We start from the raw sequence: 70036 nt of genomic DNA, 5'->3' as shown, positions 1-70036 counted from the left end.
AAGAATATTGCTAAGATGGGCTTCTCTTGACTATAAGGCAAAAATGAAAAAATGAGAGTCCTCTTTCTTTGAAATGCATCTATCTTAAGTGAATAAAACCAGTCCCTTGTGCCAGTGAAATGAATTACAGGTAGTCTGGCTTCCTGAGTCTTGTTACACTTTCTTTTTCAAGTTAGATAAGACAGCCACTTGCCAGAGAAGCATCCTTCAAATCCCGACCCTGCCCCTTCCTGGCTGTGTGGGACCAAGCAAGTTACTTTATTTCTGGGCACCTCAGTGTGCCCATCTATGAAATGGGCATAGTAATATAATCCACCTCACATGATTGTGACAAGAAGAATTGTTTGAACTTAGGAGGTAGAGGTTGCAGTGAGCTGAGTTCACACCACTGCACTCCAGCCTGGGCAACAGAGTGAGACTCCATCTCAAAAAAAAAAAAAAAAATTGTAAAGAAGCTTCCCCAAACCCAGGCAAATCTAAGGGCATCAAAGTCCTACTGGTGGGTGACTCACTCAAAGGTCCCTCCCACCACCCCACAGACAATGAAGAGGGTCTGAACATAGAGATGTTTATGGAGCAGGAAGAGGGCTGGCTGGGAGTTCCCTGCTCCCTCTGCAGTCCACGTGCTGGCCTTGAGTGAGCCACCCCATCTTGGAAACTCCATTTCCCCATCATGGATGGTGCCATGCAGGGCCAGGCAGTTTCTTTTAAAAAAAATTGCATCTTATATTCACAACTTCCCTGCATGGTAAAGTTCTCATTCCTGGTTAGGTAACATTGTTTGCCCTAGGCATTAGCATATGTGCTGTGTGGCCTTGAGCTGGTACCATTGCCTCTCTGAGCACCGGTTTCGTCGTCTGTAAAATGGGAGTGACACTCTCTCCTTCAAAGGCACTAAGTATTAGTCAACAATAAAAATCCAAGGAAGGGCCGGGCACGGTGGCTCATGCTTGTAATCCCAGCACTTTGGGAGGCAGAGGTGGGTGGGTCACCATAGGTCAGGAGTTCGAGACCAGCCTGGCCAACATGGTGAAACCCCATCTCTACTAACAATACAAATATTAGCTGGGCGTGGTGGTACATGCCTGTAGTCCTGGTTACTTGGGAGGCTGAGGCAGGAGAATAGCTTGAACTGGGGAGGCAGAGGTTGCAGTGAGCTGAGATCACACCACTGCACTCCAGCCTGGGTGACAGAGCAAGACTTTGTCTCAAATAAATATATAAAGTAAAAATCCAAGGAAGCCCTGCTGAGGTTTGAAGCAAGGGCTGTCACACCTTCCCCTGCTGCACACCAGGCTGCCCCTGTGGGCAGGGGGCTGGACAAAGTGATCTTCAGGAGTCTTTGCAGCCTGACCTGGACACTCCCAGGCCTTCATCTAAGCCTCTGGATTCCTTGGAGCCCTCTGTCTGACTTCATTTGGACTGCAACCTGATTTTACCTGAGGGCTGGTTTTGATGACACAGCAGGCCTTGATCCCCCAGTCCCATTTCCCAGAACCCAGGTGTGTGTGTGGGGTTTTCCTTGGCTATGAGGTGGCGGCTGTGACTTCCTGAGGCTCTCAGCATCCGTGAGGGGGTAACTGGGGGCACCACTCCAGAGCACCCTCCTTTGCCTCTCAGCAGGAGGGAGTGACCAGGTTATTTTTGTGATAAAAGTTTAATAAATTGAAAGACACGGTTTTCATTCAGTGGGTAATTAGCTGCCGCGGCTGCACTCCCTCCTAATTGTCTCTCTCACTCCAGACCGGTGGAGATCAATAGGAAGCGGCCGCTGTGCGGTGAAAGTCACAATTAATTAATTGCCGGGCGTGCGTGTGTCTCCATCTCTGTCACATCAAAGGGCCTGGGGTGGCAGCTGCCCAAGTCTCAGCTCTGCTGGGCCGGCCCAGCCCAGAGCCCCCAGATGCATGTGACAATGAGCCACAAAGCATGCTCCCTGCCTCTCTCACTGGCAGCAGGAGGCTTCTAGAGAAGGGGCCCCCTGAGACCTCAAGCTTATCATCATCCCACCACCCGCAAATGTCCACTATAGCATCCCTCCCTTGGATACCCAGCCCTGGTCCTCTGGCTCCCCTTTGCCTGCTCAGTCTATTCTCTTCCCTGCAACTTGGGCTGAATTTGTGGTCAAAACAGTGGTTACCTCTGCTAGCAGAAGGGAGATAGTGACTGGGACGGGGAACGTTCTGGGGTGCTGGAGATGCTGGACACTTTTTTTTCAGGTGATGGTTTCATGGGTGTATACCTGCCTCATAAGCCATTTTGCTGTACACTCAAGATGAATGCAAAGAATCACACACACATGCAGCACCCCTCCCCATTCCGTAGTAACCACTTCCATTCATGTGCCAGGCATGGAGGCATCAGGATGACGAGGATTGCATGGCCAGTGAGTTATGAAACCACCCCCCCTTCTTAAATGTCTCTTCCCTAATCTCCACCACCAGCCTTGGAGATAGGTAGCATTATTTCCATTTTACAGATGGAAAAACAGAGACACAGAGAGGGGCTGGGAAGGAACAAAGATGGGGAGAGGGGAGAAGAGGGTGGAGGGTGGCGGGGAAAGCGGGAGGGAAGGGTTTGTGTATGTCGAGGACTCATGTGTGCCAAGCATGAGCTTGAAGCTCTGTATACCTCTACCTCTCCACATGAAGGTGGAGCCATGTGTCCCATTTCACAGATGGGGAAGCTGAGGCTCAAAGAGGTGCAGTCCCTTGTCTAAGACCACACTGCCCGGGAGAGAGGGGCCACTTCTGGAGTTGCCTCACTCCAACATCCATCTGAGGGGAGAAGGAGGAAGATGGGAGGACAGAGAGAAGATAGAAAGAGCTGCTGGGGGTGAGAGGGGCCCAAGGTGGAATGAGTGAGCCTAGCAGGGTGTGAGCATGAAGTAGGTAATGCTACAAGGCACCAGCATGTGGGCGCCCACACACATGCACACACACTTCAACACTTGCTCCTTTCTAAGCTTTGCAGAGGGCTTCCTGCTGCCTCACGGGGGGCCGCATGTTCAGCTTCTCCTCACCTGCCTCCAAGATTTGCTGTGCCCCACATACTGCCTGGCACAGAGATGGGGCTTGGCACATGGACTGGGAGCTGGGCAGGGCCATGCTGGACTCCGGCCACTCGGCCCCGTGCCCAAGGCCCCTGGCTGTGCAGGTGAAGCCCAGCTTTAGGAAGGATGAGGCTGGCCTGTCCCGGACCCCAGCCAGTGCTCCATTGTCCTCTCTTGGCTCCCCCAAGCTGGCTCCTTTGCCCCACTGGAGCTCACACGTTGACAAATATTGTAACAGCTTCCTGCTGGTGGGGGAGGCGGTGCCTGTCCTTCGGTCTGCTGTTTCTTAGTGAGAACACCGCAGCGAGTCCAGCCTCCTGCTCCTGACTGGTCGTCAGGGGAGGCCACCTCCATGCTCCCACCAGCGTTGCCGCCTGTCACTGTGCCTTTGAAGTGGCGCCTGATTTTCCAGTCTGTCTGAAGTTGCTCGCTGTTTATGCAGCAGCTGGTCCAGCAAGTCCCCCCGCCGGGCCTTTCCATGACGGTGCCGGCCGCTGGGGACTCGAGGAGACAGCCACTGGGCCTCCAGGGGGATAATGGGAAGAAGCCGAGATGCCATTTCTGTCTTAGGTTCTTCTAGACCGAGTTTGCTTATTTTTTTGCTTAAAAGGATAAAAAAAAAAGAGTTTCTATGAACTCCAATGTGCTATTTCTCTTAAAAGAAAAAGGAATACAGATTTAAAACAAAATTTTAAAAAAACACAAAAAACCAGGAGCCAAAGGTAAAATTCTTACATTTCTTTGAACATTTTTTATGGCTGTGACTGCTGCTTGCTGGAAGGTGCTAGACTGGGAATGCTTCTGGAGATGCTAATGTGCTGTGTGACCTTGGGCGAGTCACTGTGCTCTCTGACTCTCTGCTTGTCAGATCCCCAGATGAGGGTTCAGCAGGTTCTGCCCCATGCCACACCATGGGACTTTTTCACAGGCTGCGCTGTGTGCTGCTCCCGAGACTCAAACCCAGAGAATCAGAGTTGGGAGGTGGAGGGGCCTCTGGGGATCAGTGAGCGGGATGGTCCCTTTCAGACATGGATGCTTGAAATCTCCATTGTGAGGATGTCACAGCTGAGGGTCAGAGGGGTTAAGTGAGTAGCCTAGGGTTACACAGCAAGAGAGTCTGTGATAGAAGCAGGATTGTTGAATCTGTGTCTTCTGCCTCTGTAACCAGGGGCTTCTCCTGCCTCATTAAGCTGCAGGAGGAAGTTCTCAGAAAGCAGGGGCCACCTTTACATAACTTTCATTTTTCAATAGAGATGTTGAGGAGTGGAGTTTAAGGATGAAGCCTCGGAGGTCAGAGAGAACTCTGTCCTGCACCTGCTACTCGGTTCATGTGACTGCAGGCACTTGATTTCACGTCCCTGAGCCTTAGTTTCCCTAATTGTAAAATGGGGTGGTTCCTTGTGCCTCCCCCATGCATACTGTGAGGGTGAGGGAGAGGACATGGGTGAGATGCTCAGCTCACAGTCTGGCACCCATGAGCCTTCCATCAATGCCAGCAGCCCATCCTGCACGCCTTCAGCCTGGGGCAGGAGCCTCATCTGTTTCCTTTGTCAAATTATTGGCGTAAGAGAGCACCCTGGACTATTCTCCCAGGCCTGGCTGTCACATCACCACTGTCACCTCACAGCCCCTCCCACCAGCCCCTTCCTAGGAAAGACAGGCAGCCTCCAGCAGGATGTGCAGGCAATGTCAACCTCATCTCACCCAGAGGCCACTGCTGATGCTGACGAGACCCCCAGCGGGCGGAGCAGGCAGCCAGCAGCTCGGGGGCTTGGCCTTGCCCCCACTGGGCCTGGCCTTTTTTGGTCTCCCTGTCACAGCTCTGGCTCCAGCTTGGGGAGGTGACCCTGCAGGTTGCTTGGGTCACCTGCCTGGCTGGGAAGCTGTCAGTCTAGGGGCTGGCCTTAGAGGGAGCTGGTGGGTAGGCAGGTGTGGGGCCAGGTTCCAGCTAGCAGTGCAGAGGGCAGGTGCCTCATGGGCATGGGCTCAGGCCTTGGATGCAGAGTGAACCGGGCTGGAAGCCTGGCTCTGGCTCACTGTGTGACCTGGGGCAAGTTAAGTTGCCTCTCTAGAGGAACGTTCTTCAACTGAAAACGTTCCCAGGGTAAATGCTCTCCCAACAGAATCGCTGGAAAAACTGGAACAATGACAGTTGTTGACACACAGAGTAGCAGCCTAATGAATGGGAGACGCTACTCATTGTGTTGTGTCCCTGCCCTCTCAGGTGGGCAAGAGATTCATTCACTCAGTCAGTCATTCACTTATTCAATAAGGCAGTTTTGCACACTGACTATAGTTTGCCAGACAAGTTCTAGGCACTGGGGAGAGAGCTGTGAACAAACGGACAAGGATCCTTGTCTTCGTGGAGCTGACATTCTAGTGCAGGAGGAATGGGGGAATGGAAGGGGAGGCTGCTGGAAATCAGAGGTCCAAGGAGGACAAAGAATGTGATGGGGCACAGTAGAAAGAACACAGAAGATATGTCTTCAAAGCCTGGCTCAACTGCTAACATGCTGTGTGACCTTCGGCAAGCACTTCCCCTCTCGGGCCTTCAGTTTTCTATTTGCAAAGGGGATGCATCATCCTGCCTCACATCACTGAGAAGCAAGTCTCCAATGAGGGCAGTCTTGGAAAGCCATCAGGAGGATGGGTTCCCCAGCCTGCCCAGCTCCCCTCCCCTGAGAATTGCAGCTGGACACCTAGTAAAAGAGCAGGGTGTGACCTGCAGCTTTTCTTCAGGCCATGGGCCCCAGCCCAGCATACCCCGAAGCCACAAACCTGAAAGTGGCCACTCCACCTTTTGAAGTCTGGTGCTCACCTGAGATGAACGCAGGAGCTCTGCCAGTTTCTCCAGCTTTATGCCCTCTGAACTAAGACCCCCTCCTTGAGATCTTGTTTCTCCCAGTTACTGCCTAGGTGGAATTCTGGGAATCTGAGTAGCTTTACAGCTGGAGAAGGCCAGCATTCATTCATTCATTCATTCATCCATCCATCCATCCATTGTCAATCAGTTGGTCAGTCAACAAACATGCGCCTAGCATTTACCAGCTGGCAACACCATGCTAGGCACAGGGTATCGGGGTGTGTCAATTTCTTCAGCAAACACTGAGCACCTCCTCTGTTCTGGGTTCCATATCTGGCACTGGGGATGAAGCGATTAATTAATTTATTAAATGTTTAGAGGTGCCTACCATGTACACTGTGCTGAGTCTCAAAGAAATATGGAGGCCTTACTCGGTATCAAGCACTATGAATGGTGCAGGAAACAGAGTCACTGGCTCCCTGAGTGCCATGGCTGAGCCAAGCACCATGCCTGGAGAGCAGTGGCTGGCATTTGGTATGCGGACACGAAACCCGGAGTCTCCCTGTGGCTAATGAATCATCGAGCTTCACAAGAGAAGCATGAACGGACCCCCTTGTCCATGAATTTGCTAATTGAGCTCCTCGAACTCAGACATTAACCTGCATTACCATAAATACTGCAGAGAACAGCCGCTCTCAACTGCTGCTCAGTGGTAATGGAGAAAATCAGTCGAGGGATAAAACTGAAATGGAAACAGAAAACCTGATTTTCACCATTAATTTAAACCTCATCTCCCCCAAATACCTTCAGCTAACTCTTTCTCTAATGCTCCGGGGCTGGAGAGAGGAGCATGGGGATGGCAGCTGGGAGAAGGGAGAGGCTTGGCCATGGAGGCTGGGGAGTGTGAACTAGGGCAGGGGCTGGGGGTAGGAATGGGCCTGCTCTGCCTCACCGAGGCAGCCAGCCCTGGCCCATGGCCTAGAAGATTGGCCTTGGTGATGAGTGAACTCAGAGCCATACATAGAGAGAAATGGGCAGTGAGCTGGGGATAGCAAGGGCCAAGAGTGGGGACAGCAAGGGCCAAGAGTGGGGACAGAGAGACAGAGGGGGCAAGAAGTGGTTGGACAGGCAGACAGGGAGCTGAAGGGACTGACCGACTGCCAGATAGAGGAAAACAGACAGACAAACAGAATGACAGATGGACAGCCAGCCTGACCCACAAGAAGCCTGATGACCCATGGGCAGACAACAGAATAACAGGCAGACAGATGGGCCCAGTGACAGTCCGAGCAGCAGGTCCAGGGAGAGGCAGGCAGCCAGACTGTCCATTGAGAGGAGTATTGCATGGGCTAACGCCAGGCAGCAGGGACTGGAGGCTGGAGCTGGGGACAGAGGCTGAGGTCATCGAGCCCTCCCTAGGTAGGTTATCGGGAGGAGACCTGGCAGATGGCTTCATGTTTCGTGTTAAGCCCCTTGCGTGACGAGACTGGCATGTGGGGTGCTCCCCTGGGCCCTAGGCTTCCTGGCTCCTTCCCCCTCCTCCTCCTCCCCCTCATAGCCATGTGCATGATCTGGCACGCAAAGCAAGGAGGCTCGGAGCAGCCGTGATGTCTGCTCCATAGTTGGGCAGTGGGGGCACTGCCTGGATCCCTATGCAGGCCCAGTTGTCTGTTGGGGACTCAGACCCAGTTCAGGGTCCTAGCCCTGAGGACTTGGACTTGGGGGGGTTGGTAAGTCCTAAAGGGAGCCTGCTGGGCTGCTGCCACATCCCTCTGCCTCATTCGTCTGTTCCATCTGTCCCTGGCCACAATGCTGTGTGGTAGACTATGTTATTGCCCCATTTAACAGAGCAGCAAACTGAGGCTCAGGGAGAGGAGGCAGTGGGGCAAGAACTCTCAGTATCAGGGAGGTGGAATTTTTCTGTCTGGGGGCCAGGCTGCTCACAGGAAGCTCATGTGTGCTCTGCTCTTCCATAGCTGATGTGGCTAAGTCCAGTGTGCTTTGGCAGGGCAGTGACTATGCCGGACCCTGGAATTCCCTGTAGGAAACCTACCAGCTCTCAGATGACAGCGTTAGCTTCTTCAGTGGTCCAGGTGCCTCTGGTCTCCACTGGGAACTACCATCTGTCTCTTATTTGGTCACAAAATCAGGTGAGGTAAACCCCCAACAGCTGAAGCTCCAGCCACTCAACTCCCTGTTGCTGACTGCCCCCTCCCAGCCCCGACACCAACATGACAGGTGGGGAGGAATTTGGGGCTTCCTGAGGAGTAAATGGGGCCTCAGGGCCAATCACCTTGATTTTCATCAATTTCTCTCTTTGGTTGTGAGTCATCAAAACTCAGGACAAGAAATTCTTCCATTCGTCAAGATAACGACAGCAGTGTTGGGAGTGGCAGCAGCAGCGGTCATTTATCGGGTATTAACCAGGAAGAGGTAAACTGTGTTCCAAGCCCCAGACACATTAGCTCACAGCTCACAGTGACTCTGTGAGGCAGGCATCTGCCCCATTTTACTGGAGTGGAAGCTGAAGCCTCCCTGGCTTCTCTAAAGTCTCTTGGTGAGAGGCAGAGCCAGGATCTAGACTCCAGTCTGATTCTAAAGCCTGGGCTCATTCTGCTGCCCCAGGCTGTCTCAGAGATGGTTTAGGAGCTTAGCAGGGCTTCTGAGAGCTGTGGCTGGGCTGTGGAGAGGGAGGGAGGAGGGGAAGGTGGTGGCAGATGGTGGGTGGGGTGGGTCAGAGAACCCACAGAGCCAGGAGGCAGGTGGCCTTAGTGACTTACAGGCAGCAGATTCCAAGCCCTGGGCTGCTGCAGGTGAGAGACACCATCCCATCCCACATGAAAGAAACATCAGTGTTAATCGGATCAGGCCCCACACCCTGGGCTGGGTGCCTCATCCATTTTTCATTTATTTCTTCCTTAAAACTCAACCCAAGGGGAGAAGGAGGGGAGGGAGCCGAGAGAAGGCTGTGGGGGAGGAGTAGAAATGCTCTGCCTTCTGGATTGGCTCAGGGAGTCTTTGTAGCACAGAGGTTAACAGCACAGGCGTGGAGTCAGACACACCTGAATGTGATCCTGGCCCAATTACCTCCTAGCTTTGTGACCTTGAACAAGTTGCCTTTCTTCTCTGAGCCTCAGTTTCCTCATTTGTCTCATAAGGCTAATAATACATATGCCTGTGGGTTATGGCTGGCACTTAATACGTGTTTAATAAAAGCCACTCATTGTGCCTAAGAGCTGGTCTGCTGCTATGAGAACCCTAGAAAAACAATGTTTTATCTTTCTCACTGTTGGGAAGCTCACTTCTTTCAGAGGCAAAAATGATTCCTTGTTGAAGAACTATGATGGGAAGAAAGGTTTTCTTACATGGAGCTGAAATATGTCTTCCTGAAGCATCCACCGTCTGGTTCTGCAAAGACCTAGCCTGCGTTCCTTTCTCAGGAGAGGTTCCAAGGGACCTGAGGACAGACAGTGTTTACTGATGCTCCTGCATCCTTACCAGGGTCTTGCCACCATCTCCCCATGCCATGGAGTCCAGACCCTCCTCCACCATGGTTTCCTCCCCTGGACACACCCAAGGCTCTGTTCTTTCCCTTCATCTCAGGCCAGCAAATATCACAGCCAATTCCTGGGTTACATCAGCCTCACCTTGCCCCTGAGAAGCTGTGTAAGAAGTGTTCAGGCCGCAAGAGAGTCAAGGCTCTAGATGTGCTGGGACAGCATACAACATGGTGGGAAAATTGTGACTCTCTGCTCCAAATAATCCAGCCCTAGGCCCTGGGTACTTCTTGGGAACAATGTTTGCAGCCTCTCCAAGTCAAGAAATAGCGGGTCCCAGACCAGGACCCAGAGGCAAGAGCCAGCGGATGCGGCTTCAGCACCACGGACAGCTCAGCCATGCTCTGCGTCTGCATGTGTTCTGCAGGGTTGGAGGCTGAGGGAGGTCAAGGAAGACGGTGGCCGCATCCTCAGAGAGTTGATGATGAGCTGGCAGCCCAGGTTTTGTGGTTACAGAATGGGAGTGCTGACTAACTGTTAAATGAGTGACTGATGGTTTCAGCCAGGACAAAAGTAAGGAAAAATTATGGCACAAAACTCAGAAAATTAGGGAATCTTCAGAGAAAGCAATTTGGACTTGAAGTTGATGGCAAAGTCTTAACTTGTCTGAGCCTCAGTTTTCCCAGCTGTGAAATGGGGAGAAAGATATACAGTACATATAGTATATCTAATGTGCCTGGTGCATAAGGTTTCTGAGATTTGGCCTTTCTTGAGGATACAGCCAGGAGTCTCTGCCTGGCTGGGAGGGACACTGGGAAGCTCCTGAGGGAAACCTGTTAAGCAGGACTCTGGGGCTCTGCTGAGTGTTTGCAACTGGACACCCTATGTCCAGTCTGTCCCAGCGAATATTCTTGCGTGGAGGCAAAATGATTCCTATTTGAGAATCTCAACAGACATAAAATTCTCCTGGGAGCAAGATGGGTGTGGGGAGAGAGGAATCAGAGGTGACCATGCTGGCTTGGCATGTATACACACACACAGATCCCTGTACATACAGGCACATCACTCACATACCCAGTCACACCCTGCCCCATGTCACAGTCATGGAAACACATGTACACCAAGCACACACACACACACACACACAATCATGTATATAATACTATACCTGTACAATCACACACACACACACACACGTGGTTTCTTTTTTTTTTCTTTTTTTTGAGGCAGGGTCTCGTCCAGGCTGGTCATTTTTAAAAGTATTTTTTTGTAGAGACTGGGTCTCACCATGTTGTTCAGGCTGGTTTTGAACTCCTGGGCCCAAGTGGCCTTCCTGCCTGAGCCTCCTGAGTGGCTGGGATTACAAGCATATGCTACCACACTCAGCCCATTTGTATATTTTACATACTTTAGTCACTGGATTTTACACACAGACACACCCATGATCAGCCACTCTGATGCTCACAGCATACACTTAACCATCACAGCCATACTCATATGGACACATGCACACATTGTGGTACACCCACAGTCATATACACATGGAGATAATCCCACATGTATCCTTTGCACAGTCACACACCACGACATGCACAAAAATGTCACAACCCCTCCTAGTCATCTACTCACATCTAAGCACAAATCCATAACAGTGAGGTGGGGTTTGGTGGCTTACACCTGTAATTCCAGCACTTTGGGAGGCTGAGGCAGGAGGATCACTTGAAGCCAGGAGTTTGGGACCAGCCTGAACAATATGGTGAGACCCAGTCTCTACAAAAAAATAATTTTAAAGAATTAGCCAGGCGTGGTAGTGTGTGCCTGTAGTCCTGACTACTTAGGAAGCTGAGGCAAGAGGATGGCTTGAGCCCAGGAGTTTGAGGCTGCAGTGAGCTGTGATGGCACCACTGCACTTCAGCCTTAGTGACAGAGCAAAACGCTGTCTGAAAAAAAAGAAAAAGAAGGAAGGAAGGAAAAGAGAGAAACAAGCAAGAGAGAGAGAAAAGAAGAAGGAAGGAAGGAAAGAGAAAGAAAAGAAAGAAAGAAAGAAACAAACAAACAAAAGCTGGCCTGGGATGCCCTCCCCCAGGAGAAACTGGAAGACAGATTCAAGTGTGACCTGCTGGCTGACTGGGTGACTCCTGAACTTAGAACAGGGCTCACATCCTCAAGACGCTTCCCAGCCCCAGTACACACCAGCACTGCCCCTCTGAGGAAGTCAGGCGGACCTGGGTTTGGATCCTGATTCTCACTCACCTGCTGTGCAACATGGAGCAAGTTACATAAACTCTCTGTGCCTCAGTTTCCTTCCTGATGAGAAAGGAATGGTAATAGCAACACCCTCCTAAAGTTGCTATGAGGACTGGAAAGCACAGTGTGCAGAAAGCCCTTGACACTGTGTCTGGCACAGGATAAAAGCTCGGTGAATAGCGGCTCTTTACCATTAGTGACAATCAGGGCAATCAGCCGCCCACAGAGGCTCCTGTTGGAGGCCACGAACACAGCCTTCCCTCCGAAGCCCCTCTCATGTGAGTATGTATGGGGGGATTATTACTTTTAGCATCTGAAGGAGGTGTCTGCCTGGGAGGGAAGGAGCTGCATCTGGGCACCCCTCTGATCTCCACCCTGGCCCCACCCATAGGTCACCTTGGCCGTGTGTCTACGAACTTCTCTCCTGACCCTTTCAACTTCCTTCACCTGAGTCTGTGTACCCCTAGCCCCTCTCATTCCCCACAGAAGGCCCCAGGGCACCTTCTCCTTCCTTGGGTTCTGCCACCTCAAAACAGAAAGGTGGCTTTCTGGTTGATTTTGCACTGGATGCTAAAACCCGCATTCTTGGTATTCAGAGAGAAGTTTCGCACTAATCTCTCCACTCTGAATGCTCATCACATTTCTCTTAAAGCCACAGGAGCTCCCCCCATCCCCATCTTTTATTCATCACCTTCCACCATCCCCAACACTGGAGACATGGAAATGCAAACACTCTGAGGACTGCAAATTCCATGCCAGCAGCTGACCCTTCCCCAGCCACCCAGCGTGGGGGAGCTGGAGGGTCCTACGGAGATGCATGGGCCTTGGGGATGGAGAGAGAGGGGTGGCCAGCCCTGGGCCCAGGCCACCACCCCCAGGTGGAGTGAACGACAGAGAAGACACCGTGGGGCTGGGACTCGACTACTTGGGCTGCCCCCCTCCTATTCGCAAAGACTCCTCCATGCTTGCCAGCAGCTTTGCTCTCAGCCCCTTCATAGAGACAGCCAATCACCCCCCTCCAGAAATAGTGACAAACACCAGGCCCTGTCCCCTGTGTGCTGTCCTCACATTATCCTTTAATCCTCATGGTGAGGCTGTGGTGTTGATGGAAGCGGCGGTCCCACGTTACAGAGGATGAAATGGGGCTCAAAGAGAAGCGACTTCCTCAAGGTCACACAGAAGGGAAGGATGAGGAAACTGGCCCTGCTTTGGGGAAGATCCTTGGGGCCCCAGAAAGGGCAATTTGCCTGTGCATGTATCACTCACTGAATTCTTACTATGTGCCCTTCCCCTGGGCTAGGCACTGGGGTTCTCTAACTAAGTGGAGACAGTTCTGGCCTTAATCCATTCACAATGAAAGTGAGAGATCGATCGCAGTGGAACATAAGTGCTTCAGTGGGGGCAGCCCCAGAATCTGTGGGATCTCAGAGAAGGGAGGTGTCTAACCTCGATTTAGGAGAAGGGAGCCAGAGGGTGAGATCATCAGTGTGAGCTGAAATTGGCCAGGGGAAGAAGAGAGAGGAAGAACATTCCTCTGATAGAAAACAGACACGACACAGCCATGGGAGAGGAGTGAGAGCATTGCTGGGCCTGCAGGTGTTTCCTCCCGGCTGGAGGTTTTCTGTGGGCTTGCTGGAGAGTAAGGACAGGTGGCAAAGCCAGAGATATGGGTGGGGCCAGATTTAAAAAAATAAAGGTATGCTGGGGCCAGGCACCCTGGCTCATACCTGTAATCCCAAAACTTTGGGAGGCTGAGGTGGGTGGATTGCTTGAGCTCAGGAGTTCAAGGACAGCCTGGGCAACATAGGGAAACCCCATCTCTACAAAAAAAAAAATACAAAATTAGCTGGGTGTGGTGGCATGTGCCTGTGGTCCCAGCTACTTGAGAGGCTGAGGGGGAAAGATTGATTGATCTTGGGAGGTCAGTTCAGACTGCAGGGAGTTGAGATCATGCCACACTGGTTGACAGAGACCTTGTCTCTAAATAAAGAAAAGAAGTATGCTAGTGAGGGGGAGGATGATTGGAGGGAGACTGGAGAGGCCGGCAGTAGCAGATGACAGGGGGATTGGAGGCTGGAGGAGGATTTTCAATGTTGTTATAAACTTTTTAGGAAGCTTTTGCAGGATTGTAATCCAGAATGTAGCATGATCTGGTTTGTGTTTTTAAAAGATCCCTTTGGCTGCTTGTGGAGAACGGATTGTGGGGGCCAGAGAGGAAGTGGAGAGGATATTGATGAGGTTTCTGTAGTCTCTGAGGGAGAGGAGGTGGCAGCAGGACCAAGGGCAGGTGGAGATGGTTAGGCTCGGTGTACATTTGGGGGAGAGAGCTGACCAGATCTTCTGGTCTGTTGCAGCACAAGCCCCTGCCACCGGGGTCCAGAACCCTGGACAGCGTCAGCCCTCCCTACAGCCTAAAAGGGCCAGTTCTTCGAACCTTCCCATCCCACCATCTCCCCATTTTTCCACCCCCATTTCTGAAACCCCAAGTTTCCTGAGGGCAGTCTGCGGAACTCCTCCCTCCCTTGTGGGTGTTTAAAAATAATTTATTTTTTTGAGTTTTAGGTTCACTGCAAAATTGACCAGGAAGTAGAGACTTTTCATATATCCCTGCCTGCTTTGTGCCTTTTAAACACTCTTATTTAAAACTATAGGCCATTTTGGCTGGGCGCAGTGGATTATACCTGTAATCCCAGCACTTTGGGAGGTCAAGGCCGGCGGATCACGAGGTCAGGAGTTTGAGACCAGCCTGGCTAACATAGTGAAACCCCATCTCTACTAAAAAAAAAAAAAAAAAAATTAGCTGGGTGTGGTGGTGGGCACCTGTAATCCCAGCCACTCTGGAGTCTGAGGCAGGAGAATTGCTTGAATCCAGGAGGCGAAGGTTAGAGTGAGCTGAGATCACGCCACTGCACTCCAGCCCAGGCAACAGTGAGAGACTCTGTCTCAAAAATAAAAATAAAATTATAGGCCATTTCAATCTATGAGAAAATTGGGAAATAAAGTAACAAATACACATCAAGACTAAATGGATATTAACATTTTGCCATATTTGCTTCAGAGCCCTCTATTTTTACAAAAGAACTAACAATGAAAGACAGATATAGTTGTGCTGGCCTGGTGTTTACCCACTTCATGCATATTTTTGTGCTGTCATTACCCAGCTATGCATTCAAAACCTGTGTATTCAATTCTAACACACACAGTTTTTAAAGTTTACATAAATGGTTTAAACCTGTGGATATTCCTTTGCCATTTATTTTTTCACTCCATGCTATGTTTGGAAACTTATCCCTATTGATGAATGCTGATCCAGTTTGTTCATTTGAACTGTGGTCGATTATTTTATTGTACTTATAAAGTAGTTTATTTTTCTGTCTTCCTGCTGAGAGGCAGTTAGCCTCCTCTTTGCCTTTCAATTACATACTAAGGTGCAATAAATATCAGTAGACATGTATGCTTCTGCATATAGTGTGCTTCTCTGCGATATGGTGGGAAACACTGCTGATGCCCCACTTGGATGCCTTTTGCCTGTAGGTGTTCCCACCCCCTGGCTGTGAGTATTGATGCTAAGGGCTTAGAGCTGCTCCCTTCTTAGGAACTTCCTTACCTACACTTGCACCCCTTCCCCGTCTTCCCCATGGAGTGGCCATCGCTGGTGACTGAGTGACGTGGGGGTAAAAAATAATGGCTCCCAGCCAGGCACGGTGGCTCATGCCTGTAATCCCAGCACTTTGGGAGGCCAAGGCCGGTGGATCACCTGAGGTCAGGAGTTCAAAACCAACCTGGCTAACATGGTGAAACCCCGTTTCTACTAAAAATACAAAAAAATTTCTGGGCATGGTGGCGCACTCCTGTAGCACCTGTATTCCCAGCTACTTGGGAGACTGAAGCAGGAGAACTGCTTGAATCCGGGAGGCGGAGGTTGCAGTGAGCCAGGATCGTGCCACTGCACTCCAGCTTGGGCAACAAGAGCAAAAGTCCTTCTCAAAAAAAAGAAAAAAATATATATATTTATATATACATCTATATTGGCTCCCGTGCCTTGAAGTAGACCAACTCGGTGCTGTCACTCATGCCCCAGAGCTCCCATGAGATCAGATTGAAGCTAATCTCCAACGGAGAACATATCACTGCCTAGTGCTTCCACCCTATCTGCCATCCCATCTCCCTTTCACCTAAGAGCTCTGCCTCAATAAATCACTGCACAAGAAACCCTGACTCAGGCCCCGATTAGGAAACTTAAGAGGCACACATGAGTGGCAGAGTTGGCTGGATCACAGATTTACTCATATTAAAGTTTATCAAGCATTTTCAAATTGCTCTCCAAAGTAGCTGTGCAAATTTAAATTCCCACTAGCAGTTTATAAACATTGGTATTTCCCCCATATCGTCATCGATACTCACGTGACACACTGATTTTGCCAGTCAGATTGGTGTAACAAGCTGTCTCATTATTGTATCAATTTGCATTGCCACGTTTGTTAGTGATGTTGAGACTCTTTCATATCTTGTTTGGCCTTTCAGATTTCTCCCTCTGGTATTTGTTCACATCTTTTGTCTATTTTCCTATTGCTCTGGAATGTTTAGGTAGATTGACTCTCTGGAATTTTTTTATTTTTTAAATTTTATTTATTTATTTTGAGATGGAGTCTTGCTCTTATTGCCCAGGCTGGAGTGCAATGGCACAATCTCGGCTCACTGCAACCTCCGCCTCCCAGGTTCATCGTGATTTTCCTGCCTCAACCTCCCGGGTAGCTGGGATTACAGGCATCCATCACCATGCCCAGCTAATTTTTGTACTTTTAGTAGAGACAGGGTTTTGCCATTTTGGCCAGGCTGGTCTCAAACTCCTGACCTCGTGATCCAACTGCCTCAGCCTCCCAAAGTGCTGGGATTAAGGGCATGAGCCACCACACCTGGCCTGGAGCTTTTTTTAACAAATTCTTTTGGAAACAAATTGTCTCTTGGTTATATGGGTTACCTTTTCCCAGCCAGTGGCTTTAACAAATCTATTCCTCATTTGTCACACGGAAGTTCTTGATTGTAATACGATTTATCATTTAAAAAACCATTTATGCTTTTTGTGTTTTGTTTAGTTTCTACTCTAAGATCATGAAGTTACTTTCCTCTGTTTTCTTTTGAAATGTTTTATAGTGTGCTTTTCACATTTAGGACTTTAACCAACCTGGAACTTACTTTGTGAGTGGTGTGAGCAGGGATCCAATGTTATATTTTCCAATAGGGATACACTTGTCCGTCATCTGTTAACTAGACCATTTTACCCTGTCGTGTTTCACACTCTCCTATGTATTTGGATCTGTCCCTAGGCATTATTCTCTGCTCTATTATCTGTTGATCTATATCTGGGATCAAACCACACTATTTTAATTATTAGAGCTTCATAGTACCTATTGACATCAGCTAGGATGAGGTTCCCTTTCTCTTCCTCTTTCTTTTTCAAAACTGTCTTGGCTATTCTGGGTTCTTTGTTATTCCATGTTCATTTGAGGATGACTCTGTCAAGTTGCTGGGAGAATCCCATTGCAATTTTTATTGGAAATAAAATGTATAGGTTAAATTGGAAAGGCACAGCCAGCATTGTGGAGGTGAGGCTTCCCATCCATGAACACGGTTTATTTCTGCTCTGGCTGTATTCTTCCTCTCCTCTGCATTCCATGCCTTGCACAAAGGGCTGCCTCGGAAATCAACCTCCAAACCCTTCTCATTCTTCAGTTCTCAACTGAAATGCTTCCTTCAGTAAGTCCTCCATGACAGACCTGCCTGTCGAGGCTCTCTCTGACCCTTCCGTGTGCTTCATTTTTTGGAAACTTAGCACATTGGATCTAACTGAGGGAGCCTCTTTTGTGCAGTCTGTAGCTCCACCTCATTTCTGAGCTTCTGAGGACAAGGGCTGCATCTCATTGTCTTTGTACCCCCAGTGGCACCCAGCATAGAGCACGTGTTGATTAGGATCGGATGACTGGATCCTATCATCCAATAGGATGTTAGGGTCTTTTCCCCTTAAGGGAAGAGAAGTCTGTAGTAACAGATTCTGCCTCATAGGAAACAACTGTTTTTGAGGGGAGAGGGCCTGGAGCTTAGTTTGGAGTCTCAGGGGAAACATAGTTGGCTTGAAATCAGACAAATTTAGCTCTATGTGGTGGCTCTGCCATGTGGGACATTGGCCGCTCCAAGCAAGCTATTGCTCAAGTGGCAGATGATACTCTCAATCTCACAGGGCTGTTGTGATTTTGAGTGAGACAATTTAGGAAACACAGGGTAGGTGTTTTCTACCTGTTCCCACTTCCCCCGTTTGAGGACAGTTTAGGAGTGAGGCCCTTCTCTCAGCTGGAGATCATCTTTCTACCCCTCATCGTTAAGACCCTGGGGCAGCTTCCCCAAATGTCTGAGCCATTGGTGCAAGGGGATGCTGTCGGCATCTACTCTGCCTCTGTTTGTCTCCTGCCCAGAACCCCGGCTGCTGTTCCCCCTCCCATGAGCAGAGAGAGTCCTCAGCTCCCTGTCCCAACTATGGAAGAAGCTCGTACCCTGTTTTCCCTGTTCTGCCTCCCCGAAGCCAGCTCTCCCAATGGCCCCCCTTGGTCCTGAGGAAGTTGTTCCCAGGAATGTCTCTTCCCTGTGTACTCCTCTTCCTGGGGCTGGAAGTCTTTCTCCCCCAAGAAAACTCAAGGGCTATGCCAGCTGGAAGGGACTGGACTCTAGGGCTAAGTACCATGTGCACCTCTTGGAGGAGAGAATTTGGAGCCTCTGGGGTGTTTCCTAGCTGAGCCTGGGCTTTGGGGGGCAAAAAATCTAGGTTCTGATTCATCCCCCTGCCTGTCTTTGGCTTCAGGCAGGTTGGCTGAACCAGGACTCAGCTTCCCCATATGTACAATGCATGCACTAATCCTGCCTCCACAGACAGATGAGAAAACCAGAGGGAGAAACGTGAATGGGATGCAAACAGTAGGTGCTCAGTATGAGGTTGGTCCTTCCTCAGTAGGAGATGTCAAAGTTGTAGAGATGAAGAAAAACTGGGGGACATAGGCAAAGATGAGGCAGAATTTATTCTCATTGTAAGGTCAAGAGCCAGGATGGAGACCACAGAGAGGCAGATCCCTGGGACCCTGAGAGGGACCCCACGCTGGAGGCAGGGGCCACACTTTTGTAAGTGCCAGGCCCACAGTGCCCCCATGACTGTGAGGATCCAGAGCCCAGACACCGGGTAAGAGTGGGGTGGGGTGGGGGTGGGGAGGAAGGCAGGATCCCTCCCCAGATCGTGTTCTGACCATGTTTCCGACTTCCATAGGAAGGAAGAGCAGCTCGGCTATATAGTAATATAATATATAGAGGTGTAGCGAGCTGGCCGCGGCACCTGGACGGGGCTGAGACTCCCCGAATTATTGCAGGAGGGAGAGGGGGCTCAGTGCTGGTGTCCCCGCGGGATAGCTGTGCTGGCTATGGGGAGGGGGGGGCAGGGCTGGGGAGCTGGGCTTGCCCCTCCCTCTGGGGCTGGCAGGGGGTACACAGTGGGGTTCCTGCTACCCTGCTTGCCAATGGCCCCTGGGATGGGGCTTTCTCACCCTGGGTGCTTTTTATGTGCTTTGAAGACCATTTTTGCATTGTCAGGAGTGAGGAAAAAGTATTCTGACATGGTAGAAAAGAGATATTTACATACCCTGGTGGGCCGTAAGGGGAGGTCAGTGTGAGGAGAGGGGCTTCCAGGGCACCTCCACCCCCAGCACCCATGTGGGATGGTGCATGGAGACAAGAGCCTTGGTGGGAGGCGGAGCCCCAACTCTGACACTTGGTTGCTGTGTGACCTGGGACAGGGCATCCCCCCACTCTCCAGGCCTCAGTCTCCCCACATGCTACAGGAAGGGGTGGACTGGGGGCTGAGAAGCTACGATCCTCTGGTCCCTGATCCTAGGCCTGGGGACAAGGGGCAGGTGTCAGGGCTGGGAAGTGAAAGGTTCGAGAAAGGACTTCAAGTGAGACCTGGGCCATGGAGGGAAGGCATCAGAGGCTAGAGGGGGCTGCTGAGTCCCTGACCCTGGCCAGGCAGCCAAGCCCAGCTGTGGGCCTCTTGTATGTTCTGCCGTGATGCCTCCATGAAGGTGGCCAGTGGGACTGCCGGGAACCCTGTTTTCCTGTTGAAGCAGTGTTGGGAGCCAGGTAGAGGCTGCAGGTGGCCTCCTCGGCTGGAGGGAGGACCCAGACCTGAGATACAGCCAGGGTGGGCTCACCCGGGCGAAGACAAGGGTGGGCCTGGTGCTGGTGCAGTTCAGAAGTGGCCCCTGGCTCCAGCCTCCAGGCATGAGGGGATGTAGGGATGAGCCTCTCCCCTGTTCCCGTGGGTGCTGGACCTGGCGGTGTCACACTGAGTTCCCTGCTCACACCCTTGTGACACACCTCCTCATTCATGACACATCATCCACCATCACCCACATGTGCCTGCAGCCTTCACAGAGAAGCACATGCTCCAAACATGCACATGTCCATGTGGAGATTCGAGGCAGACACATGCGGTCACACATTGTTCACATGGGTCCCATGACCTTGTGAGAACACCCCCCACCACACACACACACACATACACACACACACACACACACACACACACACACACACACACAGATGCAGGCCAGTGATGTCACTGTTGGTCTCTGTGGCATGGGGGCCCCAGGCTCTGGAAAAGAGAAGGCACCTGCCCTGGGGGACAGGTGTCCTGGCCAGGCTGGCCACCAAAGACACCTTCCCAGGTGCCTGACCCCTGATAACTCCAGGTCCTGTGGCAGAGCCTTCAGCCCCGCTATCGCCCGAGAGGAGGGCAGAGGCCTGGGGCCGCCCTGCCTGCTGCCAGCCCCGCACAACCTCTGCCGCTGGCATGACCTGGGGTGGGCTTGGTGGCCACCTGGGCCCTGCCGGCTGCATGTCAGAGGTGCCGGCGGGGCCCCTGGGTGCTGGTCAGCTGGGCCCGCATGGTCTGAATGCTGCCCAGGATCTTCTTCTGGTGGCCCATGAGGGTGATGCCCAGGGCGCGCACGTCCCTGTGAAGGAATGGTGCTGCTGGCCAGCTGGGCCTGGGAAGCCAGGAGCTGCACACGCAGCCAGGGCCATGAGTGGCCCTTCAGCCTCCCTGGCAGCCCTGCCTCTGGCTCCCTGCATCCACCCACCCGCATGGGCCCCCATCCCCACCCATCACTCACTGGGCGTTCATGCGTAGCACCATGCCCAGAGAGGAGTAGCCGCCCGCAGCGAAGTGGTCTCGGTACCGGCCCATGCGGATGGAGTCCAGCCAGTCCCCCACGGTGAGGCCTCCACCACCACCACTGCCACCTCGGAGGTCAAAGCAGCTCCGGGCGAAGGCAGGGGGTGGGCACCTGAGGCACAGGGGCCTATGGTAAGTGGCCTGCTGGGTCTGCGGTCACCCTCAGCCTCCGTATTGGCTCAGCAGTGGGCAGAGGGTTCAGGAGGCTGGACCCCTGGAATAAGCAGGCTGAGGAAGGGGCCAGGCAGGGCAGGGGTTGGGGGCCCAGGCTGGGTCTGCTCCAGGGGTCATGGACAAACTGTCCCCGGAACAGGCCTGGGGCGATGCTGGGAGGCAGCCACGCCTCAATGAAGCTGAGTGAGTGCCAGGCACCTGCTGACAGTGGCGGTGGCCCTGAGACTTTCAGGGCTGCGGATCAGTGCGTCGAGGACACTGACGATCTGGGAGAAACGAGGTCGCTGTGCCCGGTCCTTGTGCCAGCAGTCAAGCATGAGCTGGTGCAGGGCACGGGGGCAGCCCATGGGCGCAGGCAGGCGGTACCCCTCCTCTACAGAGCTGATGACCTGCAGGGGATGTGGTGCTGGGCTCAGCTGTTCCTCCTCCGACCCTGAGACCCCACCGTCTGAGGCCGGTCCCACCAGGGCCCCGCACTCACATCCCGGTTGGTCATGTTCCAGTAGGGCCGCTCCCCATAGGCCAGCACCTCCCACATGACCACACCGAAGCTCCACACGTCGCTGGCTGAGGAGAAGGTGCGGAAGGCAATGGCCTCTGGGGCCGTCCAGCGGATGGGGATCTTCCCACCCTGCGATGGACACACAAGGGTCCAGGGGCTGCCCAGGCCTGGCAGGGAGTCCCCCGAGCCCTCCAAGTCAGAGAGCAGAAGCCTGGGGTCCCGCTTCCCAGTCCAGAGGGGCAACACAGCCCCTACGTTCCCAGAGCGCCTGTCCTGAGAGAGGCCCCTTGAGAGCCTCTGTGAAGAGGGAGGAAGGAGTGAGGGCGCTGGACACAGCAGGTGCTCTGCCAGCACCAGTCACAAGCCAAGGAGCCTCAGGGACACGGCCTCCTCGCTTTCTAACTCTTCCTCTTCCTTCTCTTCCCCTACTTCCTTCTCCTTTCTCCTCCTTACCCTTCTTTTCTTCCTCCCTTCTTTCCTCCCTTCCCTTCTTCTTCCCTTTCTTCCTTTCCTCCCTCATTCCTTCCTCCCTCCTTCTCCTTCCTTCCTTCCTCCCTCCCTCTCTCCCTCCCTTCCTCCCCCTCTTCCTCCCCCTCTTCCTCCCCCACCCCCTCCCTCCTTCTCTCCCTTCCCTCCTTCCTTCCCTCTCCCTTTCCTCCTTCTCTCCTTCCTTCCCTTTTCCTTCCTTCCTCCTTCCCTTCATTTCTCTCTCCCTTTCTTCCTTTCTTCCTTTTTCCCTCCTTCCCTCCCTCCCTTTTTCCCTCTGTCCTTCCTTCCCTTCCTCCCTTCCCTCCCTTCCTCTTCTCTCTCCTCCCCTCCCCTTCCTTCTTCTTTCCTCCTTCCTTCATTCCCTCCTTTCTTCTTTCCCTCCCCCCTCCCTTCCTCTCTCCCTTCCCTCCCTCCTTCCGTCCTTCCCTATCTCCATCCTTCCTTCCCTCCTACTTCCCTCCTTTCTTCTTCCCTCTCTCTCCTCCCTTCCTTCATCCTTCCCTCCCTTCCTTCTTTCCTCTCTCCCTCCTTCCTTCCTTCCCTCCTTCCCTTCCTTCCTTCCTGCCTTCCCCCCTGCCTTCTTTCCTCCTTCCCTCTCTGCACTCAATCCCTCACTCCCTTCCTTCCTTCTTTCATTGTCACAGGATCCTTCCTCCATTCAAAACCTTACTCAGAGGCTGTGGGACAGAGGCTAAGGGAGGGGTCCTGTTGGAGCCGGGGTGGAAACTGCCCCCCTGCGCACTCAGCTCCTGCCTTTAAGGTTGCCTCTAAGGCACCTCTAGAGAAGCCCACATCTCCACAGAACACATTTGAAAACAGCTGGTGTTTAGGCAAACTCTAGAGAAGATGCGGAGTCTGGCTAGGAATCAGGTAGATTCCCACCCTCCTGAAGTCTCCTGGTGAGTGAGTGAGTAGCCGTTGGGACCAGCCCTGGGGTCTCTCCAGTCCTCTCAGTGACAGAGGAAAGGCAGGCAAAGGCTGTTCCCATTTCCCAGGGAAAGGCACTGGGTGTGCCCCAGGTTGGGGGCCACCTGGAAACCACCAACTTCATTCAACTATGTGCAGAAGAGCTGTTGGGCCCTGGGTGCCCCTGGTGCCCCTCCCCGCCCCTCCATCTAGCAGGAAGGAGTATGGGCTACGCACCGTGGTGGTATAGGCAGCATCAGGGTCATCCTCCAGCACCCGTGAGAGTCCGAAGTCTGACACCTTGCAGACCAGGTTGCTGTCCACTAGGACGTTGCGGGCGGCCAGGTCTCGGTGGACGTAGCCCAGGTCTGAGAGGTAGCGCATGCCGGCACCCACGCCTCTGAGCATGCCCAGCAGCTGCATGATGCTGAACTGCCCATCGTGGGTCTGCAGGGGGACACGGCTTGGGCTTCAGGAAGGGCCGGCAAGGTGCCTGGTCCGTGAACAGGAGCCCCTCCCATCTGCATGGTGCTCTCGAGTTGAGACGCAAGTTGCAATTTACCAAGAGCTTCACTGCTTCCGAAGCCCCTTGCAGTTAGGGTAAGCCTCACGGTCTCATTTACCCTCACAGCAACCCTGCCAGGTAGGTGGGGCTGCAATGACTGCTTAACCATTTTTCAGAAAGAGAGATGGAGGCCCAGAGAGGTTAAGCTCTGTGCCTAAGGGCACCCAGCAAAGAAACCGCAGGGTAGGAGCTGGGAATCCAGCTGTCTTCCCCACAGCCAGCATGCTCCCCAACTGGGTGGGGCCTGGATTCCCATAGAAGCACCCCTTCAGCAGGACCCCGTGGAACAAAGGGACTTTCATGCGATGGGGGTGGAAAGGCAGTTTGATTGACTGGCTGATCTCAAAGACCTCCTCCCTATACCTGCCTCCGGTCCCCCAGGCCTGCTGTGATGTCCAAGCCAGGGAGGGGGGGCTAGAGGGCTTCGCACTATCTCCCAGCACCCAAACTGGACCCCCTCCCCAAGCCATGCAGGAGGCGGGGGCGGGACACACCCTCAGGAAGGCATCCAGAGAACCGTTCTCCATGTACTCTGTCACGATCATCGCCAGGCGGCCTGGGGCGGGCGGTGGGGAGAGGGTGGCTCTTGGTTTGGGGCTCAGGGTTGCTGATCAGAGACCCCAGGAGAATACCGCCATCCCAGGGCCTGTGCCAGCACTGAAAGCCCCAGGGTGCCTTGGGCTTCCACTGGGGTCTCAGGCTCTGGGCACCCCGAGTCATTTGGGGACCTGAGCCAACAGGACAGGGTCAGGTGGGGCAGAGCAGGATGGATGAGGGGACAGACGCAGAGGCCTGTCCAGGCAGGAGGGGCACTGCAGGGTGAGGCTGTCCTTGCCTGGCACCTACCTCGGGTGACGACACCCTCAAGGCGGATGATGTTGGGGTGGTCGAATTGCCCCATGATGGATGCCTCGCTCAGGAAGTCCCGCCGCTGTCTCTCCGTGTAGCCGGCTTTGAGGGCCTTAATGGCCACGGGCACATCCCGCTGCCCTGGCACCCGCAGCCTCCCGTAGCAGACTTCCCCTGACTCTCCTGCAGACCCCCGAGAGGGGCAGGTGGGGGAGGGCAGTGGGACCCTCAGACTCCCCCAGCCTCCCAGGCCCTTGTACCCCCTGGGCCTGCCAGGCCCCTGGGTCACACTCTTCCTCTGCCCTGGGTAACCCCCACCACCACCTTGCTCTGTGCTGTCTCTGCCCTCACAACCCCCGAGACTTACCAGAGCCGATGATTTTCTCGATGTGGATCCTGGAGGCCTCGATCTCCCGGGTGAAACTGTGGCCCGCCCGGCCTGGCTCCTCATAGGTGTGAGGTTCCGCATAGAACTGGGGCTCTGGGAGCTTTCCCGGGGGGTGGTGCAGGGGCAGGAAGACAGGTGGGGGTGCTGAGGGGCGGGAGAAGAGCCTTCAGTGGGGTCCAGGAGGGATTTCTCTCTGCCGGCATTCCCTGGGCCTGGGATGGGTCTGGGGTGGGGTGAGGGGTGTCTGGCAATCTCTAGATGTGGTAGCAAACAGCACATACCCCATAAGTGCTTCCCAAGTGAAAGTGGGGTCTCCATGGAGTCGCTCTGGAGTTTCTATGGGGCTATGGAGTCTCCAGTGAGTTCTGGGCATGTCTGTCATTTTCTGGGGTCACTTTTACAGTCCTTGAGCTCTTTCTAAATTGTTCTGGGGTAGGGATGTAGCAAAAATAAGTTTTTGCCACAAGGGTCAACTTTGATTCATTGAAAACAGTTTCTGGCTGGGCACAGTGGCTCACGCCTAGAATCCCAGCACTTTGGGAGGCCGAGGCGGGCAGATCACTTGAGGTCAGGAGTTGGAGACCAGCCTGGCCAACATGGTGAAACCCCATCTGTACTGAAAATACAAAAATCAGCTGGGCATGGTGGCGCATGCCTGTAGTCCCAGCTACTAAGGGGGCTGAGGCAGGAGAATCTCCTGAACTCCGGAGGCAGAGGTTGCAGTGAGCTGAGACTGAGCCACTGCACTCCAGCCTGGGTGACAGAGTGAGACTCCATCTCAGAAAAAAAAATAAATAAATAAATAAATATTTAAAAATAGTTAAGGAGGAATCCGAGGCTGCGCCTGGGCCCGGTGTGAATCAGCAACATGCCTGAAGCTACCGTCTGCCATGGGCACAGGACTGGGGCACGAAGGGAGGTGGCCCCAGATGTGCCTTGTTTCCTGGGATCGCTACAGAATCCTGAACATCCCTCCATAGCAGGAGTCCTTGTCCGAGAGTATATGAACCTCCCCGCCGAAATCATATACAGATGTATGCCCTTCCTTGGAGAGAGGGCCTCTAGCATCCTGAATGGAGCCTGAGAGTCCCAGAGGGGTGAGCGACACTGCCCTCTGGGGCACTGGGTCTCTGTGACATCCTGGAGTCTGTCTCTGGGGCTCTGGCCTCTTCACTGGGCACCTTCCTCCTTCCCACATGCGCCACCCCTGTCTCACACTGGGTCCCCCTGTAACCCTCCCTCTGCCCCAGGCCTCTGGGCCCTGCACTCACCCTGTCCATTCTGATAGTGCATCTTCTCCTCGTCTGAGTCCTGGAAGGCCTTGCTGTAGCCACAGTGCCTGCGGAGGAGGGCACCGCCCTGCCTGAGGCCAGGCCATCCCTAGCCCGGGACCTGACCCCAACCAGGGGACAAGTCATGGCGTCTCTTTTCATGCCCCTTCTCCTGACAGGTCAGTTCCTGCTCCTTACAAAGTCTGCAGGGGAGAGTCCCTGAGCTCAGGCTCTCCACCCAGCTAAATGTGACAGCTATGATGGTCACAAGCATGGTGGCATCCTCAAAATGTTCTCAAGTCCCCTTGACCCTCTTGGCAAAGTCTACTATGCTGATAGCCCAGTGTTATGTGAAAGCACCCTGGGTGGGGGCATTGGAGATGAGGCTTCTGTGGCCAACTCCACTGGGTGACCTTGGCAAGCCCCTCCCTTTCCTGGGCCAGCATCTCTCCATTAATTAATGATCCTTACAATTCTTAGTGTCTGGGATCCCATGCCCAGAGATTATCCTGCCTCCACCTCCCTCCGGAATGGAGTGGAGAGGAGAAGATAACTGAGAGTATGAGCTTTAGTTTAACAGACCGAGGCTCACGTCCCAGCTCTGACAACTATCAGCTGTGTGGTTTTCGCAAGAAGCCTAACCTCTCTGATCCCCAATTTACTCACCGGCAAAGTGAGGTCAGAATCTCTACATTACTAGCATGTCATTGGGTTAAATGAGATGATGTGTTTGTAAGTGAGCCAGCCCCAGGCACATGGGGACCACTGGCTTGGTGGGGCTGGGAGCAGGTGGGAAGCACGGTGCTTGAGAGGAGGGGCTAGGAGTGGCTGGGCCAGACCACCCACCTCTTCTTGCAGATGAGCAGGAGCAGAAGCACCACGAGGCCCGTGATGAGCGTCAGGCAGATCCAGACGATGGTCCTGGTGTCATAGCGGGGCCCTGCAGGGAAAGCCAGGGTCAGGGACCAGACTCTCAACCCTGACCTTGGGCCCAGGGCTCTGGCAGCCTTCGGAGCCTGCCTGGCTGGGACCCTGGGGCCAGTGGGGGGCCAGCCCAGAGTCAGGGTGTAGGCCAGCTCCTCCTCTGCTCCCACCCTATCCTCTACTAAGCTTCCTCTTCAAGCCCTTGAGACCTGGCTGCCGGCTTCCTAATGCTGGTGCTGCTGCTTCCTGGGACTGTGGGACAGGGGGAGAGTCCCATGTTCTCTGAGCCGATAAATCCCTGTCCTTCCTGCTATCCTGACACGTGGAGTGTGCTGAGAGTTGTACCTTCCAGCCTCAGTAAACCCTGCCCTCGTCCCTTCCAGGGAGACCCCAGCACCATCTTCAGTTTTCAGATGGAAAGCTGAGGCTCAGAGAACTCGATTAAATAGGATGGAGGGCTCAGGATTCCCATCCGGGTGGTCTCGAGGGGGTGCCAGGCCTATGAGCACCAGAGGCACTCAGATGCCAGGGAGTCAGACGCCCACGGAGTGCCAGGTCACAAGCTCTGCCCTAGCTCCCCCATGCAGCAGTTGCTCAGATGGGAGACCTGACTCAGGCTGGAGATTGGGGCAGGAGGAGAGTGAAAGGGACAGACTCAAAGTCAGAGGGTCCCAAATGTGGCAGTGCCTGGGGATCACCGAGGGCTTGTGAAAACCCAGATGGCTGGGCCCCACCCACAGGGTTTCTGAAGGGCTGGGGTAAGGATTGGAAATTTGAATTTTTGTTAAGTGCCCAGGTGAGGCCGATGCTGCTTGTCCCAGACCCTGACACTGATCTCAGTACCAGCCCATGTGTGTGTGTGTGTGTGCATGTATGTGTGAGGAGGGGGGCTGTCACCAGCTCTGCCGCCTTAGGCAAGCAACCGTCCTTCCCTGAGCCTGTTTTTCACCTGTAAAAATGCCAACAGAGGCCAAGTGTGGTGGTTCATGCCTATAATCCCAGCACGTTGGGAGGCCAAGGCAGGCAGATCACCTGAGGTCAGGAGTTCAAGACGCCTGGTCAACATGGTGAAACCCCATTTCTATTAAATACACAAAAATTAGGCTGGGTGCAGTGGCTCACGCCTGTAAGCCCAGCACTTTGGGAGGCTGAGGAGAGTGGATCACAAGGTCAGGAGTTTGAGACCAGCCTGGCCAAGATGGTGAAACCCCATCTCTACTAAAAATATAAAAATTAGCCAGCCACAGTGGCAGGTGCCTGTAATCCTAGCACTCAGGAGGCTGAGTCAAGAGAATTGCTTGAACCCAGGAGGCAGAGGTTGCAGTGAGCAGAGATCGTGCCACTACACTCCAGCCTGGGTAATGGAGCAAATCTAAAAAAAATTAGTCAGGTGTAGTGTTTGCAACCTGTAATCCCAGCTACTCTGGAGGCTGAGGCAGGAGGAATCCCTTGAACCCGGGGGGGCAGAGGCTGCAGTGAGCCAAGATCACACCACTGCACTCCAGCCAGAGTGGCAGAGTGAAACTCCATCTCAAAAAAAAAAAAAAGGAAAGAAAGAAAAAGAAAAAACTCCAACAGCACCACTTGGCAGGGCAAGGAAACAGAAATCCTGCATTGGCACCAGCTCAGCCCACATTAGCTTTCTCCTCAGCCATCTCCTCCTCCACCCTGGGTCCTGGTGCCTGGGCTGCTCTGCGCCCACACCCACCCACTCCCTGCACTCACGGGGTTTCCCGGTCTCCACCTCCATGGCCTGGCTGAATCGGCCGCAGCCCGCCGAGGTGCGGGCTCGAACCTGGAATACGTAGCGTGTGCCTGGCTTCAGGCCGGAGACGGTGGCTCTGGTGGTGACGGCCTTGAGGGTGGAGTAGCTCTGCATCTCCTTGTCCTGCCACGGGATGCTGGTCAGTGGGCCCTGCCCTGCTGGCCCAGCCCCTCCCGCTGCGTCCTGCCCTAAGTACCTTCTCGTAGTACTTGATCTCATACTCCAGGATGATGCCGTTGGGCTGCTCGGGCTCCTGCCACAGCAGCGAGACGCTGGTCTGCCCTGCCCGCTCCTGCCGGATCACCACCACCTGGGACGGGGCTGGGGCGGCCGAACCCGTCAGAAGGGCCAACAGGAGACAAGGGGTGGCCTCTCTCCCACCCTCCTTCCCAGGCTCCACCCGGGGATCCTGGTTCCAGCCCTGCTCAGCTTCCTGACGGTCCTGCCCCAGCCCCAGGACAGCCAGCACCCTCCAGTTCTCCCAAAAAATCACTGGTGGCCACTTGGGGTCAGTCCCCTGGGGTTGGCATGGCCTGGCTTGGTCTGGATGCTGGGGATGGCTTGGCCAAGAAGAGGTCTGAGCCTCCTTCCCCAGCCCAGGACCCAGTGTGGACCAGCTTCCTGGAAGACCTTGAGGAAGGCGGAAAGGTCAGGAGAAATAAGTGTTGGAAGAATGGAGGAACTGGCCCCTCACTGCCTGGGTTTGGGGAGCGTAGCTGGGACAGCTCTGGATGCTGAGGGAAGGGGATGAGCCGAGCCCCAAGTATTCTCCCAGTCACACTTGGTCGCCCACCCACCCCACCCTCTTTGACGGAGTCACCCACGCCTTTCTTCATGCACCCCTCCCTCCTGGCTCAGGCACCGTCAGCCCAGAGGGGAGCGTACTGGGAGGCGTCAGACACAGCCAAAGCCAAATGGAGGGAACTGCCCTGTCCCCGCTACTCCTCCTGCCCTCAGGCCTCCTCCTCCCCTCTGCTCACCCTGAGTTCTGACTCTCTGCCCCACGTGACCAAGTCTCCCCTCATGTCTGGGCATCCCCAGCACAGCTGGATCTCCCTGAGGGCAGGGACTGCACACACTAGGTGCCCAATAAATGCTGCTGAGTCTCGCATGAGAAATTAAGCAGCAGCTCCAGAGTTGCACTGGAAGGGTGTGGTCCGGAGAAAGCCAGTCAGTGTGGGAGCCAGGCGTGGGTTCGGGACTCGGCCCCCTCCTTTGCTAGCTGGGACCCTGGGTAAGTCACTTGCTCTCTGTAGACACCAGATCCCCCTTTATTAGGTGAAGCTAGTAAGCACTACCTGCCAGAAAGAGGGAAGGATGCGATGAGGCCACTGTTTGCAAGGGACACACGAGGTGTGTCTCTTAAAAACCAAGGCAGGAGGTGCTGCGGAATGGGGGCGGACAGAGTGAGACCAGGGCTCAGAGCGGGAGGGGAATGGGCTTTGCGTCCAGGAGGGCTCTAGGAAGGAGTTGGTTATGGAGGAGAGGCGATGGTGAGGGAGAAGGGCTGAGGCGCAGGCAGGAGCAGGTGGTCTTTGAGCACAGTCCCTGTTTTCTCAGAGCTGTCACTTGATCCTCTAGGCTCCTGAGGGCCTATCATATGCTGGGCACTGGACTAGGAGCCGGGAACACTGGGGTGCCCAAGGCAGCCCTCAAGGAGCTTCTGTCCCAGGAAAGGAGACAGGGAGTCCAATAAACAGGAGAACAGGACTTTTTTGATGCTGGGAAAGGCAGGAAGAGGGTGCTGTGATGGAGAAGGCCTCTGCAGGGCCCGGAAGGCACTGGGCCGTTTCAGCGGGGGTGGTCGGGAGAGCTTCCAGGGCACAGGAGCCAGGCATGGGAATGTCAGGGGAAGAATGAATCATTCCAAAGGGGAAGCCAGGCCACCGCCTAGCAGCAGGGAAGGACCCAGCGTGTTCGAGGAGAAGCACCAGAGGCCAGCATGGCCGGAAGAGAGTGAGCGAGGGAGAGAGGTACTCTGCAGAGCCGGGCAGGGGTGAAGCTATGTGGGTCCACACCTGGCCTGAGAGTGTCTGAACTGCGTGTGCACTCAGTCTGGGCTGTGAAGGGCTTTGAGGATATCTTGATCTCACATATTTTCATTAAAAAAATTTTGGGGGGCTGAGCACAGTGGCGCATACCTGTAATCCCAGCACTTTGGGAGGCTGAGGCAGGAGGTTCACTTGAGTCCAGGAGTTTCATATCAGCCTGGGCAACATAGGGAGACCCCATCTCTACAAAAATGAAAAAATCAGCTGGGCATGGGGGTGTGTGCCTTAGGTCAGCTACTTGGGGGGCTGAGGTGTGAGGATCACTTGGACTCTGGAGGCCAAGGCTGCAGCAAGCTGTGATTGTGCCACTGCACTCCAGCATGGGCGACAGAGTGAGACATTGACTCAAAAAAAAAAAAGGTTTTTTTGTAGAGATGGGTCTCCCCATGTTGCCCAGGCTGGTTTCAAACTCCTGGCCTCAAGCGATCCTCCTGCCTTGGCCTCCCAAAATGCCGGGATTACAGGCGTGAGCCACCATGCTAGGCCCTCACTTCTATCTGTAAAGCTCACTCAGGAGTGCTTGGAGACCGTCTCATGGGGGTTAGGCAACAGTGGCTCCCGTGATGGTCCAGGCTGGGAGTCAGTTGGTCATTTTGAAGGGAGGCCCCTGGGGCTTCCAGGTGCATGGATGTGACATGCATGAGCATCAAGAATGACAGCTTGGGTTTGGGGGCACCATGTCCTAGGGTGGGGCAGGGGCAGGTGTGGCGGGGTTGTTTGTTTTTCGCGTGTCCACATGGAGACGGGAGTGGGCAGCTGGGTCCCAGGGGAGAGGTCTGCGTGGGGACACGAGTTGAGGGTTGTCAGCACTAAGGTGGAATTCAAAGTTGTGAGCCCTGAAACAGCCCCCCAGAAAAGATGGATCTGGGTACACAGGACATTCCCAGGGACCCATGACCTTTAGAGGCCATTTAGAGGAGGTGAGGCTACAAATATGGAGAGGGACAGGCCACACAGGTCCATGGGAAGTGGGGTGGGCTGGGACACAGAAGCAAGAGAAAAGTGTTCCCAGGAGGAGGAAATGAAAGGGCGAGAGGCGCTCATGGATGTGGCCACACGAGGGTGCTGATTTCTGGGGAGAGGCAAGGAAAGACACAGAGAGGACCTGCAGTGGAGAGAAAGTAGATCTGCCAGGCTCAGGCAGAGAGGTTCTTATAGGAAGAGAAGGGGTCTGGTGGCCGGAAGGAAAGTTCCAGGGAGGGGTTTAGTTTGCTAGTTTAGGTGGCCAGAGACAGGTGTGTCAGGGCTGGGCTTTACCACGGGGCACGTAGGTCACTCTCTGTGTTGCCAGCACCTGGTGCCTCGCTTGGCATTTAGTGGGTGTTCCATGAGAGCTGTGGAAGGAGGGAATCTTCTGAAGGGGTGAAGCGCCGGCAGCAGGGAGCAGCATGCCCTGAATTCAGAGTTGGGGCAACCTGCTTCTCTCGGGAGTGACACAGACCTGGGTTTGAGCCCTGCCTCTGCCACTTCCTGTCAGGTGGCCCTGGGTGGCTCTCCAGACCTCAGTTTCTTTGTTTTTCTTTTTTTATTTTTTGAGACAGAGTCTCTCTGTGTCACCAGGCTGGAGTGCAGTGGTGTGATCTTGGTTCACTGCAACCTCACCTCCCGGGTTCAAGCGATTCTACTTCAGCCTCCCGAGTAGCTAGGACTACAGGTGCCTGCCACCACACCCAGCTAATTTTTATATTTTTAGTAGAGACGGGGTTTCACCATGTTGGCCAGGATGGTCTTGATCTCTTGACCTTGCGATCCGCCAGCCTCAGCCTCTCAAAGTGCTGGGATTACAGGCGTGAGCCACCATGCCTGGCCTCAGACCTGTTTCTTCCTCTGTAACGTGGTAGGAGTAGTGTCTGTGGGACCAGGGCTGCGTGGTTTGGGGAGGAGATGGTGGGTGGGGGCTGAGGGTCCTGGGCACAGGTGAGAGTCCTGGGCACAGGAAGCTGCCAGGGATGGGCTCTTGGGTCAGGCTGTTACTTTACAGGGAGGATTCTCCAGAGTTTGGGAAGAAAGAGGTTCCAGGGGGTGAATTGAGCCCACCAACTGGCCAGAAACGGAGAGAGAAATGACTGTGGTCCAAGCCAACGCAGCCAAGTCTATCCCAGGGGCAGCTGTAGCAGCTGTTCTGGAAAATGATCATCAGAGTAATTTTATTTTTTAATGACATTTATTGAGCATTTACCACGGGCCAGGTGCTGGGCTAAGCAATTTCATTCCTCTCATTTAAGCCTCCCGAGAGGACCTCAGGCAGCTACTATTATTCCCATTGCACCAGGGAGGAAACAGAGGCACAGAGAGGGAAAGTTCTGGAACCCAGGCTTACAACAGCCACACCAGCCTGCCTCTGAGCTTTTGGGACTTCTCTTACTTATAGAACGTGTTCCACTTTTCTAAGGGCCTGAAGAGCCTCCAGCTCTGGGTCCTGGTGAGGAGGAGGGCAGGGCCAGAGAGGCAGGCACTTGCCTAAAGTTCCACAGCACGTCCCTGGCAGAGCTCTGATCCCTGGATGGGCCTGGGGCAGGGAAAGCTGGGGGACCGGGAAGCTGCGGGATGGAGCTTCTCTGCCTACCTGCCTGGTTCGTAGTGATGTTGACCACGGCGGCCCGGCGGGGCTCGGGGCTCAGGTCAGACACGCCATTGACGGCCTCGATCCAGAAGGAGTAGTTCATGTGGGCCAGCAGGTTGGCCACCAGCAGGCTGGCCTGCACCAGGCTTGTCTGCTGGGGCACAAAGCGGGTGCCGCTCCCGCATGCCTCGCAGTGGCTGAGTGCCCAGGGGCAGCGGCGGCACACAGCGTTGTAGGTGATGTCACTGCGGCCACCTGGGTCCAGGGGAGGGGCCCACTCCAGAGTCACCGATGTTCCATTCACACTGGAGATGAGGTTCACGGGTGCCGAGGGTGGCCCTGAGGGCAGAGGGTGACAGATGGGGCAGAGGCTATTTGGGCTGTCCCATCTTCCTATCATCAGACCTGGGGAAGGGAAGGTCTCCCCATCATATTTAGGGCTCCTTAAAGATAAGGTCGTATCTATCCCAACCTCTGGAGCCTCCCCGAGGGCAGAGGTTATGCCTCTGCCATCAGAATGGGACCACAGTGTCAGGGTCTGGGCACAGAACCCTGGGACCCTGTCCCCCCAGTCCATCAGGACCACTGTAATCCCAGGGTCTGGGTGTCCCAGTGCTCACCCGGAGCCGGAGAGAGATTGCACAGTCCCAGGGGCACCTACAGCAGCCATCCCATGTGTAAGCAACCCAGGTATTTGCAGCCACATCCATTCCTTGACCCCTCTGAGCACGCATGGTGGAACTAAGTGGAGGCCTCCGGAAGCCCACCATGTATCCCCATGGCTGTGTGCGCCAAGCAACCCCTCCCCCACCCCGGGCATGGGAGCCCCTGTCCGGCAGCACAGACTCTGGAGAGAGAGGGGTGACCCCTTGGTTGAGCAGACCAGGATGTGGGGCTGGGGGCCAGGGGGCTGGGATGGGGATTTGAGCCAGGAGGGCATGGGAGTCTGTGGGGACTCCTGGCCTCAAAATTCCAGCTCTCAGAATCCTAGGCAGAGAATCTTAGATCTTCAGAAAATAGAATTGTAAGATCTTGGAACAGAATCGTACAGTCTGAAGAGAAGAGAGCTGTAACATCTGAAGGGTACAGAATATTAAAAGCTTAGTCTTTATGATCTTAAGCTTTCCAGAGCCTAAACTGAGCTGTGGGGTTGGAAAGAAACCAGGGTCCAGATAGCTTCACACTGAGTGTCCATGACCTGGAGCTGGACTCGCCTTGCCTGAGGAGCCCACACTGGCACCACATCACATCCGGCCACCTTTTTTGCCCCAACAGGTCCCACAGGGGAACATGCTCAGATCTGGGTGGGGCAGTGGAGGAGAGTGGGCATGTGCATGTCTGTGCAGAAGCATGCAGGCATGGGTGTATCTGGGCCCTTACCTGCTATGCGCAGTGAGGCTGGGGCTGGGTGGTGATGGATGCATGGGAGTGGAAGGCGGGGGCGAGGCTTGGGCAGATTCAGAGCAAAATCAGAACAGTCTGAAGTGCCTTTTGCCCCACCACAAGAGCCCAGGGTTGGTAACTGGCTGGGCTGAGCAGGCCATGGCCTCTCCCCAGGCCTGGGATGGCAGTGTGAGTGGCCCATCAGGACAGAGGAGAGGAGAGAACCCCGTTGCTGCATCAGCAGAAGGTAGGAGAGTCACACAGCCCTGCAGGCACGAGCGCAGAATCCCTCCCTTACCGTCGGGTATGTAGCGCACGTGCATGCACAGCCACACCCTCTCCAGGCACAGGCATCCCTGCAGGGTCAGGTGTGCGCATGGGCACACACATGTGCTAAGCTCACAAGACACCCTCGTTCAAGCTTTACAAGGACTTCTGAGTCCCCTGCAGGTACCCAGATGTACACACAACCCCCCCACACACACACCCCTCCTCCTAAGAATCCTTAATATATGTGACGAATCCTTTATATGTGTGAGCTCAAGTACACATCGCACATTTACATGCAGCCATCCAAACATGATATAGGCATCATCTGTAAGGGCAGCTGCCCACACAGACACACAAAGCCACACACTCACTGCAGTGGTCCCGTGGCACACACAGAATCAGATATGCCAACTCCATGTGCACGCACACACACCATACACACTGAAGGCAGCTCCCAGTACTCAGCAGTTCCAGCAAGTTCATCAAAGATGATGGTGATGGAGGGGTTGCTGCTCTAACCCCCACCCTCTCCACACAGGCGAGCACCCTAGCCTGCCCACCTGGTGAAGACATCGGCATCAGCGCTAGATCAGATGATGACGAAAACTGCCCAGTGTGGGGAGGAATGTGAGGCCAGCTCCACTCTGGCCCTCCAGGGCAGGTGACACATGACAGACTGCGAGCCCAGAGAGGTCTAGATCTCACCATGGAGGGGTTAGAGTCACCCCTGCACCCCGACCCAAGACTGACCTCAGGTGGCTCTGCTGGTCTACCTACCCCTGCTCCACCAGCAGAAAACTGGCTCTCTGAGTCCTGCAGGACAAAGCACAGGGGCCCGGCCCAGTCTTGGGCTCAAGGGTGCTGCCATCTGGGCGTGGTACTCACGGGTGCAGGCTGAGGACGGTGGGTCCAGGGCTGCGCGGTAGTAGCTGAGGTCACAGCGGCAGGCTTGGGCAGCTGGGGCTGCGGAGTGGCTGTGGGGAGGGCAGCGGGCACACAGCTGGTCCCCAGGGGCTGACTTGTAGAAACCCAGCTCGCAGGCTGTGGAGGAGAAGCGGCTGCACGTGAGCCAGCAGGAACACCCTGGCAGGCCTTGGGGACAGCTTGCACTGTGGCTCTCAGCTTCCTGGGGAGTCCCCTGGAGGGACAGAGGTGCATATCTTTAGCACTGCCCGGTGCCGCCCTCATTTGCAGGTGGCAGAACTGAAGTGTACAGGGGGACGGCATCTCACAGTGTTGCATAGCAGGTTGGGACTGAGCTGAAGTTAGACTCTGACGTGGGAGTCCCAGCCTCAAAGTCAGCCCCACCCCTGAGCTTCTCCAAATTCCCTGCCCTCCTCCAACTGATCCCTTCACCCAGGCCCTGTCTCCATTTTTAGGGGTGGAGATGCTGTCCTTCTGCCCTTCATGGGACATTGGTCCTTAGACAGGACACCAGCCTAGGGGACAGGACCCTGGGGCTGAGGATCAAATACCCAGGAGTGACTTGGGTGGGATTAGGAAGCAGGCAGGGATGGGGATGCTAGGAAGGCAACTGGAAAGGGGACACAGGTGGTAAGACCCTGGCTTCCCAAACACAGGCAGACACAGAGCCACCTCCACAAAAGCACAGATTCCTGGCCCCAGCTCAGACAGCTGGGTTAGAAGAGCCAGGGCCAGTACCTTGGGATCTGTTTTACAAGCTCCCTGAGGGAGGCTGACTATCCAAGAAGTGCAAGCTCCCCCGCTCCTGGGCCCACACTGTCACTGTCACTGTCACTGTGGTTGGGACCTGCCCCTCTCCAGCTGCTGCCACATCCTATCTCACTTGTCACCCACAGTAGCCTTCAGACTTGGCCTTCAGCTCTGCCTCCCCACCCCAGCTGCCTGCATGATCGTGCCTTCAGTCAACCACTGCTCATGAGTGGGACTCCAGACCAGGCCTGTTTGGACCTCAGAGGGCTGTGAACCAGAGCCTCTGGCTCTCAGCTGTGATCACCGCTAGGAGGGAGGGAGAGAATAAGGGGGCTAAGGAGGTGGAAGGGTAAATGGTGGGAGGAGCTACTTCCCGGAGGAGGAGATATTTGAGTTGTGGCCTAAAGAATAAGAATAAGTCGGCTGGGCGTGGTGGCTCACTCCAACACTTTGGGAGGCCAAGGTGGGCAGATCACGAGGTCAAGAGATCGAGACCATCCTAGTCAGCATGGTGAAACTACTAAAAAATACAAAAATTAGCTGGGCGTGGTGGTGCACAGCTGTAGTTCCAGCTACTTGGGAGGCTGAGGCAGAAGAATCGCTTGAACCCGGGAGGCAGAGGTTGCAGTGAGCCAAGATTGCACCATTGCACTCCAGACTGGTGCCTGGCGACAGAGCAAGACTCTGTTTCAAAAGAAAGAAAAAGAACGGGTCAGTTGTGCAGGGAGGGGAATATCCTAGGTTAAGGGAATCTCTCAAATGCACATCTCACTTAGTCACTGCCTGTTTCACACCTCACAGGCTTCCCAGGGCTTAGACAATGCAACCTGGCATTCAAATCCCTCCCTGCCCAGTCAAAACCCACTGGCAGCCTCCTTTAGTGCTGCCCCTCACTGCCATCCTTAGGCCAAAGTAAAGCACTGCTCAATGCCCACGCCCAGCAGGCTGATTCCTGCTTCGGGGCCTTTGCATGTGCTGAGCTCTCTTCCTGGGATGCCTTTTCTCCTTTGTCCACCTACGGAACTCCTTTTTTTTTTGAGATGGAGTTTCGCTCTTGTTACTAAGGCTCAAGTGCAACGGCGCGATCTCGGCTCACCACAACCTCCACTTCCTGGGTTTGTATTTTTAGCAGAGATGGGGTTTCACCATGTTGACCAGGATGGTCTCGATCTCTTGACCTTGTGATCCACCTGCCTCGGCCTCCCAAAGTGCTGGGATTACAGGCGTGAGCCACCACGCCCGGCTGAACTCCTTTTTAAGGTTCATTTTGACTGTCCCTTCTGGACCTCTAGACACACACACACACAGAAACGGCCATTCCCCACCAGGCTTCTGCAGCCCCTGCTTGGCCTTACCACCTGCAATACTATGGCTGTACTGGCTTATCTGTGTCTGACTCTCCTTCCAGACTGGCGGGCCCTTGTAGGCAGATCCTGTGAACAGAGTAGGGTTGCCTTCCACATCTCAACGTCCCAGAACCTGTCCAGTGCTGGCCCGGGCAGATGCTGTTAAACCCCAGGCGGCAGTTTTCCAACTGAGTGGATCCCACCATTATCTGCTCTGGGCAGAGACCCCAGAGGTTCGAGTGGACCAAATGCCACCCTGCCAGGCAGCTCCTGGCTCCGTCCGTGGAACTGCAGTCCTTTGCAACAGGGGCCACCGGGAATCTCACTGCGGTTCTCTCGCCACTAAATCCTGTTCTGGAAAACTCAGTGTCTGAGAGAAGCTTCATTTACAAAGACATCACGCCACTGCAGAGCGTTTCTTCTCTGGATGTTGATCATATCTCTATTATAAAAGCTAAAACCGGGTTAATTTGTAAAATTCTACAAACTTGAGAGAAAACCTGGAGTCAGGAGACATGGTAACACCCTGAAGTTGCTTCATATTCTAGAAGGCTGCAGAGCCAGAAAGGGCTTGTAAGTTGCAGGGTCGGGGGAAACACACCCCAGTCTTGCGACATCTTTCCTTCCCCTCCAGAGGACCCCGAGAGGGCTCAGGCCTGCCTGGGGGCTCAGCTCAGGGCTGGGAGCCCGGAGTCATGGGGAGTCTTGATTGACACACTGTGATACTGACTCCTCTTCCCAGAAGCCTCCCAGGAGGCTCAGTCCTGGGGCACAGCCTGGGGCTCAGGCTCCTTCTGAGCCCCGGGGGCTGCTGGGGGTGGCATCTTCAGAAGAGGGCTTTGCATTTTGTCGGCAGATATTTGTTGAACCTATTGTTAAACCGAATGACAGTAATCCTCACTGTAATGATCCAATCCACAGCGATTAGCATCTCAGAGACCCTGTGCTTCTTCCCTCCCTCATTTATTCCTTTTCCCCACATTTATTGAGCTTCTACTATGGACCCGAGAGAAGTAAGAGCTGGGCCTGCTCTCAGGGAGCTTCCAGGGCGTTGGGAGACAGACAGGCAAGGTCTCACGGTGTGATGTGGGGCCTGAGGGAAGCCCCTGCAAGTCTCTGACCCGCTCCAGCCGGGGTTCACCTGGTTCTCATCAGGCCAGAGCAGCAGCTCGGCTATGGTGCCTGGGTTCCTGTCCTTGCCTAACCCCCTTGGTCTGAGCTGGCTGACATCAGGCAAATTGCTGGAAGTCAGTTTCCTCGTCTGTAAAGTGGAGATCATAATTCTACCTGCCTTAGAGGGAGGTGGCAAGGATGACATGAGCGAAGATGCGTAAATTCAGGCCAGGGCAGTACCCTGCACTTGTTGTCATAACAATCAGTGTAGTTGTAATTCTTTTTTTTTGAGACGGAGTTTTGCTCTTGTTACCCAGGCTGGAGTGCAATGGTGCGATCTTGGCTCACCGCAACCTCCACCGCCTGGGTTCAAGCAATTCTCCTGCCTCAGCCTCTCGAGTAGCTGGGATTACAGGCATGCGCCACCATGCCCAGCTAAGTTTTTGTATTTTTAGTAGAGACGGGGTTTCTCCATGTTGACCAGGATGGTCTCGATCTCTTGACCTCGTGATCCACCCGCCTTGGCCTCCCAAAGGTAGTTGGAATTCTTATAATTGTTTGATAGAAGAGGAAACAGGCTCAGGGAGGCTGAGTGCCTTGCCCCGGGTTCCCAGTGGAGCTGGGACCTTTGGCCAGGCTGGGGAGCCCCCCAAGCTGTGGCCTTCCCCGTCCCCATCCTCCCAGCACTGTCCCAGAGCTGAGAGATGGCGGTGCTGCTGTGGCTCACCCATTGGCAGTTCTCACACGCTCGGCTAATACCCATATGGCTATAACGTGTCAAGGCCAGATTAATCCACGCAATGAAAATAAAATAATCTTTAATAAGAATACTAATCACCAGGCCTCAGGGAGCCCCGAGACCTGGAGGCTGGGCCGGGAATTAATGGCTGAGACAGATGGAGCAGCTCTGGGCTGGGGCCCGGCCCTGCCTGTCGACCCAGGGTGCTTCCGGAGCCTGCGCCTGCCTGGGTATCGGGACTCAAGCCAGGAGGGGCTCCTGCCCCTGCCGAGGGCACCTTGCCCAGGCTACCTGTCAGGCCAGCAGCTTACTGCGGCCCCAGCCACCTCTCTGCTCTCCCCCGAAAGGAGCTGGAGATTTGACAAATAAGGTGCCCACTGTGGACAACCAAGGAAATTAATTCTAAATCAGATTTTAAACACAGTCAGGAAGGCAGAAGAGCTCCCGTTCCTGCTCCCCTCCGAAATGAGACTCTGATATTTATAGAAAGATGATTAGGGCCTCAAAGGGTGATTTATATGCTGCGTCCAGGTGACAGGAAGGACAGCAACCAGGACTTCAGGCTCTGGGCTGCTGCTCCATTGGGTGATGCACTGAGAGGCCCTTCCCCTTTCTGGGGTGAACCCAGGTGTGTGGGGTATGCTGGGAAGTGCAGCCTGGTGTGGGGAGGTCACTGGGTCAGGAGCTGTGGAGTATGGGGAGCTTTCTCTGGGCAGGGAGTTGGGAGATGTGAGATTCTATCAGCCACCCCTCGATGTGTGCCCTGGGGCTAGTCGCTTCACTTCTCCGGGCCTCCAGTTCCCCAACTGTAAACTGGACAAGCCCTACAAGGCTCTGACATTTTTCCATGGGTCTCTGAGGCCTGAGTGCAATCTAATAAGCAAGGTGGGTGGGTGTAACTTGGTGGGTCCCTTTTCCCAGACTATGCTGTCTTTTGCAAAATCAGATGCTGCCCAGCCACCTTCTGAGAGCAAAACCCAAGGCAGGGAGGGCGGCTGTCGAATGGGGTTTGACCCCTGCCGTGGGTCTCAGGCTCCTGACCCCTGCTCCTGTCACTAGGACAAGGGCTCAGGGCTGGGTGAGCTGGGACCGCCCCCCCCAACTCTGTGCCCTTCCTCTCTTTAACTGTTTGCTGAGAGAATAGCCCAAAAGGGATCAGGATGTCCTCAAACCAGGCAGGGGCCCCTGGACCTCAGTAGGTCTCCTGCAGACCCCCTCAGGCTGTGCAGGGACAGCTCAACTTGCAGAAAACATCTGAGAGGCAGAGCAGGAAAGGCACCCCACTCTGCTCCCAGCCCCTCCTTTGCCCCAGGCCATCCACCAAGGGGCCGGGCAGCTCCAAAGCCGTCAAGGGCTTCTCCAGGGGCGGGAAGGGGGCCAGGCAGGGCTCTTGGGGCTGCCTCCCATTTGTGAAGGGCCTTAGTTTGGGACCCGTGCTGCCCTTCCCAAATGAGGTTACACAGCCACAGAAGCCACCAACGGGGCTCAGAAACGTCTTTCCTTGTGCAACTTAAAAAGGGCTTTCCATTCCCAAATCTCACTGCCTGCAGTGCACTATGAATTAATATTTTTTTATAAAACCTGTAATTATCTTGCAACTGGCATAATTATGTTGTATTACGATTTAAATGTAAAATTCAAAATATGCTGCAATTCCCTAACCTTGCTTTGGCATTTCTTTGTATTTGTTATTAATGTGGCAGCAGTGCCAGGAAATGGGTGTGTCCTTGGCCTCTCCCAGCCCCGTAAGGTCCTGCCACTCAGGGCCTGGAGTTTCCACTCAGAGCCCTGCCCCTAATGTGCTGTGGAAGCTGGGCAAGACACATTCCCCCTCTGGGCTCTGCTTCCCTCTTCTGCCATACAACGAGACTGCAGCATTACTTGAGACCTCGAAGCAAGGTCCTGACCCCAAAGACAGGAGGGCGAGTCTCCTTCCTACAGAGAGATGTGGCTGAGTGCACCCAGGACAAATGATTGGCGTACTTGTACATGATGGCTAAATCCAGAATTGGGGACGGTGGCGGACCCTGAGTGCATATGCACCGGCCAACCAGCCAGACTGTTAGGACTTAAGCTGCACCAGTTACTAACCATCCATCTAAATGCTACCCCAGGGAGGAGGGAAGCGGGGTTTCAAAGAGGGCTTTGTGCACAGAGGAACCAATTGCAGGTGCCAGAGTCAGGCAACCTGGGATCAGATCACTACCCTGCTACTTAAGTTGAGGGGCCTCAGTTTTTCTTACCTGTAAAATGGGACTATAATACTTAGCTTAGAGGACTGTTGTAAGGATAAGAAACTGCAAAGTCTCCAGAGGCAGATACTCCCTGTACCTGTATCCCCAGTGCCAGGACACAGTAGACGCTCAGCAGAATGGACAACTGATATAACATCGAAGATGAAAAATCATCACTAAGGTCCTTCATTATCCCCATTACAATGAGGGGATGTTTGGAGCAGATCTGGAAGGGCAGGCAGCCTTGGGCAGGCCAGGGAGAGGTGAAAAGCCTGTACCTGGCTCAAAGCAACGTAGATCTGCCTTCAGGCTCCAGGCTCAATTCTCACCAACTGTGAGGCGTAAGCAGGTAATACCACCTCTTACACCTCAGCTTCCCCATCTGTAAAATGGGATTGTGAGACCTGCCTTGCTCTAATGAGCAAATGAGCTGGGATGTGATGTGCAGGCAGTATGGGTGTGGGTGGCTTTTCTTCCCCAGTGCAAAGCTGAGATATACAGGCTGTCTGTGACAGGAACCATGAAAGGCCGGTGGCCTGGGAGCCTGGCAGCCTGGCAAACCTGACTGCAGAGGGCAGAACAGACCCAGAAATGGGCAAATGCCACAGAAGGTGCTTTGGGGTTTAGAGCTCAGAACAGGAGAAGACTCATAGAAATTGGGGATGTGAAACAAGATTTCTTAAGAAAACCAGAGATCGGGCCAGACGTGGTGGCTCATGCTTGTAATCCCTGCACTTTGGGAGGCCAAGGCAGGCAAATCACTTGAGGTCAGGAGTTCAAGGCTGGCCTGGTCAAAATGGTGAAATCTTGTCTCTACTAAAAATACAAAAATTAGCTGGGCATGGTGGTGGCATCTGTAATCCCAGCTACTCGGGAGGCTGAGGCAGGAGAATCACTTGAACCCTGGAGGAGGAGGTTACAGTGAGCTGAGCTGAGATCACACCATTGCACTCCAGCCTGGGCAATAAGAGTGAAACTCTGTCTCAAAAAAAAAAAGAAAAAGAAAAAGAAAACCAGCGAGTCTCTGGGAAGGGCTGGAAAGGGCCTGGTGGCTGCAGGGGAGATCCTGGCCCCAGAGATCTCTAGGCAAGACAGCTCCTAAGTAGGGCCAGCTGGACTGCATGCCCACCTGTTATCATCCGAGGCTGTCAGCCTATGTCATGCCCAGTCCTGTTAGCACTTAGAGGCCTTTCCTGCCTGCCTGCTGGGGGCGGAGGGATGGGTGACAAGGACTAAAGATCCCTCTCACTATGGCCTCGGGGCCTGTGATGTAGCAGCAAAAGGCTAGGAGCATATTCCCAGTGGCTGACAAGGGCCCTGTTCCAGTTTTCACTAAGGGTGTCTGGGGACAGGCTCTCGACTCTCTGATCCCTGCATGGGAACATGCCCCTCCCTTCCACCCCTCAGTCCAGGGGATCCAATGATCTCAGCAGCCAGGCTTCACGGTGCCCTGGGGGCTAAGCCACCATATGCCCAGCCACTAAGAAGACCAAAGAAGGACGGAGAGAAACCGAGAGACCAGGAACAGCTGGGCACCTGATATTTGTCCACACAAGCTCACTTAGTGTTCCCTGCTCTTGGGGTGCCTGGCTGCACAGACCTCCCCCAACATGCACTCACACATACACACACCATGCATACACACAGCATGCATGCGCACATACACACACCATGCATACACACACACACACACCATGCATGCACATACACCATGCATGCACACACGCACAAACCATGCATACACACATACATGCAAACACATGCCATGTATACACACATGCGTGTGCACAGACACCATGCATACACACATACATGCACACACACTATGCATACACACATACATGTATGTACACAGGCACAAACCATGCACACATATAGCCATGAGTGCCACCTGGGCCTAGGCTCCCCCGTCTCCATGACCTACTCCTGCTCTGACACAGGAACCCAGCAGTGCACCTATGGGTACAGGTGCCACCCTAAGTCATGACCCAAGGGCTCTTTGCTCACTGTCCTCCTCCACAACCTTGCCTGTCTTCTCCCACAGGTCCCTGCTGATAAGCTCCCCCTGAAGAGAGGCAGTGGGGCAGGGCCCCAAGGATGGGCCCAACACAGACTGTACTCCCTGGGTGCTCCTGACTTCCTACCCCTCACTGTGCTTATTCAGGGCCCCGGCCCCACTTCCGTCCACCCGACAGGTTAGAAGTTCAGTGGTTTCGAGCACCAATTCTGAAGCCAGACTCTGAGCTCAAATCACAGCTCTGCCATTCCTAGCTGCATGACCTTGAGCAAGACGCTTTGCCTTGCTGTGTCTCAGTCTCCTCATCTATAAAACCAGGATAATAGTAGTTCCTAGGTCATAGGTAGTGGTGAGGATTCAATGAGTTAATACTTGCAAAGTGCTTAGAACAATGTCTGACCTGAGTTAACCCGCAGGATCATTCCCTAGTCCAGGTAGGAACCCAGAGCATACCCAATTGCACAGGAGCCTTTAGCTGCACCCACACAGAAGGCACCACCCGGCCAGAGTCTGTTCCCCTCCCTCTCACTCCAACTTCTTGCTCCCACATCTTCCCCAACACAAGGACACAGGAGGCCTGGTGTATTTGCTGACACAGGCACACTGGAGGTTTATCCATCTTCCCAGGGGTTGTGGGGGACACTCAGGTGCCTGTGGGCTCTGATGTCCCCCCTCCGCCCACCCTGGCAGCCCTGCCCAGACCAAGCGCTGCTGCTGGCTGACCCTTGCCCATGGCGCACTCACCCACACAGGCATCCCGCCGCTCCTCATAGCCCGCGCTGCACACGCACTTGCCGATGGGCACCAGCCACTCGCCCTCCGCGCTGCAGTACATCTTGGGCGTGTCCCGCTCCTCGGAGTGCCGCACACACTGGCCCCGCACCTCCACCAGTGAGGACGAGTCGGCCCCCGTCACCGCCTCCGAGAAGGCAGCCAGATTACGCACCATGGCAGGGCACTTCTTATAGTAGATGCGGAGAGAGAGGATGGCCAGGCAGGCACCGATGTCCTGGAAGGCCAGGTAGAAGCCGCGCTTGCTGAGGGGACCCACGCCGCGCACCTCCGTGTTGAGCTTGAGGCGCCGCACACCAAGGTCGGCACCTGTGAAGCTCTCATCGGCGGCAATGGTGTCGATCTTGAGGAATTGGCTTTCTTGCGTGCTGGCCCCCAGGTCGCGGTCCGACTCCAGGTAGTAGAGGTTGAAGGTCTCCTTGCAGGTGCCCAGCACACCGGGCATACTGTTGCAGTCACGCAGGGTAAACTTGATCTCAGCGTACACACGGCGGGCGCCATCGCGGGGCACCCAGCTAGTGCGCAGCCAGTTGTTCTGGTTGGGGCTCATGACGTTGCACACCTGGTACGTGTGGATGGGCTGGAAGGACTCGTCCACCTCGTTGATGGAGTCCCACTGTGGGCAGAGAGAACGAAGCCACTAACGCAGAGCCAACACCTCACCCCCTTTGCCAATGACCCTGTGTATTGTGCTGGGAAAATAAACAAAGGAGCTGTCCTCCTGGTGGGCTGTCATCGCTACCAGGTGCCCCTACACATGTGATCTCACAGAGGGCCACCATCTTCTGGAGAAGTGTCATTTACTAACTCTGGGGATGAGGAAATAGAGGCTTTGACCTGTGAACCACTCCTCTGAGGTCATGCAGTTATCAAGTGGGAATAAGGCCTGCCTGATGCCAAAGCCCTGCCCTAATTTCTCTGTGGCTCCTCATATCTTTCCTAAAGTGGCGGGATTTGCCGGGGGAAGTCAGCCAGTCCAGTTTCCATATCAGCTGCCAGAGAGATCTTTCTAATGTATGAACCCTGCCTCAGACCCTTCAGCAGCTTCTCCTGTACTGCTGCTTGTCGAGTGACTGTCTGATCCACAGACTCTCTCCCCACCATTCTTGCTGTTCCCCTGGGCTGGACTGGGTCCCACTCAAGGGAATCCCCAGATGCGAGAAAGTTGAGTGGAATTGCTTCTGTGCCGCCTGCTGGCTGGGCATCAGTGATTTAGAAACAAACCAGACACTCTCAACAGAGTGCAAAGGTAACCCATGATATGGGGGGAAATGTGAGCATGTCACACAGCTGATAAGGGATTACTATTCAGAATACATAAAGAATTCCCACAACTCAACAACAGCAGAAAAGAAACAGTCCAATTAGAAAATAGGCAGAGGATTTGGGCAGACATTTCTCTAAAAAAAAAATTGAGATAGCCAAATGGCACATGAAAAGATGCTCAATATCACTAATCATTAGGGAAACATAAATCAAAATCACGAGATACCACTCCATACCCATTAGGATGGCTGTTATAAAAAATAATAATAATAATGAGTCCGTGTGTGGTGGCTCAAGCCTGTAATCCCAGCACTTTGGGAAGCCAAGGTGGGTGAATCACCTGAGATCAGGAGTTCGAGATGAGCCTGGCCAACATGGTGAAACCCCATCTCTTAAAAATACAAAAATTAGTCTGGTGTGGTGGTGTACAACTGTAATCCCAGCAACTCAGGAGGCTGACACAGGAGAATCACTTGAACCTGGAAATCGGAGGTGGCAGTGAGCCAAGATCATGCTACTGCACTCCAGGCGAGGCAACAGAGTGAGACTCCCTCTCAAATAGTAATAACAATAGTATTAATAATAACATGTTGGCAAGGATGTGGCAAAATGAGAACCCTGTGCATTGTGGGTGGGACTGTGAAATGGTGCAGCTGCTGTGGAAAACACTATGGCAGCTTCTCAAAATGTTTAAAATAGAATTACCATATGATCCAGCAATCCCATTTCTGGGTATAGATCCAAAAGAATTGAAAGGAGGGTCTCAAAAAGATATTTGTACAGCCCTATTCATAGCAGCATTATTCACAATAGCCAGAGTGTAGAAGGAACCCAAGGGTACATCAATGAGCGAACTGATATGTACGATGGTGTATTAGCCTTGAAAAGGAAGGAAATTCTGATACATGCTACAACACAGACACACCTTAAAGACAAGCCAAACGAAATCAGCCAGAAATGAAAGAACAAATATCGTTAGGATTCCACTTATACACAGTACCTAGTCAGATTCAGAGACAGAAAGTAGAATCCGGGGGCTACCAGGGTGGCAGGGAGGGGGAGGGGCAGTTCTGTTTAAGGGTGTAGAGTTTCCATTTCGCAGGATGAAAGGAATCTTGGAAGTGGCGGTGGTGACGGCCACACAGCAATGTGAATGCACTACATGTCACCGAGCTGTGCTCTTAAAAAGGGTTAGGACAGTAAACTTTACATGATATGTATTTTACCAGAATAAAAAAAGAAAGAAATATGTCAGAAACACTCCCTGTGCTCAAGTGCCCCAGTCCACCAGATTCGGCAGTGCAGGGTGATGAGCTGAGGGAATCCAGGTGGGCAAGATTCCCAGGCCCCTCCCCAGCGCTCCTACGTGTGGGCATCTGTAATTTACAGTCAACCTGGCACTGCAACGAAGCAAGGCCCTCTTGCAAGGGTTGGGGTCTGCAGAAGACGGGAGGGGAGAGCCCGAGCTTCCACCGCTGCTGAGCACCAGCTGGCCAGGAGCAGTCCTTGCTGAGCTGACTTCAAGGACTCATGAGGGCTCCGAGGAGGAGCTGGAGGAGGAGGGCAGAGGGAGGGGCTGGTTTCTAGGCCCCGTCCTAGTTCCTCCACACATGCAACACCTTGACTTTCTTGAATTGTCCTTGAACTAGAGATCCTGTTGCTTAAAGGGGAAGGGGGGCTTCATGACCAGATGCTCTGAGAACCCGTGGGCTCCACAAGTGCTAGAGAGAAGGCCATGGATGTCTCAAGTCTTTTCCTGCCCAGCCCAGGCCCCTCTGTCTAATCTCGTCCTGATCCTCAGTGCCCACATCTGTAAAATGGGACTCAAATAGGCCCCACTTCAGCGAGGCTTGAGAGGATGCAGTGGGAAAATTCCTGCAAAGTGCTTAGCTCAGGCTTGGCATGGGAAGGCCCTTGACGAATGGGCCTAATACGATACTGAACTGGCGGCATCTTCACAGCCCACCTGCCTGCCTCCAGGGACCACGTGGAAAGATTTCCCGCTTCCAAAGGAGCCCCAGGGAGTGCCTGCCTCACCTGAAATAGTTTATGCTTCCGAGTCCCCCCAACCCAAGGACTCCTGCTCCCCACCCCGCTCTGCTGCCAGAGGCTCCAGGCAGTGTGGCATCACATCTGGGGTTAAAGTCATTGTCACAATTAATGGAGCACCAAAGAGCCAGCCAGCTGCTCCCTGTGTATCTCCTGCCAGGGACCTGGATAAATTAATCAGCTCAATCTGAGTCTACTCCAGCTGTCCCACTGGGGCCAATGGCCTTGCCTAGCCCTGCCAGACCCAGGAGCTGCTTCAGATGCCCAGAGTGGCACGGACTCCCAGAGGTCTAGTGCAAGGGTAGAATCAGCCCTGTTTCCTGCCTGGGGCGCCCCCACCCCACCTGAGACTGCCAGTGTGAGCATTCAAAACAGGAGGCCAGCCATGCTCCCCACCTGCTGAAAACTCAGACAATTCCTCGTTACCCTAAACATCAAGTCTGATGCTCTGAGCGGGATAAAGACAACCCGGAGCCAGCCAGGGCCCAGGCGTGCCCTCCTCGCTGCTGGGACTCAGAGGAATGCCATCTCAGCCAACAGCCATGCAGTGAGGGTGGAACCAGACCCACCTTCTCATGGGTGGGCCCCCTACCACAGGGGAGGCCAGCTCACTGCACCAAAGCCCTCACAGCGCATGCTGGATGCCACTCCCATCTCTGCTGCTTCTCAAGCCCAGACACCAGCTCTGGCACGCTGCTTCCCCAACTCTGTCTCCCTCCCAGACCAGAATGCAGTGAGCCAGCTGTGCAGTGTTTGGTGAGGCGCATCCTCTCTCTGAGGCTTCAGTTTCTCTTCTGTAAAATGGGGTACCAAATGCCTGTTCCTTCCATCTGCTGCAGGGGGTGGTGAGAATTACCTGACACAATGGAAATGAACCTGCCCGCTTACCTGAAGGAGCGTTTGTGAGTCGAGGTTAATTTGCCAGAGCAGGCAGAGCACATCCCAGCGTGTGAGCGGAAGTTCCCGGGAGCAGGGGGAAGGACGCAGCCTGATGAAGCCTGGCTCAGGGGGTCTGAGCCAGACCTCCCCCAGTCTTCGTAGAATTGCTTCACCTCTGAGAGCTTTCAGTTTCTTATTGGTAAAATGGCCTTTTCATGTATCATCCCATTGATGGCACTGCACGGAACAGTTCTAAGATTGTCCCCGTGTTATAAATGAGGAGGTGGAGGCAAAGTAAGTATCTGCCTGAATCACACTGACTACCAGAGGCAGAGCCCCTGTTCATCAGGACTCGGCACCCTGGCCCTTCAGGCTCTACCACCTGCCTGACAATCAGGTAATATTTCTGAGCCTGGAGACCACCCTGGGTGACTCTTGTCCTCAAGCTATTGAATGTACTCCAGAATCAGAGAGGTGGATAGAACCTGAAGGACCGTCTCTGGGGTCCCTCCCCGAGCTGGGCAGGAGAATCACCTGGAAAGCTTATTTTATTTTATCTTTGAGACAAGATCTCTCTCTCTCACCCAGGCTGGAGTACAGTGACTCAACGCAGCCTCAACTCCCAGCTCCAAGCAATCCTCCCACCTCAGCCTCCTGAGTAGCTGGGACCACAAGAATGCACCACCACGCCCAGCTAATTGTAAATTTTTTTGTAGAGAAAGGGTCTCACTATATGTTGCCCAGGCTGGTCTCAAACTCCTAGTCACAAGCAAGCCTCCCACTTCAGCCTCCTAAAATGCTACTATTACAGGTATGAGCCACCATGCCCGGCTCCCTGGAAAGCTGATTAAACAGAAGATTCCCAGGCCCCTCCTCAGACCTCCTGGATGTGGGACTCTGCATGCTTAGCCTGCTAGCCTGAGCCTGGCACCAATTCAAGGTCTAGAGTTTGGGAATCAGATCTGATTCCAGCCTTCCTTCCTCCCTGAGAAAGTCCTGTCTGCAGGCCCCCTGAAGATGGCAGGTAGGTCCCTGGCTCAGTGGAGAGTGAAGATTTCCCTTTCCGTCTCACAGGATGGGCCTCACTGCCTCAGTCCAAAGGCGGCATAAGGGACTTACCACAGGCTCTAGACTCAGAGAGACCCAAGTTTGAGCCCAGCTTGCCATCAGCTGTCACCTGTCTGATGATGGACAAGTTACTTCTCACTGCTCTGAGTCTCAGCTTCCTCATCTGGGAATTGCGGTGGCCACGCCCACCTCACAGGATAGGGGAGTAAAGAGCTGATGCCTGTGACCTGCTCAGAGGTGAGTGAATCTAAGTTGCCTATTTGTTCTAACTCCAGAATGCAATGCCAGAACGCTGAGCTATGCTTTATAGCATCCTACACGAAACCCGCCTGAGACTGGCAGTGCCAGCATCCAAAACACTAGGCCGGCCATGCTCCCCACCTGCTGAAAACTCTGACAATTCCTCATTACCCTAAACATCAAGTCCAATGCTCTGAGCAGGATAAAGACACCCCAGAGCCAGCCAGGGCCCATGCGTGCCCTCTTAGCTGCCAGGACTCAGGGGAATGCCATCTCAGCCAACAGCCGCACAGTGAGGGTGAGACCAGGACCCACCTCCTCATGGGTGGGCCCCAGCTCACTGCACCAAAGCCCTTGCATATACTGGGAAGAATGGCCACACCAAGGAGTGTTTTACAGAGGGGGAGACTGATGCGCCGGGAGGTAAAGGGATACCCCAAGAACCTGGCCTCCGTCCTCAGGCAGTAGTGCTGAGTCAGGTGATGAGGGCTCCCTTCAGGCTTGGGGACTGGAGAACTAGAGCCATGTGGCCTGCCCCCAGCTCCTGGGAGCCCAGTGCATGAGGACTGACGACAGGCTTAGCTCACTACTGCCTAGCGACAAGACCCCTAGAGAGAGAGGAGCGGGGTGGTGTCCAGACTTCCAACCACAGGCCACAAAAGGCCCAGATGAAAACTCTACCCAAAGTCAAGAAAGGCCTTTCATAAATGTGAACTGTTGGTGTCAGTATCATCATCCTTATTAATACTATTATCCCTCTGTCTCCAGAGCCATAGGAGCTGGACGTGGACATGAAAGAAGTCAGGTCTGCATGATGTGCTCGCGTCTGTGGCAGGGATGTGTGCAGGTGTGTGTGTGTTTCTGAGCATGCTGGCGAGAGAAAGTTCGTGTGAGACAGTAACTGTGGGAGATAACATGTAACAATGCTAATGGTCACTATAAAAGTCTGCATTCATGAGGGCTCACCCTGTGCCAGACTCAATGACAAGACTCTGTCATCCACCCTCACCCTGGTGCAGACCTGGGAGGTCATCACAGGTGTGTCCCTTTCTACAGATGGCGAAACAGAGAGGTGAAGCAGTGACCCAGATGTGACCCACCATAGTACCTAAGGGTGGGATGAGGGCCACCTGCTTGGCAGAGCCGGGATTCCACCAGGCTCGTGAAGTCACTCCTACTCTACTGCCTTGCCCTCACAGGATTGAGAGAAGAGAAGCAGGGGGATAGGGCAGTGTGGCCTTGTCACTGCAGCCCCTTCCGGGAGGATGGGGGCACAGTCTGTGAGCACATTACCCACAGGGACCTGAAGGCTGAGCCCAGAGTCACCATGGAGGCCTGGGAGCTTGGCCACAGTGGGAAGAGAGACAAGCAGAGACTCCAGGACTCGGAGTGGCTCCTGGTGAGGCCAGGGCAGCTGGAAGGGAGGGACCAACCCAGAGGGCAGGAAGGCCTGGCTAGCCTCCTCTGTCCTGGTCTGTACCTCATGAATCTGTAGGATACAGCCATGGGGACGACCAGACTTAGGGCCTCAGACTTGAAGAGTCAGGGCTTTGGTGCCCAAGTTGCTTCTGTAATCTCAAAGGTCTATATATGCTAAACTGTTAGGAGATCAGCAACAAACTGCTGTGTGCCCTTGGGTAAGTCCCTTGACCTCTCTGGGCCTCTGCTTCCTTTTGATCTATCTAATGCCGACTCTGAGTGGCAGCCTCTCTCTGCTCACAGAGGAATGACGTTGTCCCCACCGCCCATCACTCACCCCATGAGCCGGATACGTGAGCCAGCCCCAGTCCCCGTGGATGGTCGACGTGTCCAGCAAATTCACTGCAAAATAGGAGACAATAGGGCATCAGGCCCCTGTGACCTCTCTCCACCCCTCAAGAGCAGCCTGACCCAGCTACACTGGTCCACGCTCAGCCCCCAGCACACAGCTCACACGGGTCCCTCTGCCTGAATGCCCTTTCCTTCCTCCCCTCTCTTTGAAAGCTCAGTTTAAGTTCTCTCTCTTCTTGAAGTCTTCCTCCACTCCTTTGGCCAAAAAGTAATATTCTGAACTCCCAGAATACAAGCGGTTCCAGGTGCCATGCATCCCTGGTTGGTGACGCAGTGAGATAGGCGGGCTTGAAGCTGGCAGGCCTCAGAATCCCAGTTCTGCCACTTAGGAGCTGTGCATCCTGGGCAATCCCTTCACCTCCCTGAGCTTCAGTTTCCTCCTCTGTAAAATGGGGTGATAATGATTCTGGTCCCACGGGGCTTTTGTGACGACGACCTGGCCCTTGTCTCATGTAAGAGCCATGGTGGCATTCAAGTGTCCCTGCTGCAAAATTATACCTCCCATCTGAGGACTGGCCCAGCTTCATAGTTACCGTGTTCCCTGCATGGTGCCCGGCATCTAGCACCTCCTCTGCGCACATCTGGTGTGGAGAGGCTTCAGGGGTAAGAGCTGCCTCTTAGTGAACACCTACTATGTGCTGATATCTGCAAGGGAGCTTGAGATGCCTCATCCTCGCCCCACATAACAACCAGAGAGGCGGCCATTATTATCTCCATTTTACAGATGAAAGAGTCGCGCCTCAGGGAGGTCCGGGAATGTGCCAACAGCCCCACAGGTGTAGCTGGCGGGGCTGGCATTCAGGGCACCTGCTGTAGCAACTGTGGGCCATCCACCATCCCTGGATGCTCGGGCCAAGAAGCAGAACCTCTGAGCAGTCCCCACAGCGGGGAAGGAGGGCCGGTCCAAAGGGCAAGTCACTCTAAGTCAGGCCCTCTGCAGAGGGGACCCTGCAGCTCAACACGGTAGGAAAGAGTCCGTCTTGGGAGTCAGGCATTCCTGGGCCCATGTCTCCAGGCAGCTACTTATTAGCAGGTGACCTTCACTTTTTTGACCCTCAATTTCCTCATCTGTAAAATGGGTTCATAGTACCTAAGGGTGGGATGAGGGTCAGGAAACCATGTAGAGCCTGGAGCCAGTGCTGGTCCTTACCAACACTAGTTCCCCTTCTCTAAGTCCCGCCCTCCTGCCTCTCTCCGCTTGTGGCTATACCCTCGCTTATGGAGATACAGATGCATTCTGCTGTTTAGAAATCAGGGCTCAGCAGGCTCTAACTGCTGTGTGTCCTTGTTTAAATCCCTTCGCCTCTCTGCTCGCTTTTGATCTAGCTGGTGATTGTTGTATGAGAGGGCTTTTGGATCCAGAGTCCCACAGCTTTCCTTTTCACTCTGCCTTCCGGGAACCTCCTCTCCCAGCCAACAGCCAGGCGCTTTTAACCACCTCAGTCAGTGGGCTGGTGCAGGTGGCAGCGGGTTAAAGCTGGGGCCCTCCTGGAACTTTCCAGCGGGGAGGCTGGGTGCCCTTCTGCCTGAGATTTGTACAGCTCTAAGCCTGCCCCTCAAAGACAAGACAAGTGTCCTCAGGAAATGCTGGAGTGTGGATGCTCTTATTTGCTGATTTTCTCCTGCCTCTCACCCTCCCTGCCCCACTGTCAGGGACCCTGGAGGAGGCTGGCTGAGAGGAGCTGGCAGAACTAGAGAGGGGGGTCTCTGTGCTCCTCCCTGCGTTCTTCCCTGGGTCCCCAGGGGCCACCTGGGATCAGGGGACAGAGCGAATGTCCACTGAGGGACCTCCCCCTCCCCAAGCCAGCCCCACACCAGGGGCAGAGGCAGAGAGAAGGAGGCTTCCCGCCTCCCTCCCTCCCTCTCAGGCAATGTAGAGAAAACTGGGTCAGGCAATCTCTCCTCCTGCTGGCTGGTGGGAGGGGGAGGGGGGCCGCACTGCAGTTTCCCCCAGACCAGCAAAGCTGAGTTTGGGGAGAGGGTGAGAGAAGGACCCCTCACCTTCCGCCCCACCCCACATCCCAGATGCAGGTCTCAGAGTGGCTGGACCCCTTCTCTGACCCGGCCTGGATGCAGCCCAGACTAGCCCCTACCCTGGAGCCACCCGAGTGATGTCCACAGCTCGGGATTCTCCCCCTGGAGCATGCAGGCTTCAGGGCTTGCAGACACCGCTCTCCAGGCCCGGCCCTCCTCGGGGAAGCCCCACCTCATCTGCAGCTGATTCTTGATCAACCAGCCAGGGGGCTCAGATAATCCAAAGATAAGTCAAAAGTCGATTCTATCGGACTCAGGAAGGGCTATAGGATTCCAGGGCTGTTTGTTCCAATTCCTTCCAGACCCTTCTCTGTCCCTCCCCTCCCTCCTCCTCCTCTGTCTCCATCTCCACCTTCCCCAGCCATGTCCCCTTGAATGGGTGAGAATGCAGAGTGCCCCTCGAGGGGAGCCCCAAGTCCATAGGAGGTTTGATCGGGGCCAGCATTCGGCCCACCCAGCCTGGGGATGGGTCCCCTTGGAAATTCAGACCCCCTGGTCCCCACAGCTGGCCTCTCGCCTGCCTCTTGTACTGCGGGACAGTGAAGCCAATTCTCCCAGCTGGGCCTGTCTCCCTGCTTACAAAACAGGAGGATTGGACCGCATGGTCTCTCAGGGGCCTTCAGTGAAGCAAGGCACTTCACCTCTCTGCCTCAGTTTCCTTATCTGAAAAATGTCCATGGGATCCCTCCCAGGCCTCTCTGCTCCGGCTGTTCTGGGGGAATGAAATGGGTCCCTCTCCTGCTCTGGGAAGCACAGATAACTCCTAAGCCGCTCCTGTTGGACTGTGGAAGGCATTATGCGATTTCTTTTTTTCTCCAGCACCGTCGCCTTCCCCCATTCCATTTCGCTGAGACTAATACTTAAATTGATTTACATTCCCTGAGGACGCAGCGCATGATGGTGAGGCTAGAGAATTCGGGGTGGCCAGGGGACGTCAGCCAGGATTCTGAATGCCTTGGAGATCACCTCAAAGTGGAGGATAAGCCACACCAGAGAGTGACAAGTAGCCTTGGGCCTGGCAGGGATGGGGGTGTCTCTGCAGGTGCAGAGCCCTTCCTGGGTCAGTGGGTGCCCTAGCAAGGGCCCTGAGAGTAACCTGGTACAGGGGTGTTGGGCCAGGCTAAGGCCCTGTCATCTCTGCTATACCTAGCTGGGAGCAGAGCCCTTCCCTGAGTTCCAGCAGTTCCCTCGGCTGGCTCTGGTTGTTCTAGGCCAGCCCAGGGCCAGTGCTGGAGAGGACTCCCGGATGCTCCACATGGAACTCAAGCCCCAGGTCTCCACCCCATGGCTGTCTGACTCCAGTAGGGAACCCGTGCCTGGCTGTGGGTATCCTGCTGCATTGACCGGAAAGGCGTGGACTCTGGCCCTTGGACCCTGCCTCCCTTCACCCTGGCCACAGACTTCCCCACCTGCTTCTTTCTCCAGACCCTGCCTCTTCCTCAGCTGCTGGCCCCCAAACACTACACAGGTCCCTTCCCCAGACCCATGGTTCATCTCAGCACATGAGCCTGATCCAAGCCCCCTCTTCAGGGGGCTCAGGGGCCGCCAGCCTGTGATTCCAGAAGGTGCTGGCTCCTCTCCAGAGAAGAGAGTTGAGCCAGGGGGTTGGGGATGCACCACCCAACTCCCAGCACCTCGAAGAGGGGCTCCTCAGAGCCTGCTGGGCAAACAAACTGTCCCCTTCCCTCTGCCCACCCTCAGAAAGCCATCTTCTCAGGCACAGCCCCCAGGGTCCAAGGCCTCTCAGATTCCATCCTGCCTCCTTTCCTGCTCCCCAGCATCCCCAACCCCAGGCCTCTCCTGGTGCCCTGGGAACCTGCACCTTGTTACACCTACCCGGTCCTGCTCTGCTGGCCTCATCTCTTGGCCACCCTGACTGGCCCCGCTCCCGGTTGCACCCTGGGCTCATGGGAGACTGATTTTGTCTGTGTCTGTGTGTGTTTGTTGGTGCTCACGCATTTCCGTGGGTATAAATCCAAGTGAGAGGCTCCTTATACATGTGGTGATATATACATGTAGACACAGAGTTGCATATTTTCATGTGTGTGTGTCTGTACGTGCATGCACATGTGTGTGTGTCTGCATTTCTGTGTATGTGGCTGTGGATGTTATATGGGGTGGGCAGACTGACCACACATGTGAGTCTCTGCAGGCCTGGGACCACAAGTGTGAATCTCAAGTAGCCTGTGTGTGTGCCTGTGTGTAGGGTGGGACCTTGGTGAGCTGTGTGTGAAGGGCAGATCTGGTCTGTCTGGCGTGGGAGAGCAGCATGGGCTCTGGAGTTCGCTCACACCTGGAGGTTCATCCTGGCAGGTGAGAATCCAGCTCTGGCCCCTGGACTTCACCCTGGGAGCCTGCAAGGGAGATGCTCTGGCTTCCTCAGGTCAGAGCTGTGGGAACAGAGGAGGGCCAGGGCCAGGGCCAGGGCCAGGGTTGGGGTGTGAGGAGTGGGACCAGGGAAGCCTCCTGAGCTGGATGGAGCTGGGGTCCCCAGGGGGCTAAGGGGTGTGTGGGTGGGAGGCTTGGGTGCTCCCTCTCAGCTCTTCTTTCCCCCCACAACTATAAGTCATCTCCCAGGCGTTTTTGGTCTCAGTGACTCAGTGCACCTCCCTACCCGGTCCTTCTTCCCACACAGGGCCCCCAAGTGACCCTGCCCTCCGAGCCTTCCCTGACAAGACTTTGCTCTCCCAGACCTGCCTGCCTCAGTCTCTCTGTGGGCTCCCCATCCTCCAGCCCTCTCCTCCCCAAGCCCGCTCCTGCTGCCCCCGAAGCTGCCTCGCCTCCATCTGGAACTCCCCTGCCCTCGATTCTTCTCCCCCGCCACGTCGCCAACCTGTGGCCCTCAGGCCCTGACCCCTCTCCCAGACTCTCATTCCCTGCCCCTCCTTCCTGCCTACCCTCAAAGCTGGTCCTGCTCTCCGGTCCGGTTTCTCAGCGCCTGGCTCCCACCTCTCCATGCCATCCCCGCCCCCTTTTCCTTCCACCATCTGAACCTCCTCCCCCATTCTCCTACCCCTCCATCCCCAGTGCCTGCCCCTCTGTCCTCTGTCCCCAACCCTGTTCCTTGCCCTACCTCGCTGTCCCCTCGCTTCCTTACCTCTTGTCTTCTGTCCGCTCTGTCTCCTTGTCCCTGGCGTCTGACCCTCAGTTTTCTGTCCCCAGCGGCACATCCCTCAGTCCTGTCTCCTGTCCTTTCCCACTGTCCCCCAGCCCCGCTACCTGTCCCTCTTCCTCAAGCTCGCGGGTTCCCATCGCCACCGCTCCGTCCCTTCATCCCGGGTCTCTTCTGCGGTGCCACCCCTGCCCCCCGCCCCGGGCCGAGGGATCCAGGCCGCCTCGCCTCCGTGCTCAGGGTCTAGGCAAAGGAAGTTGAGCCGCAGGCAGCGCGCGCCGCACCCCGCGCCCCTCGCCCGCCCCCGCCCCGCTGCCGCCGCCGCTGCCGCTCACCTTCGCCGCGCGCCGCGGATACGCAGGTGGCCGCCGCCGCCGCGGCCGTGACGACCCAGAGCGCGGGGGCCAGGCGGCCCCGGGCGGGGGCCATGGCCGGGCCGGGCGGGCGGGGGCGCCGCGCACCCTCTGGCTCGGCCGCGGCGGCCCGCGCGTCGGGAGGGAGCGCGCTCCCTCGCTCTCCGCACACCCGGCCGGGCGCACACCCCGGCGCACACGCGGCTCCCAGCGCACACGCGAGCACCCGCGCCCGCCGCCGCCGCCGCCCCGGGCGGGGGGCCGGCCAGTCACGGCGCCGAGCCAATCAGCAGCGAGGCGGGGGGGTAGGGGACACGGAGCCCGCACCACGGCCACCCGTCCCGCGGCCACGGCCGCCGCACGTGCGCACGCCCACACACCCCCGGCGGGCACCTTCGGGGACGCGCCCCGCGAGGCGCACGTGGACCCAGGGCCCCCGCGCGCGGAACCACCATCGGGACGTCCCAGCCACCCGGGGACCAGACCCACCCGGGGATTCCCCCTGTGGACACGCGCGCGGGCCGCACATCCAACGCACGCTCGCTTCTGCACGCATGACCCCCGGACACCGAGTGCCTCACGTGGTGACACCCTCGGATATACACACACGAGTTCATGGACAGAGGCTGGGAGACCGGCTCAGCGGCAAACTCAGAGGCACTTTTAGGTGAAAAACCAAAAAAAACCCAAAACCAAAACTCTCTCCCTTTCCCCACTCCAATGACCCGGCGTTTAGGGACCTAAACTGTCCCTCCCCAATGGCAGGCATTTAGGGAGGCCTGAGATGGCAGTGGTCAGGAGTGCAGGCTCAGGAACCAGGAAGACAACTGTCCTGCTGTGTGGCCTTAGGCAAGTTTCTTAACCTCTCCGAGTCTACATTTCCATGTCTCTAAAGCAGGGATACCACTATGGATATCCTCGGGTGGCTGTAAGAAGTGAAAGGGCCCAGGTGGAACTCCTGGGAGACGGCTGGGCACAGAGCCAGGTGGCCAGTTTGGCAGCTGTTCTCCAGTGAGGGGGACTGTCATTCCCTGCTTTTCCCTCCCCTGAACTTCTCTGCCTCCAGTTCCACCCCCCAGGACTACAGGGCTCATCCTGGAATGGCCTCAGGCTGTGAGGGGAGGACAGGGATGTAGGGCTCCACCCTGGGGCCTGCTCTGCCACCCTCTGTCCCTCACACACCTGGTGGGCCAAGCAATCCAGGATGCAAGTAAGAGACCTGCAGCTTCCTGTTGGGGTGGGGGGGTGCCTGTTGAGCACAAGTCCCTGACTGCTTCCCGCTGCCATCTGGCACAGATCATTGTCCATCCCCTCTTCCTCCGCTCCCAGCTCCCGTGGTCACTGGGGGGAACTGGAACCATGGCTGGAAGTTCCATAGGATGAGAAAGGCCATTTGGGGACCATGTACCCTGATGCTCTAGGGGCTTTATAAACTCACTCCAGTAAGCCTCACACAGCCCTGCAGGGCTGGCACACCTCAGGAAACAGAAGCTCAGAAAGGCCATTGTTTGCCTTGGATCACACAGCTGGTTAAATGCTAGAGAGGTACTCAGATCCAGAGCTGCTTAGCTCCAACGCTTATTTCTTTCCTCTGTCTTTTTTTCTTGCAGAAAGGGGGAAGGCAGTTCCATAGGAGCCCCTTCCTCGAAGCTCAGCCACCTGCCTCACCAATGTAGTGAGCCTCCTGTTACCTCCAAGCAGATGCTAGCTAGAAATTGTTCAGAGATGCTGTAAGAGGACAAAGCCAGATAGACTAGACCCAGAGTGGCAAACTCAAATTCCTACATGAGATAGGCAGGCACCCTCACGGAGCCTGCTAGGAGAGTGTACCCAGATCCAGCCAATGTCATCAGTGGAGACGTGTGCCCAGTTTTCTGCATTTTCAAGAAAAGTTGTCTATCTGGAACTTTTATGTGACATCTCTTGATTTTTAATGTTGGCAGCTAACTAATGTAAACATTTTAATAACACCATGGTGTGGGAAAACCTGTGGGTGGAGTGGCCATAGCCCACACGCTTCCAGGCTGTGCTTCCAGGCTCATCAGATGGAAAGATCCATGGCTGGGAACTAACTCCTGGGGTGTCCGAGAAGCAGGCAGAGGAGGGGCAGAAAAATGCAGACAAGGCAAGGCGCGGTGGCTCACACCTGTAATCCCAGCACTTTGGGAGGCAGAGGTGGGAGGATCGCTTGAGCCTGAGTTTGAGACCAACCTGAGAAACATGGCAAGACCTCACCTCAACAAAAAATTTTTAAAAATTAGCTGGGTGTGGTGGTGCACACCTGTGGCCCCAGTTACTCTGGAGGCTGAAGTAGGAGGATTGCTTGGGAGGCTGAGGCTAAAGTGAGCAGTGATTGTGCCATTGTATTCCTGCCTGGGAGACACAGCAAGGCCATATCTCAAAAAAGAAAAGAAAAGAAAAAGGAAAAGGAGATGCAGACAGTATGCAGAACACAGTCGCAAGCACTCCTGGGCATCCCCCCTCCATCCCAGGTGCAGAAAGATTTGTTGGTGGAGAGTGGCTTTGCTAGGTTTGGGTTTCTGCATCCCCAGGTGTGTGTGAAGGCAACCAATTCTGGGGTTTGCCCATTTTGTAGTTGAGGAAGCTGAAGAAAGCCAAATCTTCTGGACCTGGGGAATCCTTGAAGGACTAGGTGGGCATGAGGGATGGTTCTGAGTCAGGAGTCTGCTCTACATTCCAAAGCTCTTAAGCAAAATAAGGAATTCATTTCACCAGTGTTCTGTGGAGTGCCAAGAGCAGCATGCTTCAGCTGTCTCCCTGCCCACTGCGAAACTGGCAGGATGCCCCAGACCAGGCGTGCCCTCTCCCCGGGCTCTCTTCCTCCCACCCCTCCCCTTTGCTGTCCTGGGTTTCAAGGGGGCAACTTGAAGTATCTCTCCCCATTTCACCCGAGCCTCAGTTTCTCCAGTTGTAAAATGAGGTTAATGCCAACAACTCTCAGGGTTGCTATGAAGCATGAGTTCACAGATGCAAATATGCTTAGAAACCTATAGAGATATCTAAGATTGGAAGGCAGGGTTATGCACTAGAGGAGGGGACTGAAGCCCAGCAGCCCTGTGCTCTGCGAACCAACTAGGCCCAGTGCCATCGTAGGCCCAGGTGGAAAAGATGTTCTGGCAGAAGACGGATGTATAGGAGTGTGAGGGTCCGGATGGGGGCAGTGGTGAGTGGTTAAATCTTCACTCGTCCTTGAGCCACCCTGCCCCTGGCCTGGACCTCTTATTGCCCACCCCAAGCTATCTCAAAAAGCCCACCCCACATACCAGAGCAGGCTTGGTTCACTCTGTGAGGACTCTCAAAGGGGACAGGGCATTCTGGACATTTGCATCTAAATCTCTCCCTCTCTCCTGGCTGGAAGGTGGAGTCACTGGAGATCTTAGAAGAGCCCGGATTCCTAACATGAGACCTGTGTTGTCTTCCTGCTTAGGGCCTCCGTTTTTCCACTGGTACATCTTACTCTTGTCGCCCCATCTCTACTAAAAATACAAAAATTAGCTGGGCATGGTGGTGCACACCTGTAATCCCAGCTACTCAGGAGGCTGAGACAGGAGAATCGCTTGAACCCGCGAGACAGAGATTGCAGTGAGCCGAGATCAAGCCACTGCACTCCAGCCTGGGTAGAAGAGTAAGTCTTACAGCTGTTTTCCGGAGTTGCAAGTGGAGTGGAGCTTTGCGCTGGCACTGCACCAGGTTGCTGCTAGGGTTTCCTGCTAATAAGATCTGCCCTTGCCTTTGCAGTGTTCCCAGCCAGAAACAAGTGAGGAAGTAGCTTACGTTGTGTGGGAGTTTCACGCAGACCATGGCAATGGGTTTAAACTTTGTACTTTGCCTCTAGAGTCAGAGCAGAAGCATCTAAGATTACCCCGTCAAACAGAAAGACAGCGGTGTGTGCCACATATGTAATTTAAAATGTATTTAGCAGCCGGGTGCAGTGGCTCACGCCTATAATCCCAGCACTTTGGGAGGCCAAGGTGGGTGGATCAGGTGAGGTCAGGACTTCAAGACCAGCCTGGCCAATATGGTGAAACCCCATCTCTACTAAAAAAAAAAAAAAAAAAAAAAAATCGCTGAGCATGGTGGCAGGTATCTCTAATCCTACTTCCAGAGGCTGAGGTAGAAAAATCACTTGAACCTGGGAGGCGGAGGTTGCAGTGAGCCAAGATTGCGCCATTGCACTCCAGCCTGGGCCTCAAGAGCAAAACTCTGTCTCAAAAAAATAATTAAAATAAAATAAATGTGTTTAGCATCACATTAAAAAGTAAAAAGAAGGCCGGGTGTGGTGGCTCACGCCTGTAATCCCAGCACTTTGGGAAGCCGAGGTGGGTGAATCACCTGAGGTCAGGAGTTCGAGACCAGCCTGGCCAACATGGTGAAAACCCATCTCTACTAAAATTACAAAAATTAGATGGGCATGGTGGTGGGTGTCTGTAGTCCCAGCTACTCAGAAGGCTGAGGCAGGAGGATCACTTGAACCCGAGAGGCGGAGGTTGCAGTGAGCCGAGATTGTGCCATTGCACTCCAGCCTGGTTGACAAGAGTAAGACTCCATCTCAAAAAAAAAAAGAAGTAAAAGGAAATAGGTGAAGTTAGATGTAAGAACAGATTTGTAGATTGGATGGTGCCTGGTATGTAACATTAATTTATTACTCAATTCACTCATTCAACAAATGTGCACTGGGCACCCCGTGTGGCACTGTGCCAGGTGCTAGAAGAGGATGACGGACCACACAGAATTTCTGACTAGCAGGATAATTAAAGAGACAATTACAAAACCCCCTTCCACATAACGGAATGCTTCAGAAGCCATAAAACACCAAAACTTAAAGTGTACAATTTAAAATATTTTCTCTAAAAAAGCCCCCCCCTCCTTTTTTTTTAAACAGAGTTTTGCTTTTGTTGCCCAGACTGGAGTACAGTGGCACAATCTGGGCTCACGGCAACCTCCACCTCCTGGGTTTAAATGATTCTCCTGCCTCAGCCTCCCGAGTATCTGGGATTATAGGTGTGTGCCACCACACCCAGCTAATTTTCTATATTTTTGGTAGAGATGGGGTTTCACCATACTGACCACCAGGCTGGTCTCCAACTCCTGACCTCAAGTGATCCGCCCACCTTGGCTTCCTGAAGTGCTGGGATTAAAGGCATGAGTCATGGCACCTGGCCCAAAAATGTCCTTTTTAAGCTTCAAATACTGAGTAATTGACCCTTTTCTTAGTGGTTGAGAGTCATCACTATGAACCAAGAATCAATGAATCTCGATGTGGAAAAAGACCTGGAGGTTAGTTTGTCCAAGCCCTTGCTTGTGGAGTATAAGACAGAGGTGCCTGCAGGGCCAAGGGGCTGGGTGCACTTACTTGCCCTGGCACAAAATGCCCAGGCTCCAATGTGTTTCTATCTCTCCCTTCTCCCTCAGGCTGCCAGCTGCCTCTTCTTTCTGCTGCAGGTCTCCTGCCTCTGACAGTTTCTAACTGCCTCCTATATTGTGGCTTCTAATTGCTTGTGGACTTAAATAAAAAGAAACGCTTGTTAGAATTGTTTGTAGAGTAAGAGTCAATGGGCTGTAAGCGAGTGACTGCCTTACGGGTAGAGTGAGTTTAGGGTCGATGGTGCGGCTGCCCAGAGGTCTCTTCTGCTGATTCCTGGCAGTTCTCCAGACATTCGTTCTCGGGTTGACAGGTAAGGGAGGTGTTGTTCTAAATACATAAGAGGCTTATTAATGACCAGGCATGCACAGACTAATTGCTTCCTGCTGTTTACACATAATCAATCAGGTCCACAGTTTGGAACCACTAGGCAAGCGGTGGAGTGGAGTGGAAAGATGACTGGATGGGGAGGGGCCTCAGAGGTCTGGGCTGCTCCATCCTTCATGTTTAAGTCTGTTCTGCCCTAACAAACCAGGACGAAAGCCTCCCGTGCTCCTGTGTCCCTGGCCCCGCTGTCTTCTCCCTCTCACCTCCCCTTCCAGCAAACTGCTGCCTCCCCAATCCTTCTCTCCCGGTCTCCCCTCCACTCCATTCACCTCACAGTCCCTGCACAGCCCACGTCACCTCCCCAGCCCTTCAAACACTACCGTTTCTGCCCCACACAACGCCCTGGGCCTCTCCCAGCACCACGGGCCACCCAGTTGCAGAAGTTGGGAAACTGCCCTTTGTCCCTGTACCTCCTTCTCCACCCACTGTGGAGCCGGGACAGCCCAGGTCCTGCTATTGATACCACCTGGACACGTGTGGACTGTGTCTATGCTTCCAGCCTGATCTCCATCTCTACTGCCATCAGGCTGCCCTGAGCCCCCTCACCTCTCACGGGGATCGCCTCAGTGGCCTTGTCCCTGGTGGCCGCAACACTGGCCTCTGTGTACACCCTCCGGGCCCTTCCAGTGCTTGCCATACTGCAGCCGGGAAGCCGTTGAGTGCACGAGGTCATGGTCAGTGCTGCCTCTGCTCTCCCCTCCTCTGCCCTTATTAAAGCTTTTCCATTGCTCTCTCTGGATAAAAACCAGAGACAAATCTTTGTCACACCTGCTAGTGCAGGGAGGGAGGGGGCGGGGTCTGACCTCTACCACCTCTCCAGTCCCCGCCTCTCCCTCCCCAAGCTTTCTAGAAGGCACTGTGCCCCTTCCCACACAGGCTTTGTCTCTGCAGCTTCCTCTTTCAGCCTCTCCTCCCCACCACCCCTCGCTCCTCCTTCAGCTTGGCTCAGACAGCCGGTCATCAGTGAAGCCACCAGCCCCCCGAACCCCCGGCCGGAGTCAGCTCTGTCACAGAGACTCATTCGTCTGCAGCGGCACTTTCGGCTGGGGCTGGAATCCTACCTGGATTCCTAGGGTGGTTCCTTGATCCTCACCACCCTCCTGGGGAGCAGGGGCCCCTCCGCTCTCGCTGGACACCAGTTTGTCAGGGCCCGGCCGGCAGGCTGCCCTCCACAAGGGAGGTCCCGGCTCTCCTTGAGGCCCGGCCCAGTCCTGGAACGGAGGCTGGATTGCTTTGTCACTGCCTGCCTGTGTGACTTTAGGCAAATCACGTTACCTCTCTGGGGTGCTGCTCAGCGTGGGGGGGGCCTCCACGGCTCTTGGCATCTAGAGTAATATGACAGAAGAGTCACTATTCTTATTAGTCTTAATAACAATCCTTTGAAGCGAGTTCTATTATTATCGACATTGTCTCTATGTAAATGGGAATCAGGTGGGTGGGGACGTGACGTGTCCAAGATGCCACAGCTATGGAGTGGCAGAGTCAGGACTCACACTCAGATCTGTTTGGTCCCAAAGCCCAAGCACGTAGTCATGAGAGCTGGGGACAGGCAGCTCAGTGATGACTCTGAGTGTGGAGGAGGCCTCGGCCAGGGCCTTGGTTGGCAGTGAGGACGAAGCTGGTGCCACGTGGGTGCTGGGTTATTGATTTGGAGGTTACTAGGTGGGTTAGCTGACCCTTTCCTGATCTCCTCAGACTTCTGTGGGGAAGGTTAAGGAGCTCCTAGCCCTGAGGAGAGGCTGAAATCTCAGTGGGTGGGGCAGGGAGGTTCTGCCAAGTCCACGGGTCAACCTCTAAGTGTGGGCTTGACCTCTAAGTGTGAGCACGAGGAGGAGCAGGGGCCCTCCCTGGGGACAGCCAGGGTGACAGGGCTCCCAGGAAGTGGCTGAGGAAAGATTTGTTGGGAAGCAGTGAAGAGCTCTGGAGTCAGAACTGGTTTAATAAAACCCCAGGCCTGACCCTTCCTGTGTGCTGTCTGGCTTTGGGAGCTCACTCTACCTCTCTGAGCCTCAGTCCGGATCTGTAAAATCGGGACACCATTCGTTGTCCTTTAAAGTGGTGAAGGTTAAAAGGATGCCTAGCACAAAGTAGGCCCTTGTGCTTCAAAAGCCCTTTGCCCACTTCTCCCTGCCCAGCCCCAAGGCCGCCCCCAGGGAACAGGAGGGAGCAAGTGTTGGCTCGGTATCAGAGAGAGAAGCGTTAATATCCCTGGTATTAAAAACTAACCATATCTCCATTCTGCCTTGTGGTGGGGGCAATGCATCCGCGTTCTCACATACGGGAGGAACTCTGTCCATGCGGGTGTTTTCTAGAGACAGACAGAACGAGAGGGAGGAGGAGCTCCTGTAAAGGTTGTGTGTGTGTGTGTGTGTGTGTGTGTATGAAAGAGAAGAGAGAGCAAACAAGCCAGTACCTGGGTGACAGTGACTTGTGGGTGGGGGCAGGGTTGTGTGGGTGTGAGCGGGTGGGTGGTGGTGAGGGGACCTCCCTGGAGCAGGGAAATGGTTCAAGGAGAGTGACTTGGTAATACCCAATACCGAACGTATTGAGATGCTAAGCAGCTCTGAAGATCTGTGTCTGATTTTCATTCAAGCTGCCGAGGCAGAGGGTGTGATGGGAGGGGCGATGGCTCCATCACTGCAAGGAAGATCTGATTTCAGGAGCCAGAGCCAGGGTCATGGCCAGCACTGAAGCCACCCCCACCCACACCACGGCGGCTGCCTTCCCACCCACAGCCACCATTGTCGTCACCATAGCCAGGGCCACACAACAGACGCTCTGGCCCCTGTGTTAGGCCATCTTGGTTGCTGGACGTCAAGGCCTAGTCTCCACTGCTACAAACAAACCAATGGAGGGGGCGGGGCACAGTAGCTCAAGCCTGTAATCCCAGCACTTTGGGAGGCCGAGGCGGTGGATCACGAGGTTGAGAGATAGATCGAGACCATCCTGGTCAACATGGTGAAATCCTGTCTCTACTAAAAATACAAAAATTAGCTGGGCATGGAGGCACAGCCTGTAGTCCCAGCTACTCGGGATACTGAGGCAGGAGAATTGCTTGAACCCGGGAGGCGGAGGCTGCAGTGAGCCGAGATCCCACTATTGCACTCCAGCCTGGGTAGCAAAAGCGAAACTCTGTCTCAAAAACAAACAAACAAACAGAGGGAATGCCAGCCCAGTGCTCCGCATTTGGAAACCCCCCTCCCCTGCCTCTAGGGCCCCTGTGCTCATCTGTCACGTGGGCAAAGAAGACCCTTGTCCTTCCTCCATCCCATTCTATCCACCTACATTTTCTGAGGCCTGACAGTGTGGGGACCCGTGCTGGGTGCTAGGTACTGGTGACATCACCCGCCCTGGGGACACTCCTAATCTGATGGTACGGACAGACTAGCGTAGACCGTTTCATGGCAATGCACAAGTGACTGTAGACTCCAAAGGAGGGAGAACTGAACAGTGGCGTGGGCGTGGTGTGCACAGAAGGAGGAAGGGAGTGGCTGCCGGGCCCGGAGAGGGAAGGTGACTTCTCCTACGCTGCATAGCCAGCAGCAAATCTGGGACCAGAACCTGATCTCCTGGCTCCTCATCCAGCACTCTGACCCCACCTTGGGCCATCTCACCATGGAGCAAGCAGATCATGGAGAAGGAGCCAGGCTGTGGGTCCATTCACCTGTCAGCCTTGGGGGAAGGTGGGCTGGAGGAGTCTGTGTGCTGATCCCCAGCAGGGCAGATGGAAAGCAGCAGCTGAAAGGGGCCATCATAGATGCCGTGCCCATCTATGACATCTGGGTGCTTTGCGATTCCCTCCCCACTCACATCACACCAAGGCTGCTGGGGCATCACATCATCGGGCTCCCCACAGTCTCAGAGCAGGCGAGCAACCTGTCCAAGGTCACCCAGCCAGGAAGTAGCTGAACTAAGATGTGAACCCTCCAGCCCATGTGTGTCCCCTCAGCCAGAGAACTCCCTAGGGCAGGTTTCTCGGGAGGGAGACAGAGGGTAACTTGGACACTGGAGACCCGTTCGTGGTTGAGGGATCACCTAGGAGGAGGTGTTCTCAAGGGTCCAGTTTAATTTGGGTTTGTCCTAAATGCAGGTTTCTCCCTTGGATGCAGGGGTAGAGGGGATAAGAGCCCATTTCTGCCCCCACTGCAGTGCCCAGGGCCACAGGGGGCCCAGGCTATCTGAACCCCAGCTATGCTATTGCCGGCCCTGGCCCAAGGTCATTTGTTTTGGGCAGAAAGACAGCTTCTCAGTCTGGCGTGTTCCGCCCTCCCTGGCTCTGAGCTGGGAGCTGGGGCGAGGCTGAAGGACGTTTCTGGTGAAAGCGGATTCCCTGGTAAGGGGCCGGCTGGGTGGGATGGCACTGTTGGGGCAGGTCCATCAGATGGATCTCCATGGGGATGTTTCCCGGGGCTGCTGGTGACAGGCCCCCATCTCAGGCTGTGGAGGGACTGCTGTTGACGTGGAGACAGTCTCGTCCTACGCCTGGGCTCAGCGGATCTTCCCCGTGGCCTCAAGGGCAGGGCCTGGCCTCTCTGATGCCTCCGCCCAATGAACCCTAGAAATCACCCAGGCACCAGCCTCGTTCCAGCTTCATCCTGTCTATTGAACCCATCCTCTTTAACTCCATCAACCTCCTCTCTCCTGGCCACTGCCTCTGGGGGTGTCTTCCTGCCTCCAAGTCCCCCATCTCCAATTTTGCCTCCACCCACAGCCAGGGTCATCTTTCTAAAGCAAAATACCTGCCTTCGCATCACCTGCGGCCAGCCCACTGCCTGAGGAGGAAGCCCCGGCTACTTGGCCTGAGAAACAAAGCCCCTGGTGGTCTGGCTTCTGCTTCACTCTGCACAGCGTCTCGCAACCCCGGTCCTCTCCTCTCTGCTCTGGGATTGGCATGGGCTGCTCCTTCTGCCTGGCACCCTCCCCTCACCCCGCCACCTCCCACAGAGCCTGACTTCTACTTCTGCAGATCGCAGCTTGGATATCACCTCCTCCTTGAAGCCTTCCCTGAACTGAACCCCTGAGTCTGGTTTGGTGCCCCCCAGTCCTCCTAGCCCTCACTCCTTGGTCATCCCATCATGGTAACCGCTCACTGCAATAAGACTCTCAGAGGGAGTGGGCTGTGCCAGGCGTTTCGCCCACATTGCCTGATTCCAACCTGGCACTGACCGCAGTGTGGAAAATGCGATTGTTCATCTCACCCACCAAACTCGGAGTGCCTCACGATCACCCCTTCATGGAGGAAGTGGGGAGGGATGCGTTCGAAGGCCCCAGCAGGAGAGTGTTTGCTGTGGCTGAGCTCAAGGATCCCGACTTAGCCAGCGTTCCACCCCACATCCCACCCTGGATATCTTGGCTTCCTGGGGACTGTTCCCAGGTTCTGGGATGCCAGCTCTTTTCAGATTTCAGCGTGAGTCCAGCCCTCCCCAGCTACTCCCCTCCAGGCCAGGATCTGAGTAGCTTCCCAGGGAGGGGAGCCCAGAATTCACAGTCCTCTCCCCTCTGGCTCTCTCACCTCCACTTTCGAGTCCCTCTGCTGGCCCCTAAAGTTCCTGGCCTTCCCTGATCCTGACCTCCTGGCTTTCAGATGTCACCTCCTGCTGGTCCCGGATCCCCATCCACACTTTGGCCACCCAGCCTCCAGCTTGCTGGCTCTGTGGAGTGGTTTCGGAGAAGGGTTTCTGCCCTTGGACCTGCCCAAGACCCCGCCCGGCCCTGAGTCTCCACCTGGGCTTGTTCTGTGGGCCGGTTCCCCTATCAGAGCTTGTGAATCCAAACATGGGAGCCCAGCGCTCTGGCCCCACCTCCTCTCCCCATCACCGCCTAGGGGCTGGGGGAGCTGGGGATGATAAAGTCGTCTGGGAAGAAGGAAACTAAAGATGTAAAGGAGCCCGTGAAATCCCTGGTGACAGCCGTGACCACTGTGGCTCCAGCCATTAAACACGGAGCTTTAACGGCCCCCAAAATACACCTGGGGCACTTGTCAGCAGCTCCTGCTCATCACACGTGCACATGCAGCCCTGCACACATGCTCGCGCACACACAGTCTCAGCAAGTGGCACAAAGGGTAGGACGCCCGGGAGGTGGTGCCCACAGCCCCCTTGGCTTAGGGACAGACAGGAGACTGGGGGCGGGGAGCAGACCTCCTAGTCTGCCCCTCATGGCCTCCCTGCTTCCAGGTTACACTTTATATTTGCATAGCGCTCACTCATTCCTTGCATCCTCACAAAAAGGTTTTGATGTCAGTCGGATGCATTTTTTTTTTTTTTTGAGATGGAGTTTTGCTCTTGTTGCCCAGGCTGGAGTGCAGTGGTGCCATCTTGGTTCATCACAACCTCTGCCTCCCGGGTTCAAGCAATTCTCCTGCCTCAGCCTCCCGAATAGCTGGGATTACAGGCATGCACCACCACACCTGGCCAATTTAGTATTTTTAGTAGATATGGGGTTCCACCATGTTGGTCAGGCAGGTCTTGAACTCCCGACCTCAGGTGATCCATCCACCTCAGCCTCCCAAAGTGCTGGGATTACAGGCGTGAGCCACCACACCCAGCCC

General features: G+C 54.7%; 1 protein-coding gene across 4 annotated transcripts; it reads right to left on the bottom strand.

The window, feature by feature from the left end:
• Positions 1–18648: 18648 nt before the first annotated feature.
• EPHA8 (EPH receptor A8) lies at positions 18649–57936 on the bottom strand. Of its 4 annotated transcripts, none has more exons than XM_054258886.2 (18): positions 57699–57936; positions 52144–52208; positions 44838–45501; positions 35856–36011; positions 33321–33656; positions 30845–30937; positions 28900–29024; positions 28664–28826; positions 26861–26954; positions 26015–26082; positions 24723–24887; positions 24353–24538; positions 24001–24062; positions 23179–23388; positions 21526–21675; positions 21243–21433; positions 20809–20982; positions 18649–20649 (listed from the first exon to the last, which is right to left on the bottom strand). In XM_054258886.2, exons 1-18 carry the CDS (start codon positions 57790–57792, stop codon positions 20535–20537), a joined length of 3111 nt encoding a protein of 1036 aa, XP_054114861.1. In that variant the 5' UTR covers positions 57793–57936; the 3' UTR covers positions 18649–20534. The 4 variants fall into 4 exon arrangements, with proteins under 4 accessions (XP_054114861.1, XP_054114862.1, XP_035163979.1 ...); XM_054258887.2 differs by lacking the exon at positions 57699–57936 and adding an exon at positions 57349–57457; XM_035308088.3 differs by lacking the exon at positions 30845–30937.
• Between the last annotated feature and the right edge of the window lie 12100 nt (positions 57937–70036).

Source organism: Callithrix jacchus, chromosome 7 (assembly GCF_049354715.1).
Source record: "Callithrix jacchus isolate 240 chromosome 7, calJac240_pri, whole genome shotgun sequence".
In the NCBI taxonomy this organism is placed as follows: domain Eukaryota; kingdom Metazoa; phylum Chordata; class Mammalia; order Primates; family Cebidae; genus Callithrix; species Callithrix jacchus.
The sequence above is the reverse complement of the archived record's forward strand: the minus strand, read 5'-3'. Positions and strand labels throughout refer to the sequence as shown.

Bases quoted from the DNA above. Each gene is read 5' to 3' on its own strand.
- EPHA8 (XM_054258886.2), bottom strand. From the start codon at position 57,792: ATGGCCCCCGCCCGGGGCCGCCTGGCCCCCGCGCTCTGGGTCGTCACG. The intron at 45,502-52,143 runs GTGAGTGATGGG...CTCTGCCCACAG, and splicing joins TCACGTATCCGGCTCATGGG to TGGGACTCCATCAACGAGGT. The intron at 21,676-23,178 runs GTGCGTAGCCCA...TGTCCATCGCAG, and splicing joins ATGCTGCCTATACCACCACG to GGTGGGAAGATCCCCATCCG.